Source organism: Apium graveolens, chromosome 6, assembly GCF_009905375.1.
Source record: "Apium graveolens cultivar Ventura chromosome 6, ASM990537v1, whole genome shotgun sequence".
NCBI lineage: Eukaryota > Viridiplantae > Streptophyta > Magnoliopsida > Apiales > Apiaceae > Apium > Apium graveolens.
This window is the reverse complement of record NC_133652.1, coordinates 220,987,036-221,059,124: the sequence shown is the minus strand read 5'-3', so window position 1 is coordinate 221,059,124 and position 72,089 is coordinate 220,987,036. Positions and strand designations below refer to the sequence as shown.

Here is a 72,089-nt window from a genome sequence, read left to right as displayed (position 1 = left end):
ATTTCTTATTTCAAAATCAAAGCCCTCGGCTGTAGCACGAACCGACAATGATTCAAAAATAAGAACTACTTTCTATCATGTTGGAAGGCTATGACCGACACAAGCCCGTTGTATCATTGACCAATTACTACTTGATATTATTTAATTTTAGAGGGATTATATTACGTTACAATCATAATCATATTATAAAGAGGTTCTTCCTTTTAAATTAAATATTTCAAATCAATAATCAATAATCAGATGATTCCCAGATCAGGTGGAGCATTGTCAAGAGGCGTCACTTAATAACCCTTTCTTACAGATAGAAATCTGTTGTTGACAGAATCATCCTTTCTCTCATATCGAAAATTCATATTCAATTACGTGTTTCATAAACACAAGAATCTCATGATTGTATTCATAATATTGTTATTAAGGTTATGAAACAATTTCACTATACTAGGTTGTCTAACAAACGCCTTATGTTCATTTAAGTTCACCTAAATCTATCATCGCATGATAAACTAAGCATATATCACATATATAAACATGAATAAACATCAAGGTAGGCATGTTACATCATCTAGCATATTGGTCTAAGCATTATACATCTCTATGTATCACATGAAGCATTTAAAAGCAGTTAAAATAGTTAAAAACAGCTTTAAAACACTTCATGGAAATATAAACAGTTCAAAACTTTTATATAAACTAAAATTGATCACTCCATTAGATCCTTCTCGGAAAAACGAATCCAACGGTATATTGCACGCCTAAAACGGAGTTACGAAACTCCTAGAAAATCAATTTTAATGTGGACAGTCGGGCTGTAACGCATTACAGGAACGCATTACAAGCCCTGTAACGCATTTCGGTGATGCGTTACAACCCTTTTAACCAATTAAAAGGTGTAACGCATTCCGTGAATGCGCCACAGGGTGTAACGTATTCCCGGAATGCGCGACACCCTTTTTTTTTCTTTTGCAGCATCCACCGCTTTTTCCTCGAAAAACGAGCCTGACATCTGAACGCCGTACCTGTTCTTTTATTTGCTTCTGTGCATCACAGATTATGCAGACAAGCAACAGATGTACATATATATACTTACAAATAATATATATATATATATATGATTTATTTAATTACGAATTTAATTGCAAGAACTTCAAAAATTCATAATAAAAAAATCTATACATCATAAAATTATGAAAAAAATACCCAGACCATCTACAACACTTGTAGAACCCAGATCAACATTCAAAATTATTCTGAGAAACGATTTCTCATCAGACAAAATTAATCCATGATATAACTTGTAAAAATCATAATTAATTCATACAAGCACATAAAATTCTGAAATTTTTACCACAGATCTATATGCATACAACCTATGCTCTGATACCATTGATGGATTTTAATCGCAGCGGGGGCATGGTAAAACACTTTAACACACATAAAATCCAAATAAAAGCATATAAATCGTGGTAAAAAGATAGGGATCGATTACTAACCTTTAATATGCGATCTAAGAGCAACGATCGGAGATCCTTAGCAGCTGCTCCTCAAACGTGAAGCACTCCACCGGTATCCACAAAGAAAACGATGTTAAGGAGGAGGAGGAGGTGGAGAGAATTTGGTTTTCTAAAACTTTTGGGTTTTTGGGTTCAAATAAAAACAGGGTTTATAATAGTATATTTATAGGCAAAATTTTCAGCTGAAATTTTCCCATAAATATTAGTATTATTATCCCATTTATTATTCTCATTAATAATTAAAACACCTTTTAATTATTAATTCTTTTTCTAAACACTTTAGAAATAATTCTCTCTCTTGATTTAATTTCCAAAAATTAAATCCATAATTAATAATATTAAAAACTTTTCTTAATTAATTTATAATCAATTAAATCTCATTTAATCAATTATTAAATTTGCCAATTAATTATTTATTTCATAAATAAATAATTATTAGACATTATTAATTAATTCCTCCACCATAAAATCATTCTCTCTTTATGGTGTGACCCTGTAGGTTCAATATTAAGCCGGTAGTAGAAATAAATAATAATAAAACTATTTTATCATTATTTATATAAATTCTCTAATTTATTAAATATGATTAATTAATTAATCACATTTATTCTACATCGTGAGGGGTTCTCAGCATATCGCGACTATCCGGATAATATGAATTCACTGCTTAGAATACCAAGAACCTATTCAGTGAATACTTACCGTACAATAAACTCCTTCAACCCTACAATGTCCCGATTAAATACAAGGCATGGATCTCGTGTCAAGCCTATCTAATTTAATCACTTGCTTACCATTTACTATGCGTAGTTCTAAGCAAATTAGAAATTCCTTTCTAATTTCATTCACTCTGGCCAGAGATTCCTGAACTAGCATAAGTGGACCAGCCTTGAACATTCGCTTCCTTCATTGGAAGGGGTAGATCCTTTATTGATCATACAGTATCTTCGTGTACAAATTCCTATACCCAGTAGAGCCCTAATAATTATCCCTGGAGACTAAGAACTAAACCAAAGCATAGTTCAGTGTACAAAAGATGACTATGATGACCTCAAGTGTAAGGATACTTGTACAACTATCACTATGTGAACAACTGCTGACACGTGAGTGAACTCCATCAGTTGTTCAGCTGTGCGAGTCATGTTCAGTGAACTTATTCTATAATAAGCACCTACATACTAGCTATAGTGTCATCACACAAATGTCTATGAGAACAGACATCCTTCATAATGAAGCGAGCATAGTATGTACCGATCTTTGCGGATTATTAATTACCAGTTAGTAATCCTATTATCAGGAACTATTTAAGTTTAGAGTTATAATCTTTTAGGTCTCACTATTATGATCTCATCATAATCCATAAAAAGCTTTACTCTAAACTATGGTATATCTTATTTAAACACTTAAATAGATAGAGCCCGTAATAAAAACATAACAAGTCTTTTATTAATATCAATGAAATCAAAACAGATTACATAAAAAGTTATTCCTAAATCCTAATACGTGATTGGACTTAGGACATATTCCTTTCAAAAATTACAAGATTGTCCTAAGCTACAAGTCTTAACATCAACAGCTTTTGTCCTAAGCTTAGAAGCCAGACAAAGCTGACAGTGAAGAGAAACAGGGAGCAGAAACTATTTCTTCTTCCTACTCTAAACAAAAAGAACAATGAGATGAATGATTCGCTCCTGCTGTTGGAGACGACGGAGATGTAGATCTCTTCGGACTGTCAACAGATCACGTTTAATGATCTCTGGAAATTGAATCCAGAGATTGTGAGGGATGTTGTTGATATGGTATGGAGTTGGAATTCCATTTAGAAAAACATGTACTGTCTCAGTACCATAATTGTAAAACCAGCCAAACGCAACCATTTGTGGTGATAAGAATAAGACGAGAGTGAGTTGGTGAGAAAATGAGAGATGTGATGGCTGGAATGAAGTGTTGGTTTATATAGCCAATGGAATGTCAGGAGACGCAAGAAAAATTTAATGATTATAGGTAGAAATAATTCTACATCGTCTCCCTAGACTGATGAGAATAAAACAAGCCATTGGAAGTGTAAAACAGGATTTAATGCGTACATGAAACAAGTAAAAATTACTGCGCATGGACGTGCACCACTAACCCTAATTGAATTGACTATTAATATCTCACCCAAACATATTCTGATTTTAAATAAGGCTGTTTCAGATTTTAACCACAAATAAGTCAAGTAAAGAATCAGAGTGTAATATCAGAACTTAGACTTATATCAGAACTTAACAGTCATCAGAACATGATTTCGTAACTCGAAAAGTAAATGCCTATTTATGCAATTCTTCACACAAATTCTGATTTCATTTCTTCAGAACTTAGTCATCAGAACTTCCATCATAACTTGTCCTCAGAATTTATGCAGTATGACACATAAACTGTTCATCTAAAACATCATTTAGCACCACAGTAATTTTCATCATTCATATGGAGTGTATGTGTGTGCAGTAAGCTAAATATCAGATAAAGATTAAAGTCTGATTCACTTCAATACATCTTAAAAATAAGGCATAACTAAGAACTTTGCTCAAAACCTGTCATGATTCTGAAGTCTACTTTATAATGAGTTCATGCATGAGTCCACCTCAACTGTTTTGTGCTCATTTTATGCATCTTTTGAAATTCCATTTTACAGTGGCTTCTCAGTGTAAGTGAGTCACGACTGCTTATCAGAATTTATGCAATTATCATAGTATTTCTCCAGTAATCATAGAGTGTGAAAAGTCACCAAGAAAAATATTTAATTTTTCTTTTCTGATGCATATTACTTAATACCAGCAATGCACTTGGGTCTTCCCTTCCACAGTTTTTACTCTAGATCTCAAAGGAGTACCTGATATTTATTCTTTTTCTTTTCCTTTTCTTTTGATAAGTGAGGCTTATCAGCACTTAGTACATTCACCAGATTTATTAACATCAGAACTTAACATATGAGAAGCATTATTCTAGTTGTTGACTTAGTAATAAGATAGACAAATTAAACTTAACTAAGCTCAATATCAGAATTTGCTTTGTGTCAATAGATTTCCACATAAATAATTACTTCTAACATGGGATTTGTTAGTATATTAAAGACTACTAGGTCAACATCTAGCATATTTATCCTCATTGGATTGAATAATCACAGAGACATGCATATCACTATCAGAGTTTAGAAATTCACATCAGACAACAATCAGTACTTAAGCAATTTTCAATTAGGCACAGAATACACAAAGATAGTAATATCTGTTAATACTGATCATAAAATCTGATGCATCAGAACAAAAGCTAAGCAGATTTAAATAAAGAACCTAAAACCATTCCAAGTTCATTTACCAATCTTGTAAAAGTAGCTTCACACAATGGTTTTGTGAAGATATCTGCTAGTTGTTGATCTGTTGGAACAAAGTGCAATTTCACTGTACCTTCATCCACATGTTCCCTTATGAAGTGGTACCTAATGCTGATGTGCTTTATCATTGAGTGTTGAACTGGATTACCTGTCATAGCAATAGCACTTTGATTATCACAGTAAATAGGGATTTTAAAATATGTTAACCCATAATCCAGTAACTGATTCTTCATCCAAAGAATCTATGTACAACAGCTTCCTGCAACAATGTACTCTGCTTCTGCAGTTGATGTGGAAATTGCCTTTTGTTTCTTGCTAAACCAAGAAACCAATCTGCCTCCAAGAAATTGACAGCTTTCACTTGTGCTTTTCCTGTCAATTTTGCAACCTGCAAAATCTGCATATGAGTAACCTATTAGTTTAAAGTCTGATTCTCTAGGATACCACAATCCCATATCAGCTGTTCCCTTAAGATACTTGAAAATTCTCTTCACAGCTGTTAAATGAGGTTCTCAAGGATCTGCTTGAAATCTTGCACAAAGACAGGTAACATACATGATATCAGGTCTACTAGCAGTTAGATAGAGTAGTGAGCCAATCATACCCCTGTAATCAGTAACATCTACTGATTTACCAGTATCCTTATCCAATTTTGTTGCAGTGGCCATGAGAGTGGATGTACTTGAACAATCTTGATATCTAAATTTCTTCAGCAAATTTCTGGTGTACTTGGTTTGACAAATAAAAGTGCCTTCTTCATTCTGCTTGACTTGAAGGCCCAGAAAATAGCTAAGTTCCCCCTTCATCAGTTTGGCAAACTTCTTGCAAAGTCTGTCATTTGTAGAACCAAAGATGATATCATCAACATATATCTGAACCAAAAGTAAGTCATTTCCATGGTTGAGGTAGAATAGTGTTTTGTCTATTGTTCCTCTGTTAAATCCACTTTCCAGAAGAAACTGAGCTAAAGTCTAATACCATGCTCTTGGAGCTTGCTTAAGGCCATAAAGTGCTTTATCAAGCCTTTAGACATGATTAGGATATTTGGGATCTACAAAGCCTGGAGGTTGTTCAACATATACTTCCTCTTCCAATTCTCCATTGAGAAAAGCACTTTTCACATCCATTTGAAAGACATTAAACTTTTTGTGAGCAGCATAAGCCAAAAATATCCTTATGGCTTCCAATCTAGCAACTGGTGCAAATGTTTCATCATAATCAATTCCCTCCTATTGAGAATATCCTTTTTCAACCAACCTTGTTTTATTCCTTGTAATTATGCCATCACTATCAATTTTGTTTCTTAACACCCACTTTGTACCAACAACAGATCTGTTCTTTGGTCTTGGCACTAGGGTCCAGACTTTGTTTCTTTCAAATTCATTTAACTCTTCCTGCATTACTTGCACCCAATCAGCATCTTGAAGAGCTTCTTCCACTTTCTTTGGTTCAGTCTGAGAAAGAAATGAATTTTAGAGACATTCACTTGAAGTAGCTGTTCTAGTTCTGACACCTGCATCAGGATTCTCAATAATTAAGTCAGGTGTATGTGATTTGGTCCACTTCCTTGCAGATGGAAGGTTTTCTCTAGAACTGGATGCTCCCCCATGATCCATACTATCTTCATCAACATTTTCTGATGTTCCCCCTGAAATTGTGCTCTCTGAGTTGGATCCTTCAGAATTTAAGTTTTTAGAACTATCAGAACTTGGCTTATCAGAACTTGAAGAGCCCGTTATATGTTCTAATGCTTCTTGAAATGTGGTTATATCTTCAGTATACCCCCCTGCACAGGTGCATTTTCCTTAGGCGTAGTCACCATAGTTTCAATAACATCAGAGTTTGCAGTATCAGAGTTTAGACTGTCAGGATTTTCAGTATCAGAATTTAAGTCTTCATTTTCGAATCTCAGCTGATCATGATCATTGAAATCTTCAAGTCCAGTAATCTTCTTATCATCAAAGGAGACATTGATAGATTCCATGACAACCCTTGTCCTTAAATTGTAGACTCTGAAGGCTTTTGTGAAAAGTGGATATCCAACAAAAATTTCTTCATCAACTTTTAAGTGAAATTTGGATAGCTGTTCAGGATGAGTCTTAAGAACAAAACACTTGCATCCAAATACATGAAAATATTTCAGATTTGGCTTCTTTTTCTTCACCATCTCATATGGTGTCTTTCCATGCTTGTTAATGAGTGTTGCATTCTGAGTAAAATAAGCAGTCTGCACAGCTTCAGCCCAAAAATAGGTTGGTAGCTTTGCTTCATCAAGCATAGTTCGTGCAGCTTTAATAAGAGTTCTATTCTTCCTCTCAACAACTCCATTTTGTTGTGGAGTTCCAGGAGCAGAAAATTCCTGCTTGATTCCCTGGTCTTTGCAGAACTCTTCCATTGTCAAATTCTTGAACTCAGTGTCATTATCACTTCTTATTATCTTCACAGAATTTTTGACCAATTTATCCAGTTGCTTGATATGATCAATCAAGATAGATGCAGTCTCACTTTTTGTGTGCAAGAAATACACCCATGTGTATCTGGTGAACTCATCCACTATGACCATAGCATATTTCTTCTTTGCAATAGACATGACATTCACTGGACCAAATAGATTAACATGTAGTAGGTGATAATGCTCAAGAATTGACGATTCAGTCTTTCTCTTGAATGAAGATTTTCTTTGTTTAGCCTTCTGACAAGAATCACAAAGGCCATCAGGAGCAAATACTGACTTTGGCAGTCCTCTCACAAGATCTTTCTTGACTAGTTCATTTATATTTTTGAAATTTAAATGAGAGAGTTTCTTGTGCCAGTTCCAGCTTTCTTCAATTGATGCTCTACTCATCAGACAGATTGCAGAACCATCAGTACTTGTTGAAAGCTTGGCTTCATAAATGTTACCATGCCTGTATCCTTTCAGAACAACTTTTCCTGTAGTTTTGCTTACAATTTCACAGTGTTCTTCAAAGAAACCCACATGATAACCTCTATCACAGATTTGACTAACACTCAGCAGATTGTGTTTAAGTCCTGAGACTAGAGCTACTTCTTTAATGATGACATTTCCAAGATTGATATTGCCATATCCCAATGTTTTTCCAATGTTGCCATCTCCATAAGAAACACTTGGGCCAGATTTCTCCACAAAGTCTGATAGCAGGGCTTTATTTCCAGTCATATGTCCTGAACATCCACTGTCCAGAACTAGGATGTTTTTCCTGTTGCCTTGCAATCACAGAGACCACTATGATTAGTTTTAAGGACCCAGACTTGCTTGGATCCTGTGGCCTTATTAAGTTTGTTAACATTTGCAACGGATTTAGCATCATAGTTTATGTTAACATTTTTCTTATTAGCATTTACACTATCAGACTTTGTATCAGAACTTACACTAGAAGGAATAATGCTAACTTTCTTTAAAGAAGGTTTTATTTGATAATAATCATAGTACAAACTATGATATTCCTTACAAGTATAAATGGAATGCCATAAACTACCACAATGAAAATAAGGATTTTGTGGCCTATATCTAACATACTGACTCTTAACTCCTGACTTTGAAGGTAAGGAGTTTATGTTCTTATTCTTCCTGCAAAAAGAAGCCAAATGGTTAGAACTTCCACAGTTATGACATATTTTTCTAGGAGCATTAGGAACAGGCTTATAATCATTGCTTTTATTTATACCTTCCTTTCCATTCCTATTTTTCCTAGGTGACTTTACCTTGTTTATATTCTTAACTTCTTTCAGCTTATGCTTAAGCTGCTTCATTAAGCCCACATTTACTTCAGTTGTCTTTTCCTGTTTTAGTTTGTCAGAAGTTAATTCCTCTTTAACTTCTGATTTTTCAGTTTCAGACTTTATAGCTACAAACTTAACAGGTTTTAACTTTGGCTTTTGTTTAACAACTATAGGCTTAATTTCTACAGTTCCTTTATCATTCTTATCATCTCCATAACCTAAGCCCTCTTTCCAGTTTCCACTACTTAACAAATTCTGAGTTGTTCTGCCAGAGTTAGTCCAAGTCCTGATAATCTCTCTTTCCTTTTCTAGCTCAGTTTTTAGAGATTCATTCATTTTAAGTACTTCATCCCTAACATAGAAAGCATCATCTCTATCTTTCTGAGTTTGATGGAACATGACTAACTCTTTTTCTAAATAATCATTCCTCTTTTTACAAGCAAGATTTTCAGAAGTTAATCTTTCACATGTTAAAGTTTGATCTCTATAACTAATAAACATGGTTTTAAGATATCTTCTCAACTCATTAATATCATCAGTATGAAAGGCATAAGTAGTTTGAGGTACCTTTAACTCAGCAGCTTCAGGACTGCAATCAGCATTTGCCATATCAGCATTTGCCATCAAGGCATAGTTCTCCTCACTTTCAGAATCTGAAGTGTCTGTCCAGCTTTTCTTCTTTGTGACAAGAGCCTTACCTTTGTCACTCTTCATTTTCTTGCAATTAGGAGATATGTGGCCTTTCTCACCACAGTTGTAGCATTTGATATTTGAGTGATCTCCTCTGTCAGAATTCCCTCCTTTGCCTTCAGATTTTCTAAAATTCTTCTTATCAGAACTTGCAGCTTTCCTGGAAAACCTCTTTCCCTTCCTGAACTTCCTGTATGCAATCCTTGTGATTCCTTTCACCATAAGAGCACACAGCTTTATCATCTCTTCATCAGCATCCATCTCATGCAAGCTTTCAGTTTCTGAGTCATCATTACTATCAGAACTTGATGACTCAGTATCAGACTTTGTGATGAGCACTTTTCCCTTGCCTCTCCTTGAGGTGGCTGCCTTGGGGGATTCTTCTTCAGCCTTAAGAGCAACTGTCCTTGACTTTCCTCCTTTCCTCTTGCTTCTTTGTTCCATCTCAAGTTCATGAGTCTTGAGCATCCCATAAATTTCATCAAGAGTTGTTTCTTCAAGATTATAGTTGTCTCTTATAATTGTTGCCTTCAAATCCCAACTTTCATGAAGAGCTAATAGGAATTTAAGGTTTGAATCTTCAATATCATACTCCTTATCAACTAGTGACAAATCATTCAAGAGTTTGACAAATCTGTCATATAAATCAGTCAATAACTCATTTGGCTTTGAGTCAAAGTGTTCATAATCTTGAGTGAGTATTGTCTTCCTGTTCTTCTTAATCGAAAAAGTTCCCTGGCACCTTGTCTCCAAGGCATCCCATATCTCCTTTGCAGTTTTGTAGTTAATTACCCTGTTTGACATTACATTATCAATGGCACTATGTAGCAAGTGTCGTACCTTAGCATCCTTAGCAATTGAAGCAATATCTTCAGCAGTGTAATCACTCTTCTCCTTTGGTACAGACTTTGTTGCTTCACCTGCAACTACAACATCGAGTTTTGTTGGTTTGTGAGGTCCTTCATGGATTCTGTCAAGATATTCTGGATCAGTAGCTTCTAGAAATATAGTCATCCTCACCTTCCATATGGGATATTCAGATGGCTTCAGTATGGGAACTCTAATAGCCTCATATCGACTATGGATTTGAGTCTTTGGTGGTTCTTCAGTTTTGGTGGGCTTGGTTGGATTTCTGCTTCAGACATGATTGTTTTTGGATCTTAAACTGTTTGTGTGTTAACAGATAGGCTCTGATACCACTTGTTAGGTCACACACACTGTAGAAGGAGGTTGAATACAGTGTATAGCACAATCAAACCGTATTCAAATAACACAAGTAACAGAAAATAGACTTTATTCAATGCAATAAACTCTGTTACAATATGGAACTGTCCTCTCTCAGTGATGAACAAATATCACGAGAGCTGCTAGGGTTATAATGAATAATATTCTCGATAATGATAACACTTATAGTGTAAACCCTATGTCTGTGTTTATATACTACACAGTTACAAGATAATCGCTAATTGATATGTAATATAATTCCGCTTCCTAAAATATATCAATCGGATATCTTTTCTTCCAAGTATTCCATTCTTCATAGAATTTCTTCTTCATACATATCTCTTCTTACTTTTGTCTCGATCTTCTTTCCTTTCAATCAGTCGCCTTCCTTATCTGAAAGTTTCCTTTAAATTCTGATATTATCTCCTAATAAATATCTCCTGAACCTTAAGTAATGATCACTTAAGTTCTGACTTCAGTATAAGTGCTGATTTCAGTTAAGTACTGATTTGTCCTGTTTCAGTAAGATCTGAAAACTAAACATAAATCATATTAGACATGACATTATCAAATATATCTAACAGAAAAAATACGAATATTGGAAGGTATACACGCCACACATCGTGGCGTACCAAGTTCCATAGATTTCGAATAATTTAAGATTTGATGATGGTATACACATAGCTATGAAAAATAATATAGACCACCCCAATGTGGCATATTGTTTAGTAATAGGACCGAAGTAACATTTAAACAAATTTAGGTGGTATACATGTCACACATCGTGGCGTACCAGAAACTTATGGTGTTTAGATGTTAGTACATTTAATTTTAATAATTGTTAGAGGAATCAATAGGTCTTAATATTTAATGCACCCTTTTTATGTGTAATGTGATGTTTTTTTATGCATGATTCTCAGGATAAAATGTGCTTTAATCCACTATTCACCATACTTAAGGATAACAAACTTACCGGACCTAACTATATTGAATGGAAACGAAATTTGGACATTGTGTTGACTGCTGAGGAGTACAAGTTTTGCACTTATGAACCCAAGCCTGATCAGCCTGCTGCTGATGCTCCTGAAGATGAGAAAGAGTATTATAAGCGGTGGATTAAGGCTAATGAGATGTCTCGATGTTACATTCTGGCAGCAATGTCGGGTGTTTTGCAGTATCAGCATCAGTCTATGGCCACTGCTTCAGATATGCACTTTAATCTCAAGGAACTTTTTGGAGATCAGAATAGGGTTGCTAGGCAAGTAGCCATGAAGGCTTTAATGAACACTCAGATGGCTTAAGGAACACCTGTAAGGGATCATGTTCTCAAGATGATGTCATATCTGAATGAGATAGAGATCTTTGGTGTTGAACTTGACAGGGAAACCCAGATTGACATTATCCTTATGAGCCTGTCCAAGAGTTTTGAGCAGTTTTGCATGAATTACAACATGAACAAGAGGCAGTATAGTCTCGCGGAACTACTGACAGAACTTCAGGCAGCTAAAGGATTATTTCGGAAGAGTGTTCAAGTGAATGTGGCTGAGAAAGGTTCTTCCTCTAAGCTGAAAGGTATTAAGAAGAAGAAAAAGGCTCAGACACAGAAAGCTGTGAAGGCAGTGGGAGTTCAAGGTGGTGTGAAAAAGCCTAAGGGAAAGTGCTTCAGGTGCAAACAGTCAGGTCACTGGAAACAGGATTGTCCTCTTCCTAAGAAGACAAACAATACCGGTATGTCTCTTTCTCTAGTTAGAGAAACATTTATAGAGGCTATATCTACGAGTACTTGGTGTGTAGATATAAGAGCCACTGATTATGTTTGTAATTCTATGCAGGGGTTCCAGCTATCCAGAATGCTTAGAGATGGTGAGATATATGTGTTCATGGGAGATGCTACGAAAGTAGCAGTAGTTGCAATAGGAGTTATTCATTTATCTTTTGGTTCTGATAGGATTTTGGTTTTGAAAAATTGTCTTTATGTACCTTCTTTTAGAAGGAATTTAATTTCGGTTTCTAAACTTTCTTTGGATGGTTATAATGTTTGTTTGGATAGTAATGTTTATATTATGATGAATAAACTAATTATATGTTCTGGTACATTGCAAGGCAATTTGTACATAATTAATCCTAGTCAACCTGCACTGCAACTGCAATATAGGGAATTGAACAACACATCTTCTAACTCTACTAAAAGAAAGGAACCTTCTAGTTTGAACCAAATATATCTTTGGCACTTGAGATTAGGTCATATTAACTTGAGGAGGATTAAAAGACTGGTAGTAGACGGGCCTTTAAGCTCATTGGCAGTGGAACCATTTCCAGTTTGTGAATCCTGCTTGGAAGGAAAAATGACTAATACGCCTTTCAAGGCAAAGGGGAATAGAGCCAAACAAGTGTTAGAATTGGTTCACTCTGATTTATGTGGACCCATGAATATCCAAGCAAGAGGTGGTTATGAGTATTTTATCACCTTCATTGATGATTATTCTAGATCTGGGTACATTTATTTGTTGCGCCGTAAGTCCGAGTGCTTTGATAAATTCAAAGAGTACAAAGCTAAAACGGAGAAGCGACTTAATAAAAATATCAAGTCACTACGATCAGATCGTGGTGGCGAATACTTGCTTGGAGAATTTAGGGAATACCTATCAGAAAATTGGATAGAATCCCACTTAACTGCACCAGGCACACCCCAGCAGAATGGTGTAGCAGAGAGAAGGAACCGGACTCTTTCAGAAAGTGTTAGATCGATGATGAGTTATTCGGATTTACCCAAGTCATTTTGGGGATATGCCTTAGAGACAACAGCTTATCTTCTGAACTTAGTACCTTCTATGTCGGTTCCTAAAACCCCCTAAGAATTGTGGACCAGGGATAAACCGAGTCTAAGACACATTCGAATATGGGGTTGTCCAGCACATGTGCTAAACAAGAAAGCGACTAAGTTAGAATCTCGTACAGAAGTAAAGTTGTTTGTAGGCTACCCCATGGGAATGAAAGGTTATTTATTTTATAGTCCAGAGAATCAGGATGTCATTGTTAGCACCAATTCAAGATTTTTAGAGGAGGACTATATAATGAATCACAAACCCATGAGTAGTGTCGTTTTAGAGGAACTAGTGGGAGGGACAGATAATACCCATGAAGCTGTAGTACAAGTAGAACAATCACAAAAAAATGTACAACCTGGCACTAATACCGCACCAGTGCCTCGTCGTAGTGGGATGGTTGTTCAACAGCCTGATAGATTCATATTTTTGGGAGAGTCTTCAGACTTGGTCTCTGGTGAACATGATGATGATCCCCGTACATACGGAGAGGCAGTAAAAGACAAATATACAGATCTTTGCCAAAAGGCGATGGAATCTGAGATGGAATCAATGTATTCTAATCAGGTCTGGGAGCTCGTGGAACCACCCAAAGGTATAAAACCTATTGGATGTAAGGATCTACAAGAAAAAGAGGGGATTAGATAAAAAGGTGAAAGTGTTAGGTCCCGAATTATCGTAGAAGGGGGGGGGGGTTGAATACGATAATCACTAAATTAAAAATTCTTTCTAATCTTTAGCGGATAAAATATTTAGTGCTCGGTTAGTGGTTTCGTGTTCTTGAGAGGAATAGTGTTTGGAACGATAAAAACAAGGAACATAAGATATTCGGGGAAATATATATTCATATATAAATCCTCGAGGCTGTTGCTACACTCCGGTAAATTAATTAACCGGCTACAATCTAAGAACAATAAAGTTCCTAGCTTCTACAAAGATTTACAAATCAAATCCTATACAATAATCTAGCTTTTGTTTGTACTAGGATTTAATTACCGGGTAACGATTATAATGCCCCTATTAATATAAAAGAGTTAAATCGGGCATTATAACGTTACTCTGGTTGAGAAGTTAAACGGATATTCAGGTGCGGGAGCTTCTCTGTAAATCTCCGCTTCTCGTTTTATCAGCTCTCTTTTTGTTGGAGAAGATGATAAACAGAACTCATTCAGATATGCTGAAAAGTGTAGTCTTTATACAATAAAATGTGTGGCTGAGAATTCTTTGGCGACCAGGTATAATTCTTGTTCTGTGGCGACAAGGGAGCTCTGTGGTGACTAGAGTGTATAGAGGGTAAATTTTGCCTCAGAAAAATTCACCCCACTTCTCTATAGTGACAAGAGGGGAGCAGAGGGAGTTTTTGCCTTAGAAAAAAATTCACTCTACTTCTCTATGATGACAAGAGGGGAGCAGAGGGAGTTTTTGCCTTATAAAAAATTCACTCTATTTCTCTATGGTGACAAGAGGGGAGTAGATGGAGTTTTTTCCTTAGAAAAAATTCACTCTACTTCTCTATGGCGACAAGAGGGGAGCAGAGGGAGTTTTTGCCTTAGAAAAAATTCAACCCATTTCCCTATGGCGAACAGAGGGATGAAAACTGCACCTGTGAAATTATTCTTGCTCTCATTTATTCCATGAGTATCACACTAAGTCAAGATCAGTTCCTGTACTGAAATATTGAACTGTACATCCAGGATATTGCTTCTGAAGATCAATATACTGACCAGAATGACTCCTACTACAAGGTAGTGATTACCTTTACTTAGGATCTGTAGAGCATTGCATTCCCTGAGCTGTCCCATCTTTAAGTCTTCTCTCTTGAGTCTTCATCTGAATCATAAAACCTGTGTTCCCTAATATGAATCCTTACTTAACAATCCTTCTAATGATATAACTCAGATTCCTTTCATGAAATGCTGACGCCTAGTGCAACTGGTCTGGTTCACAGACGACTAGCTCCGATTCAGGTCTTCGTATTATAGCCTTGATTACATTGTTAAGCTTGCCTCAACTTTATTGCTTCGAACACTGACTTTCAATAAACAATTGTACATTCACTGGAATCCTTTCTGGTACACTAGACAACGTCTTCATTAACCTCTGTCTATACCCTTTTTCAATTCTTCAGATTCCTATGCTTCATACACTGTCTATCTTCAATCAATGCCAATACACTGAAATCTTCTGGTAGCACTTTATATATTGAATCTTCATCAGTTCTGAAACCCTGAAAGTCTTTAACCTTTATTCCTCACTAAGGCATGAACATATTAATGAACTTTTTTCAGTGACTTGTAAACAGACTTCCAGCCTTCTTCTAATCTTCGGATTCTTTGTATTTTCCTTGTCTTCATTCTTCCTGATTTCTTGTGTAGATGTAGTATTATTATCCTGTCATATTCTAGTGTTGTTATCGTGTTGAGTTATCACATAACTGTTCATACAGCTACGCAGTCTCACCAACAATATCCCCCTATTTGATTGTTAAACCTAACAAACAAATTAAATAGAGAGGATAACTCAACTAACAACTAGAAAAAGTAATGTACCAGGACTTGTAAATAATGCTACTGGTTTTCTGGATCAAATACTGCATTTCCAGATTTCTTGAGTAACTGAAATGAAAGATGCTTATTCCTCTAACATTGAACTGATCTTCAAGTAGTTTTATCTTCATTTCCTTGGTTCTTCAAATCTCTGCCAGATAACACTTCTCAGTCTTGAAGTAATCATCAACAGCTTCTTTGTACAACCATATTTCCTGTTGAGAAGCGCATATCTCTCTTGCTTCTCCCCCTATGAGAATCAACTGCTTAAAGGAGATCACCTTCGTCTACCACCTCTCCCGTATAATAGGATCCGCAGATAAGAACTGATGGTACTCCCCTTTTGGAAAACAGCTTCTCCCTTTATGAAGAATAATGATGAACCAAACCACTTCTTCTGATTACCAGGAAATCACCTTGTGTTTACCACCTCTCCTGTACAATAGGATCCGCAGTTATAAACAATAATGGTGTGGTGTAGTGTACATGTGCTTTACCTTTTTCCTCTTTCCTGCTATTTCTCCCCATTAGTTGAGGAATCCTCCAAACTATTATATAAGCTTTTATCTCCCCCTTAGAGAAGGAATGTATGCTGTTGTCTGAAGGAGTTCTCATATGTTACTTGGTTGGAAAAGAAATAACAAGTCATAGTCTGATCAACCATGTCCCTTTAAATGCTGCAAGAATGACTTCACTGTAGATCATCATGTTCACCAATCTTCCCAACTCCTTATACCTCCCAAATGTGAGATCACCAAGTGTTACCAATTGTGAGCTCCCAAAGGTCCCGAAGTATTCTAATTCAATCTGTAAATGTTAGGTTCCTAAGAGTTAAGTTCCAATCATAAACAGAATCGAGACCCGAAGTATCAAGAACTATGTTTAGGGATAGGGAATGGGATATGGTTTTTGTCTTTCTTCCTCACTGTGAGTGTGTGATTCTATTTCGTGTACCTCACAAGTGTTTCACTCTTCTCTCCACTCGTGTTTACACTCGTTCTCATAAGTGTATCACTCCTCTCATAGCTCCAAAATCCAGCTGTACCTGCAAGGAAAATCACCTTAGCCATCCTTACGGAGGTCACAGGTGGTGCAATGGGAGTTCGCAAATCTCCATCCTTGTTAGACTCGTCAGATGAACCTGAGTCATGATCTACAAGTTGCTAGTATCCCTTTTAGGGTTCCAAATTTGAACTCTGGGAAGGTAAACAATGATCCAAAGAATTTAGCATAAAGATCAAAGTTCCCTTCTCATGTCTGTGAAGACATTTCCTTGTGACTCATCAGGTAATATCTGAATCATTGTCAACAAGTTGCTGATCTGCACCTATGTCAGATCCACTATCCGCAGATGCATCCAGGTTTATTAGTCCTGGGGAGGTAGACACTAACCACTGACATATGGCTATTGGATTAGTATCCTCTCCTAACACCTGTAAAGATAATTGGTCCATTAAAGAACCTTGAATAATCGAATCTGACCTTAAGATGGTCGAAACTCTTGTTTCCGTCAACTCATCCTTTGTGTGTGTAACCTATCCTTGTGCATCAAGAATTGTTTATGTTTGAGGTGGTGACACTACATCGGATACCCTGGCACACAGGCGAATTTCAATAGACGCACCCTGTTGAGAGGATGAATCTAGTAACTGTTTTGTGCCTTTTCAGCCATTACATCATTTTGAGAAAATGTATGGGAGCTAGCAGTTGTCTCAGTTTTGATATATTTCAACTTTACAGGAGACAGAGCTTCTGGGTTGACTTCAAAACCTTCCTTATGTGGTGCACTAAGGCACTTTCTCCCTCACACTTATTCATACTTCATTTTAGTGGTAAGAGAGTGTTGGTTAGTTCTGTTTCTGTGTTTGTCTTTACAGTCTGGGATAGAAGTTGTGGGTTTTCAACTTCATGACTATCAAATGAAAGAATGCCATTGGAGGCTGAACCTGCATCACAGAACATATGGAAATATAGAGATAAAATTCACTTAAGATCTATAATGAATGAAAATTATGCATTTAATCTTTTGAGAAAAATGATGTACAATAGTGATTTTAAAAGATTTTAATGAAATAAGAAATCACCAATGTAGAAAGAAGTTTGATTTTTCTCTTAAAACTGTTCGAGTGCACAAGTCTGTTTTTATGCCTAAAAAGATAAATGATTTGATAAGACATAGACTGATGACCTAGCAGTATTAAGAAGAGAAAGAAATATTTTATCTTTCAATATGAATGAGTTTTTGAAAAAGCATTGATCACTTAGGATAAAGTCTAAGCAATTCTCATTCATGTCAAAAGCTCCATAATCTATCTTTATAAAATTATAATCAACAACATTGTGTATTGATAAATAATCTTAATAAGACTGACTATGCTGCTAATTTCTAATTGTAGTGAATCTGTTAGATATAACAACTCATATAAATTCACTAGAACTTAAAATCTCAAAATTATCTGCAACAAAATATTAAAAATATATCATTGACTGATACTTGTTAAGTATTTTAGATACCAATAATTATGTTGCATCCTATTTTAAATATTAAAATAAGATATCAATGAATTAAATACCAATTATCTATCAAAAAGACATCAACATTCAATTTTATATATCATACAATTGTTAACTCCTAACAACTGTAATATCTCAAACAATATTGGTTCGATAAATAAAGCAACATTAACCAACATTGACTTGTTTGCAATCTTAGAAAAATATTCTAAGTTCCATATACTTTGATCCATTGAGTATTGCATCTATTATCAAAGTGTTTAGAAAGTTGCAAATAAGTATAGAAATTATTCTTAACTTGACAATATATGGTTACTTCTAATAAAGCAAAATCCTCATTGACCATAGTTGTACTTTAAGATATATTTTTATACTTTTTTTTATTAATATAAGTGACTGAAGATAAGCATTGATTACTTAGAGGAGTTCTAAGTAATGTCACAAACACTAATACTCCACAATTAGTTCATAGTTAAACTCTTAACTAAATATCATTAACTGATATAAGTCAAGAAATAGCATTCAACTAATCATGCTTCAATCATAATTCTGATTTCAGTGAATTTTTGAGATATAAACATTGCTAAATTCACTAAAACCAAAATCTCACAATTAACTTATAACAAATAAGTTACAATCAATATACTAGATATCAATTATTGACAGATTTAGTTATAATCAATCATGCTGCTTATTTATTTTAAGTTAGTTTGAATTATGGAGCAAATAAAATCATTGAATTATTTCAATTTCCATAATCCAAACTACCCAAAATAAATACTAAATAAATAAATACTAAATATCTATGAATTGGATACTAGCACTTAAATATTTATAATTATCCTTCAATAATCACCAAAAGGATATATGACTTATATACACGACAATCACTTTCTGGATAATTAGTAATTTTAGAAATACTTTCTAAGCATATAAAATATTGAGAGTTTTATACACATCACTTAGAAAATACTTCAACTTTCAATATCAGTGATTTTAGAAATAAGCATTGAGTACTTAGAACAAAAATTCTAAATAATATCATTAATACTAAAAGTATCACAATTATTCGTACAAGATACAAATAACTATGTTGCATCCTATTTTAATATAATTTAAGTTATGAGACTGATATAGAATGTAATTGTCTACAGTCATAATTTAAATCAATTAAAATAATATTCAAACTTAATTCTATAATACTTAACTACCACAAATGTATATGACATTGTAATCATGATAATCAAGATAGTAGCACTAAGTACGAGGTACTGGATTACTGATAAATTCACAAGTCCTTTAAATATTGAAGATTTAATACTTGTGAACTTATATGCAATGAATGATATCCCACACTTACAAACCAGTCTTGAAAAATTAACTTTATCAAGTGATTTAATAAATGTTTATGTCAGTAACTCTTTAACTAAAAGACATGCTCTCGAATTAAATGATACCTGGTGTGAAGGTGCCTTGTCATAGAGTGTTCACAGAGTTGTTGGATTTGAGGTTGTTTCTCATCATAACAAGAAATCAATCTTCTTCCACGAAGTTGACAGCTTCCTGAGATGCTTCTCCTGTCACTTAAGTTGACAGCTTTAGAGATGCTTCTCCTGTCTTTCTTACAACCTACATAATCTGTATCTATATAGGCAAACATGTTAAGCATAATATCTTTCGGTTAATTTACTCCAAGAGTTGGTAGTCCCTTAAGATATCTAATAATCTTGTTAATAGCTATAAGATTGGATTCTCTAGGATCCACTTGGAACCTTGCACATTGGCATCTTGAGAACATTACATGTTGTCTATTAGCATTTGAGTAAAAGAGTGTGCTTGTCATACCTCTACAGCATGTCATTATACCTGAGTTGCACTGATCAAGCTTTAGCGGTTTCTATTGGTAAGTAGTCTTGGCATGTTCAGAATCTTCTAAATTTTGCATCTTCAAAAGATCCTTAACTTACTTGTATTTCCATCATTCTTTTGGTTTACTTGTGCTCCTAAAGGAATTATTCTTTTGGCTTGCTTGAGCTCCTAAAAGAATTATTCTAATGGCTTGCTTAAAGTAATCCTAAAAAGAATTGCAACCTTTCTAACACGCTCCTCCATACCTATTCTGCAATTTCTTAGCAAATAATCTTGCACAAGTCTTTGTTAGTAGACCAACATATAACATTATCATTATATCACTGCACATATAAAATAATATATTTGTGCCTAGTGATAAAAGAGTTATTATTATAACAACTCTACTAGTTTATATTAAACTTGTAACTTCAGTTAGAGTGTCATACCATGTCCTTGACGATTGCTTAAGTAGTATACTAGTTCATATCAACCTGAATTGAGATTACGAAGAAGACATATATATAGTCCAATAGATCTACAACTGTGAAGTCTATGAACTATTGTGCATTGACTACTTCCTTTGACTCACCAACCAGGAGTGCACTTGTAACATCTACTAGAGTCCAATTCCAAGTGTAATGTGCATCATGTTCATGATATGTTGTAATATCCTCAAGTCTCGTAACTGGTGCTATCAGTTAGATACTGCTTCCTGATAATAACCTAGCATCCAATTTGGTCTTGTCCCTCGTAACAATGCCATTGTCATCCAGTTTGACTTCTGGTTATCCTTGTACCAATTACACTATTGTCATTTGGTTTGGATACCAGCTTCCCTACAATCTGCTTGCTGACTGATTGAGTTCATCTTGTTTTGCAATCATCCAATCAATTCGGATCTATCAGAGCTTTTGTAACTTTCTTAGTTTCTTCTTCAGATAGAAAACCAGAGAAATAATCATTCACACTCAGTAGCCCTGCTAATCATAACTCCACCATCTGGATCACTTAAGAACTAGACTCTGGGAATAATATAAATATCAAACCCTTTATCTCAGCAGATATGTTCTTGTAGTGTCCTCTTGATTTTCAATGTGGTGTTGTATCTGACTAGTTGATCCTTCTATTGCTCCCCCTAAGCTGTTGCTGGGATTTCCTGAAAATCCTTACCCTTGCTGACTGGCTTCATTGAAATAATGAGTTGTGTTATATACCATTCCACTGCTTGGATATGAATCATCAATACCATTAATTTCTCCTTTAACAGCTTGGAGCATGGAGTCGTTGAACTGTGCATTTAGACTTTCAATCATCTTCTGTTGATCAACCATAAATGCCCTGTAGGTTGTATATTCCACTGAGTAGCCATGAAAAATATCCTGATAAGTCTTAGCTGAAAATGCCAAGATCTTCAAACAACTAAAAACATTTCATTGTTTGCTTCTGTTGGCCATTAACTCATTAGTGGTCTTCATGTAGACATCCAGATCAAGGCTTGATCTTACTTGTTGCAAACTGTTTTGACTGCTCCAGCCCTTTGGTATTTAGAAAGTCTTGATTAGCTGATATTTACCTTATAGCTTTAATCAAGTTCTGGTTCTTCCTTTGTACCACTCCATTCTGACACGGAGCTCCTAGTGTTGAATATGTCTCTACAGTTGCTTCTAGTTTGATCTCCTGATATGATCAATCACCATCTGTAATGTCTTATCTTGAGAATGCACGAACAACAACTTTGTTTCATAAGAGTAGTCAACCACCATTACTAAGGTATATCTTTACTTTGATGTGATGTTGTCTTTGACTCCTTTTTCTGACATGCCTCACATTTATCATCTTCTGAATTCCAGATAAGGCAGTCCTCTCACTAAACCATTTTTACAAAATAGTTCCTTGTGTTGATGTTCAAGGGTGAGAGCTTCCTATGCCATAGCTAAACTTCTGTCAGATGAAGCTTTATAGTAGAAACCATTGACTTCGCCTTATCAGAGTTTCCAGTCTAGCCACGAGCATATCCTTTCCTTACTCTAAGAAGAGCAAGCTTCTCAATCTTCCTGCTTCAGATGAGACACTAATCCTTCATTGAATTGACATTTTGTCCTTTGATGCAGAACATCTATCAGTGACACCAATGATTAGTTGTTATCAGTGATACCAATTGTTCAATTCATGATGACATCCCTTTATCTGTATAGCTTGTCCCGTACTGAAAACCTTTGCTGTCATCTCCAAAGATTATTGACGGAATAGCTTTTATCAATCACATTTGATTGTGAGGCTCTTTCTTTGATCATATGCCTTGAGTATAAATTACCAAGAATACATATGAATCAATTAACCTGTTATATCCTGCACTCACAAATGGATTAATAGTTTTTGGTACCCAACTTATTAGTTTGGGTCCAGTTGAATTAGAGATATTTTATTATAAATAGATATAACAACAGCTGCTACCTTATCATGCTAATTCTTATCCTTGACTGACCATCTTCTCTATTTAAATACCCTTGACAGATTTGTCTCTTGGCTAGGGGAAAATGGTTCCAACCTTACATAAGGAGGACTAGCAGTCTTTGCCCTATTGTAATCCTAATCATGTTTTTTCTACAATTAATGCAAGTACTAAGAGATGCATTCATGGCATAAAGAATAAGCAAGCATTGTGTTGGGAATACATGACATTCATTCAGAAACATTACGCATAAGAATTAAGAAAGACATGCATGATATGGAACAAACAGAATTGACAAATAAATCAATAATTCTATCTAGTCCAATCCTGTTGATGTATCTCATCTAGCTATCTCAATCCAATTCTAAACTAACACATCTTAACAAACAATTCAGAATAAATGAGCAAATCATATTATAATAGGATACATAGAATAAGCAAAAATAAAGGTCTTATATGTTGGAAAACATCTATCTCACTAATGCAATTAATCATGTTCAACAAGTATTCAAACACATATTAAAGATGATCTAAAGTAACATGCACAAGTTAAACATCAATCCTAGTTACCAGAGAATAATCTAGTGAACTAGTTCAGCAGTATCTATGTGTGATGCTATCATGCTTGTGTCAGTGTTAAACATTTAAACACTATGATCTTATCATGCATTGAATATTAAGAACAAGATATTGCAGTGGTTCAAGAATTTTGAAACCTGAGATATGTGAGTTGGACCATCTTCAGAGATTGCTATGAAAGCAAGATATTCATGATTCTCGTTATCTGATCCATCACAACTCTTTCCCTTGCACTATAAGTTTTGACTGGCTACTTCCCTAAGAAAACATTCCACCTTTGTCACAGCTCTTTAACTGAATCCCTACTCATCCTTGTTTTTCAAGCTTCTTGTTCTGTTGCAGCAAAACCCCTGATAGTTACTTGACACATATGTCTTGTCATAACTGTAGCTATCAAATCTTGTATCTGTCCCAACCTCCGTCTGTAACTACCTCTTGAACTGAATCTGTAAGAGTCTCTGCTTCAGAATAGATAGGCTTGATCCTTGGATATAGCTTATATACTTCTTGTGAATCTGATTTGACTAAACTTCCCTGACAAGTGAAACAATTCTCTGACGTCCAGTCCCTCAAGTAATTCTACCCGAGCTTCCTTTGATTCATCTATCAGTAACTCTTAAATTCTGTCCCGAGGTTCCAATTTTACTGAATGTAATTGAGATATCTGCATGTCTCCACTATTCTCTCTGACCTCCATAATTCTTTCCGGTTTGATCTCATTGATTCCCGGATAAATGTAGCATTGGTACAAACCACTGTGTGACTGTATAATCTGGAATCATAGAGTTGTCTTAAAATCTCCGAGAAAAATTATAGCCGTAGAAATTTCATTCATTCCCTGCATTTGAAAACCCAGTGATATCCTATGGAGTAAGCCTTTGAGGAGGTTCCACAATTTTCATCTGTAGGTCTTGAGATCAGTTGGAGTGAGAAAACCATTATCTTCAATTTCCGTATTCGGGAATTTTCCGTTTGAATAGCACATGGTCTTCGTTTTCTTCAAAAGATTAAAATCCACTTTAAAATCCCGGAGGAATCCTGAGTCTACCAATACTTGAGTACCCTTAATTTAATATTTAAGAGAAATTTAAATTTCCAATATTTTTAATTTTCTTAGAAAATAAATTAATCAAAAATAAATATTTACGTAATATCTAATTTTCAAGAATTTCAAATTTTCTTAAAAATTAAATAAAATATAAATTATTATTTAAGAAGAATTTAAATTTAAGAATTTAAAATTTTATGGAAAATTAAATAAATCAGAAATAATTTAAATTAAGAGGTTACAAAATTTTGTTAAGTCGTGTGTGGCGACTAGCAGGCTGTGGCGATTAGAGTCACCTTGCGCCGCCTTTACCTAAGAAAATAATTCTATAGCGACCAGAGAAATTGACCTGCTTTTGTGTCTATGGCGACCAGGTGTTTGTAACAGCAGGCTGCCTTAGTATTATTACTCTAATACTCTATGGCGACTAGCTGATTAACTCTGTCTGTGCTTGCCAAACAAACAAAATAGGATGCTGTTTTCTATAATTGCCAAGGCCAGCGCGTGTGTTTTCCTGCGCGTGGCTTCCAGTTCCCAACTACCCTGCTTGGTTTAATTTTATTTGGCGCGTGTGCAACCTGTTTGTTAACAAATGTACAAGCAAGTTTGTGGCAGCAAAAGAAACCATAAAACAGGTAGATAATATGGCAGCTTAAAATCCTGAATAGAATTGGCAGCTAACAATTGTTCTGTGTTTACCAATCTGGCAGCCCAATATTCCAAATTTGTACCCGAAAAATAATTTAAATTAATAATTTTATTTACTAAAATTTAAATAATAAATTTATTTAAGTCAAATTTGTAAAATAAATTTATTTAAATTAAGTTCATAAAATAAACTTATTCAAGTTTAAATAATGAACTCATTTAAATTAAATTTATAAAATAAATTTACTAAATCAAATTTATAAAATAAATTTATGTAAAATCAAATTAATAAAATAAATTTATTTAAGGATCCTGATTTGTGTATCAATCAGTCTGCTTTGATACCAATTGTTAGGTCCCGAATTATCATAGAAGGGGGGTTGAATACGATAATCACTAAATTAAAAATTCTTTCGAATCTTTAGCGGATAAAATATTTAGTGCTCGGTTAGTGGTTTCGTGTTCTTGAGAGGAATAATGTTTGGAATGATAAAAACAAGGAACACAAGATATTCGGGGAAATATATATATTCATATTTAAATTCTCGAGGGTGTTGCTACACTCCGGTAAATAAATAACCGGCTACAATCTAAGAACAATAAAGTTCCTAGCTTCTACAAAGATTTACAAATCAAATCCTATACAATAATCTAGCTTTTGTTTGTACTATAATTTAATTACCGGGTAACGATTATAATGCCCCTATGAATATACAAGAGTTAAATCGGGCATTATAACATTACTCTGGTGAGAAGTTAAACGGATATTCAAGGTGCCGGAGCTTCTCTATAAATCTCCGCTTCTTTTTCTATCAGCTCTCTTTTTGTTGAAGAAGATGATAAACAGAACTCATTCAGATCTGCCGCAAAGTGTAGTCTTTATACAATAAAATGTGTGGCTGAGAATTCTTTGGCGACCAGGTATAATTCTTGTTTTGTGGCGACAAAGGAGCTCTGTGGTGACTAGAGTGTATAGAGGGTGAATTTTTTGCCTTTAAAAAATTCACCCCACTTCTCTATGGTGACAAGAGGGGAGCAGAGGGAGTTTTTGCCTTAGAAAAAAATCACTCTACTTCTCTATGGTGACAAGAGGGGAGCAGAGAGAGTCTTTGCCTTATAAAAAATTCACTCTACTTCTCTATGGCGACAAGAGGGGAGCAGAGGGAGTTTTTGCCTTAGAAAAAATTAACTCGACTTCTCTATGGCGACAAGAGGGGAGTTGAGGGAATGTTTTCCTTAGAAAAAATTCAACCCATTTCTCTATGGCGACCAGAGGGATGAAAACTGCACTTGTGAAATTATTCTTGCTCTCATTTATTCCATGAGTATCACACTAAGTCAAGATCAGTTCCTGTACTGAAATATTGCACTGTACATCCAGGATATTGCTTCTGAAGATCAATATACTGATCAGGATGACTCCTACTACAAGGTAGTGATTAACTTGACTTAGGATCTGTAGAGCATTGCATTCTCTGAGCTATCCCATCTTTAAGTCTTCTCTCTTGAGTCTTCATCTGAATCATAAAACCTGTGTTCCCTGATACGAGTCCTCACTTAACAATCCTTCTAATGATAATACTCAGATTCCTTTCATGAAACGCTGACGCCTAGTGCAACTGGTCTGGTTCACAGATGACTAGCTCCGATTCAGGTCTTCGTATTATAGCCTTGATTACATTGTTAAGCTTGCTTCGAACACTGACTATCAATAAACAATTGTACTTTCACTGGAATCCGTTCTGGTACTCTAGACAACGTCTTCATTAACCTCTGTCTATACCCTGTCTTCAATTCTTCAGATTCCTATGCTTCATACACTATCTATCTTCAATCAATGCCAATACACTGAAATCTTCTGGTAGCACTTTATACATTGAATCTTCATCAATTCTGAAACCCTGAAAGTCTTTAACCTTTATTTTACACTGAGACATGAACATATTAATGAACTTCTTTCAATGACCTGTAAACAGACTTTCAGCCTTCTTCTAATCTTCTGATTCTTTGTATTTGCCTTGTCTTCATTCTTCCTGATTTTTTGTGTAGATGTAGTATTATTAACATGTCCTGTTCTAGTGTTGTTATCGTGTTGAGTTATCACGTAACTGTTCATACAGCTACGCAGTCTCACCAACAGAAAGTCTGGAAAGCAAGACTTGTTGCGAAAGGGTATACTCAGAAAGAAGGTATCGATTATGAGGAAACCTTTTCTCTGGTAGTCATGCTTATGTCAATCCATATTCTTTTATCTATTGCAGCTCATCTCGATTATGAGATTTGGCAAATGGATGTCAAGACAGCTTTCCTTAATGGAAGTCTTGAAGAAACCATCTATATGCAGCAACCAGAGGGATTCATTAAAGAAGGCCAAGAGCATCTTGTATATAAGCTTAAGAGGTCTATTTATGGACTTAAACAAGCTTGTAGGTATTGGAACATTCATTTTGATCAGGCAGTCCAGTCGTATGGATTTGATCAAAGTCCAAGCGAAGCATGCGTGTATAAGAGATGTGAGGGAAATGCAGTGGTTTTTCTAGTACTATATGTTGATGACATTTTACTCATTGGAAACATTGTTAAGATGTTGTCTTCAATAAAGGCATGGTTGTTCAAACAATTTGAAATAAAGGACTTAGGTGAAGCAGCATACATCCTTGGGATCAAAGTTATAAGGGATCGCAAGAAAAGGAAGTTGGCTTTATCTCAGGAGCCCTAAATAGATGACGTATTAGCTCATTTTAACATGCGGGACTCCAAGAAGGGTAATTTACCTTTCAGACATAGAATTTTTCTATCAAAGAGTCAGTGCCCTTCGACACCTAAGGAGATAGAGAACATGAAGGCAGTTCCTTATGCTTCGGCGTGTGGAAGCCTAATATATGCTATGTTATGTACGAGGCCTGATATCTGCTTTGCTGTGGGCATGGTTAGCCGATACCAGTCAAACCCAGGACAGGAACATTGAAGTGCAGTAAAAATAATACTCAAGTACCTGCGAAGGACTAAGGAGTATATGTTAGTTTACAAGTCTTCTGATTTATTGCCTCTGGGATATACTGATTCAGATTTCCAGATAGATAAGGATAAGAGAAAATTAACGTCGGGATGTGTTTTTACTTTGGGAGGTGGAGCCGTAATATGGAGGAGTGTGAAGCAGAAATGCATTGCAGACTCAACCATGGAAGCCGAATATGTGGCAGCCTCTGAGGCAGCCAAAGAGGCTATATGGTTCTGAAACTTCCTGCTGGATTTGGATGTGGTTCCAAATTTGCCACAGAAAATCACCATTTATTGTGATAATACTGGTGTTGTGGAAAATATCAAGGAACCATGGGCCCATAAGGTAGCAAAACACATAGAGCGTAAGTATCACCTCATACGGCAGTTCGTTAAGCGAGGAGATATCATTGTGGCTAATATAACATCAAAGGATAACCGGGCAGATCCTTTCACGAAGAGCTTACCTGCTAAGGCTTTTCAGGAGCACGTGGAAGCGATATGAGTCAGATACTTGGTCACATAGTTATATAGTTGGTAGTGGATTGCATGTAATAAACACGGATATACTCAAAGAATATCTTGAGTATAAGTGGGAGATTGTTAGGGTTTATACTAAAATATTCGTTTGAAGTATATACTTTAATAATAAATTATTTGACAATCTTGAATACATGTTTTCACATAGTCTGTATATTATATATTGTAGACAATCTAGTATCAAATGGAATAGCAGAAGATTAGATTGTCAAACTCCTTATATAATATAATAAAGGTTCACAGTCTAAGTGGTATTAGACAAACCACTGGAACAGCTGAAGTATTATTTAGAAATAGTTTATCTTGACTATTGAATAATACTTGTATACTTTGTGTATATTGAACGGGATCAAAATAGTAGAATAATTATTTCTTTTATTCTGACAATAAAGAAGAACTAAGATTCTATGATATTATTATTGCTTAGGTTCTTAATCCAGATGTAGTAATTGACACTTGTATTTAATGCACATGCCTTGATTCATACATTAAGTAATTTATTTTAAATTACAAAATTTATGTATTGGGCAATGACATTATATACAGAGTGGGATATCAACTATAAAAGGAAACCGTGTCCGAAAAATATATTCGGGTGATGATGTCCTCTAGAAAGCTCATAAAGATAATTATGCTTTAGTCCTGCAGGAAGATTTGTTCTTGCATAATTATAAGGTTGAGTGGATGATCAAGGATAAAAGATATTGATTAAATTAATTGTCAGGAATTAATTTAATTAATGGACATGCGATATATTAAATATGGGGAATTTATAAGCAATTAATATGGGAGCCGAATTAAATAATTAATTTATGAAATTAGGAAAGGTAGTGCAAATATTAATTCTTTAGTGGATTGAATTAATATTTAATGACATTGGGCTTGGCCCGGAATGTCATTAGAAGGCCTGAACTAATGGTCCATTATCCCTACTGTAGCATATAAATATTCTCATTCTCCTAAAGCTAAGGTTAACACCCAAAAACGAAATCACATCCTAGGGTTTGAGAGAGGCAGCCGTTTTTCTCAAGGAGCCAGCTAGGGTTTTGGAATTTCGGAGCTTTGGGAGAGGTACACCTTGGGAGATCGAAGCCCACACTTCATCCAAGGAGAATCAGGGAATACAGTAGAATGCGTGGATTTGAATCGCTTGCGCCATAGCGATAAAGGTTAATGTTCTATTCGTACTCTTTTAATTAATATCATAAAACGCAGGGCCAAGATTCGTTAGATCCAACAAGTGATATCAGAGCTATGGTTGTAACGATCCAGAACAATCTCAGTTGGGCTTCCAGAATGGGCCTAGGAAGAGGCAGATGGGCTACCCAGAATGAGCTGAAGGAAAAGGCAGGTGGACCTTCCAGTATGGGCTTAGGGGATCTAGAAAGCCAGAAGAATTCCAGTATGGGTCAAGGGGGAGTCATATCACACTATCAGGAGGCAGATTCGACAGGTGTCGGACCCGATGTATGAAGGGGGAGATTGTTTGGAGATTGTTAGGAGTTGTCCTACATCATTTGTGGGAGGATAGTTTGCTAAAATATTAGCAGCCAGACAACTCCAATTAGTATGAGGCCTTTTAGGAGTTACCCAAAAACAAACCTGTGAGGGCTCGGCCCAGAGCGGACAATATCATACTAATGTGGAGTTAGGCCTGCTCAACAACCCAACAATGATATGATCTCCTAAAAGACAAGGGAGGGGTATGATCCAAGTACTTCGTGTATTGGATAGACTACTGGTACCGTATGAGACGCTACAACCTATAACTAAGGACCTGCGAAGTTTGTGTATACCCTAAATGAGGACACATAGCCCATATGCGGCAAGGGTGATAACCGGGATACGAAGGTGTCGTCCTTCGACTAGTAGAAAAGGTTACTTTTATCGCAGTACGACTGATCATCGTATGCAGTGGCTCCAACGAATGTCCTAATTCTTCCAATTGGAATTGTGATGCAATACTATAATCCAAGCCTAGGTGCTGGGTTTACTTTTAAGGTATTCGCAGTTTAATAAAATCCCATAAAGAATTGTTTTCATAAGAAGGTGTGTATCACCAAGGAAAACTAATTTCGAATAAAACATAATTATCATATGTGATGTTTTATGTAAGTTATCATACAGTCATTTGCATACTGTACATTATTATGTTAGGCATTATAGCTCACACTTATTTTCTTAAATTGATATAACACAACAGTGAATCAAGATGCCTGCCATGAGAACCACAATCAGGAAACGGGTAGGAAATGGCCAGCTGTTCCGTAGATTGTTTGGTGTTGTACCACAGGTAATAAGCTGGATTAGTTTTCAGTTGTTTTTAGTTCGACTTATTTATAAGTATGACTTATGTAAGGTAATAAACAAGAAACATATATTTGTCTGAAGGACTAGCCTTACTTAAAGGTTACTCCCCGGTAAGACTTAATCATTTTTGGGTTGTAATAATTATCACTTGATGGTTGAATTACTCTAGTTATGAATGGTTCGTTTCCAAGACAATAACCTGTAAGTGTGTGTGTGTGTGTGTGATAAGTGTGGGGTCGTGAAGTGTGAGTATTTATATATTGTAGTGTGAGTTATGTGGTTGTAGTAGTTTAGATGGCATGGTCTCCGAGATTCCTGACCCCGGATTTTAAGGTGCCACAATCCATATGTAATAGCTCGAGAGGTCTTGAGGTAGATATCATGAATTTTTCTTTGTGAGAGGCCCGAATTTGTTTACCAATTTCGCAATCTTCACAAGTATATCTTTACGATAATTTAACTTTGGTATACCTTATACATGGTCTTTAGTTGATATATTCTTTATCAACTTCATGTTGGCATGTCCTAATCTTCTATGCCATGGCCATGGATCATCATTTATAGTGATTAGGCATATATCCACTTGCTTGCTCATGTCACATGTATAAACATTTTTATTTCGAGGGCAAATGAGAACCAACTTTCCGGATTTATCTGGAATTGAACAATGAGTAGTGTAGAAAATCACCTTGTATTCTTTGTCGCATAGTTGACTAATGGAGAGAAGATTATACTTCAATTCGGTGACTAATTGCACGTCGAAAATTTTAACTTTATCACTACCGAAATCTCCGATGCCGAAAATGTTTCCTTTGCTATTATCTCGAAATGTTACTTATTTCTGGTCATATGTCTTGAACACTCACTATCAAGGTACCATATGTTTTGTTTCGCGGCAAGACAAACCTACAAAACCGATTAATTAAATTTATAGGTACCCCTTTGTCTTGAGGGTCCTGGGGTTAGTACATCATACATAACATTTGATTTTTCATGAAAGAATCTAGGCATGGTAAACTTATCATTAGGCACATAAATATTTCTAGATGCATAATACCTAGTTTGAGGTTGATAATACCTAGAGCTATCACGAACTCTGGGTGGATCATGATAAATAATATATCTATTATTAGCATGGTAATTAGCATACATATTCTTATTAAGAGGTTGTTGTATTCTAAATGCATTACCATTGCCATGATATTTTATGTTTCTATTTTGAAACATGGGAGGTTGATGAGACCTTTGTTGTCTTTGATCTTTATATTTCATATTCTTGTAAGGCATTCGTTCATCATTTTTCTTGTATGATTCCTTGCGAATCTATACATGCTTCCCCTTAATTTCACCATTCTTGAATTTGTAATATTTAACAGTATGTCCAATCTTGTTGCAATATGAACATTTATATGATGGTGATTCGGGTGAAGTCTTTATTGGTACAAATCTCTGAGTAATCCTTTTAGGAGGAGAGTTATTATCCTATCCCAAACCTTCATGATTATATGAGGTTTTTGTATGCACCATTTGATCCAACATCTTATTGCCTTTTGTAAATCTTTGAATAACAATTTCAATATTTTCATTATCTTTCTTTAAAGCATCAATCTTGTTGTTAAGGAATCTTTCTTGATCCTTAACTTGAGCTATGAGCTTATGATTTTCTTCTTTTATCCTTTGAGCTTCAATAGTACGCTCATTGGTTTCTATTAGCTCTTTTTCTTTATCAAGATTGTCTTTAGAAGATGTTTGAACATTTGATTCATTTTGAAAATTTCAATAGATTGACGTGAAGTTTAAATATATCATCATTCAATTGAATCTTTTCATGTAACATCTCTTCTTCTTAAAGAATTAGTGATATATTCTCCATTTCAAGATTGAGTATATTTTCTTTAAGTTTATTTACCTCAATCTTGATAAGATGGTTTTGATCTTTTAGAGATGTAATCTCATTTTCATCTTGGACTCTAAAGTCCATCATCCGAGTATACTCTTTATTTTGAGTATGATGCATTTCTTCTAGTTTCATTTTCTCGGACCACAATAGGTGAAACCTTCGTTCAACATCTCTATATTTATTTTTATAGTCTACTACAAGTTTAATTAAATCATGCTTATTCATATCTATAAGGTGTTAGGTAATGAATCACACACAGGGGGTGGGGGTGAATGTGTTTTTCTGATTTTAGGATTTTCTTGAAAGATAATGGTAGAACAAAGTAAATTAAATCTTGTATAGAAATTTTTTCATACAGAAATTAAACTTGCACAAAATAAAGAACACAGATCTTCAAAACTCACCTAATTTTTGTATTTAAAATTAAGATGCTTTGCTACAAAATTTCTAAGCTCTTCGAAGTTAAAGAGCTCAGCTTCTTCTCGAGAGTGTTACAAGAATTTTGATCTAAATTGTTACTTCTAACTAGAGGACCAGTGTTTACTTTATAGCTCAGTTAACTGCTGGTTTACACAGTGGATAATAAACATGCTATTAGCTTTTCTAAATTGTCACTTGTCATTTCTATTCATAGAAAAGCAAATCTTTCATTTCTGGCTTAGCATATCTTTAGTATTCCGTGTTTACTTTAATCTTCCTCTGTCAGTTAATCTTTGCCATTGATCTTCCACACACTTCAAGCTACTTTTTGTAGACTTGTCAATCCAGCTGTTGGATTGTTTATTGATTGTTTATCTTGGATATTAAACTGATTAGCAATTCTGTACTTTGAGACTCTACTTCGAGATCTCCAGTTTGATTCATTTGAATACTTGATATCTCGATAAGTACAAAGGCTTATCAAGATCTCTAGTTCTCCATAATGAGTTTGGCTTGTAGAGGTCTTCAGCTCATCAAGATCTCTAGTCTTCATAACTTCACTTGACTTGTAGATATCTCTGAGTTCTCGAATGGATATAGACTTGTCGATAACTCTAAGATCACTAGTGAAAGAATGACTTGTCGATATCTTTTTAAGTTCTCGAGTAGCTTTCATGACTTCTCTACTCCCGATAGATATTGCTTATCCGTTGAGTAGATATTTCTCATCCATCGAGTAGATGTATAGCTTATCCGTCGAGTAGATATTGCTCATCCGTCGAGTGGATGTTATTCATCCATCGAGTAGATATATAGCTCATCCGTCGAGTTGATATTGCTTATCCATCGGTACTTTCTAGAGTTTGAATGACTTCTCGATAAGTCATTCTGGAGTTCTCGAATGACTTCTCTATAACATTAAATATGTGGCTTGTAGAGATCTTGACTTAGAACATTTTTCTCCAAACAGATTTATTCAACTCCAAGATTCTTCAAAATTCTTTTGAGGCATGATCGTCTTGATCTTCTTCTAGATAGAATCCTTAGTCTTGATACTATTTTAAGAAAGAGACTCTAGTCTGTTCCTTTGCATTTTTACAGATTTTAAGTGTTATAAGTACAGAATACAAATTTATATAACAATACAACTTACTTAGGGTTGACAAGTTGTCTTAGTCTTGTAAAAGTACATGAATGTCTTTTACAACAATCTTCCCCAATTTGTGAGAAGATTGCTTCACACAAGTTCATGCCTATTAACAAGACTAACCCCAAGTTTAAAACTGATGGAAGATAAGATTAAAACATAAAGCTTGATAAAATTACAACTTGTACAACATAAGATTCACCAAGTTCCAAGATTACAGGAATCAGGTAAAGACAGTTTTTACATCTGCTTCTTCTCTAAGTTTATCCTTTAAGTGATCAAGAATTTCAAGTTCTTCTATGATGAGTGTTCCACTTAGAGCTTCCACAAGTTTTTGCCTTGCTGCCTTAGGGTACCCTTGGTCCAGATACTCTAAACTGAATCTTGAGAATCCACCAACTTTAATGTTTAGAAATCTACCATCTTTAGAAATTCTGCTCATTCCTTTTGCTTTCAACTCTTCTGATCTTTTTATAAACATATCTATTTCTTCATCATGTTTCCTTCTTCTTTCTTTAGCTTCAGCCTTATCTCTTTTTTTTATTTCCTCCCTTTTAATCAACCATTCAGCCAAAGATGATCTCGAAGTTCTTGTAACAGTGTCCTTGCCTTTTAACAATCTTAGCACTCTCTTAATTTCTGCAGAAGTCAAAGAATCCATTAAGTCTTTGTTTAGAAAAGTGAATGTACCATCCTTGAAATAGACTCTAACTTCTCTCAGTGATACAGCCCAGACTTTGACAATTTCCTCAGCTGAATTTTGGAAATGGTCTTCATCTGTGATGCACCAATTTAGAGGTAGAAAGTCAAATTCTTTGAAGCAATTACAGATGGCCCTTTTAGTGACTTTCAATTCCTTTATAGGCTTGACTTTCTTAGGCTTTCTTTCTATAGATTTGAGATTGAATTTTAGTGAAGGTTTGGCTAAATGTAGGGTTGTTATTTTCTTGAAATTTGTGAGGCTTGAGGTGATTAGAATTTTTAGGAAGGAGTTGGCAGTTTGTCTGTAATAAATTTTGGCTTAGGTGTTTGGGAATATTTGATGTTAGAGATAGTTGATGTTGTGAGTTGAGCTGAGGTTTGAGGTGGTTGTGTTTGGATATTTAGGGTTGTTTGAGTTTTTGAATCATTATGAGGTTTTATGCTCTTCCTTTCCCCTTTTCTCCTCGTGTCTTCATTGTCTTGTCATCCTCCTTCTTCTCTCCACCCCTGCTTCCAGATGGCTTAGTAGACTGACTTGAATTTAAGCCAGAAGGATTTTGATCATCTTTCTTCTTCTCATCATCATCCAAATCATCTTTGTTGATTTTTATTTTGGGCAATTTTGCTTCTGCATTATCCAGATATCTTCTCAACAGTTTTATCATCTCCTCATCTTCAACAGTCTTGTTCCTTTTTACTTTCAGCTCAGTTTCAAGAGTCATGATGAGCCTTTTCTTTGCAATGACACACTGTTTAGGAACTTGAAAATGTTTTAAATGTTTGGTAGTAGAACAAATGTATACCACTCTCTTGCTAGGCTTTAGATAAACTTCTGGGAAAGCAGCTACTTGTGCATTGTAACACCCCCAAATCCGGGGTCGGGGATCCGGGTTGTCACGAGTTCCATTTCCCTTAATAACACCCAATCTTAATAAATAATCAACTACTCTGTACTGTGACCCCACAATAAACACACACACCACAAGTTATAGTCTCAGAGATGAATATCCAAAAATAATCACAAGTCGTTTTATTCCACAATTATATGCCAATACACCTTAAACAGGTTTCTGAATAAATTTACATTTCTTTGCCATTATTACAATTCATAATATACATAAGTCTGGTACATTATTAGTTGAAAACTTAGCCTATTGGTAATTTCTACCTCAGCTACAGCGGCCTCAACGCTTCCAGAAAGCTGCGGAATGTTTCCTATCCGCTTGCGAATTGGGAGCTTGGTCTTGTTCATCTTATCTATCTGATGTTGTGTGATGAAAGAAGAAAGCAAGGGTGAGCAGCAAGCCCACCAAAATAATATGTATAATGATTAACAATATATGAGCCTACTCATAATACTCATGAAAGTCTTGGTCAAAAGAAATGAACCAAGTTGATATCTTAATGCGATGAAGTCACAAAATATTCAGTATATATATATACATATATACTTTTCAAAATATTGGAAGTCCTCTTCCATGCATAATATACACAAAGTCCCAGTGTATAACTGTATAAAAAATATCGTTGCAAGGTGATCTCATATATCTAACCTTGTCTTAACGTTTTTCTGAAAATCTTTGTCATTCATAAGACAATTATTAATTAGATATAAGTTTAAAAGATGAAGTTACAAGATACCCCAATATACTTATATCTTTCCCAAATACTACTTGAACTACCACCGTTCAAGTTATAATCAGTTTCAAAAGTTCATCACATAGATGAGACTACAAGACAAGATTTGAATAGATTCAATCTTTGAATATCATTATAAATAATGAAGTTACGAGATACTTCATTAAGTCCCGACATATATATACACCTATATATATATATATACATTTCCTGAAAACCTCTGTCATGTAAAGTATGAACAGAATTGCAATATCCAATAAATTTGGAAAGGAAAGAATTTTGGCATAAACCTGATATCTTGCTGATCAGGCAAAGATACCAATAAGTAACCTTTTATACTAGTAGATGGATGAATTCCCCACTGGTCATCACCCTGGTCGCAATAGGACCTTATGCTGGACTGCCACTCAGCCACTTATGCATTTGATGGACTCCCACTGAGCCACTTACACTATCATGGATGCCCACTGAGCCCATGTTGCTTATGCCGACTAGATAGATGGACTTACTTCCCGAACGTTGGGTAAGTAATCAATTCATTTACCAAAACTGCAACCTTGTTGCGAATATAAAATACACCATAGAGCCGGATCCCCTAGATTTTTGAGCGAGTATTCAAGTCCCCTTAAAATGGAAGATCTTAAATATAAAAATGAGTTTTGGGATCCGCTCTAACTTTTAAAAATCATTTTGAAGACTCGAAAACATTTTTAAGAATGTTTGGAGTAATACTGATTTATTAAAATAAATCAGTCCCGATATGAAAGAAATATCTGAATATTATTATTTAAATAATATTCCCATAAGAATAATTGAGGTAGAAGTTGGAAAACTTATACTTGAATGAATAGCAAATAATCAAAGATATACTTATACGAAAGTAATATCTTTATTTGAATAATCAAAAATAAGTTTGATTATCGACACCTTATTCTTTAATACAATAAAGAATATTATTAAGTAATAAGCGGAGTCATAATACTTCGAATGAATACTATAAATAATATTCATAAAATAAAGGAGTCATACATCCTCAAATGAATATCCAAGTAATATTCAATAATAATATAAACTGAGTCATAAGCCCTCGAATGAATATTCAAATAATATTCAAATAATAAAATAAACTGAGTCATAAGCCCTCGTATGAATACTCAAATTAATATTCAATTAAGTAAAATAAAGGTATCGAATAAACCTTATTCGATCTATAGTTTTAAAAACTATATCCACATATATATATATATATATAATATACTCGGGAACATCGACTCCCGGTTTAGAAATATGTTCACCTTTTATCCCCTATACTAAGGGTATACGCAACTACTTGCATATTTCTAGCATAGCTATTATGCAACTATAAGCATTGAAATCAACAAATAGATAACCAGATTACGAAACAGACATGCATATATACCATATCAGCATGCTCCAATATATCGTAAAATTTGCTAATAACAATCATACACTATCACAAGATAATGCATATACATATATTTACATCACAACAATAGTATATCAGGTAGAAAACTTGCCTGAACGACTGGGGGTTACGAATGGCTTGGGACGAGTCTGGTAACCTATAAACAACAAGTAAGTTGGAATTAAACCAAAGTCTCTTGTAAATCTATACTTTAACTAACTTAGACTCTAACGCTTGTTTTGCGCTTACTGATTTTCTTAAGTCACTCGAGTACCCTCGGCTCCACCATTTTTAATAAATTAACCATTACGAGTTTTAAGGCGATTCCTTCGCGAGTGTCTTACCAACTGCCTAACACTCTTACCATAATTGTTTCATACATTAATTAACCCTTTTTGGTCTTTAACCTATGTTTCAAAGTAAGGCGAGGGGAAATGTTTCGTTCGCGAAACGCCGTTACTTGAAACGGTCATTTCTCCTAAACCGTGCATCGGAATCGAACGAACTACATATCAAAACGAAGCTCATAACATGAGCTATCTAGACATGGCAATGGTCATAATATAGCAGGGGGTTCTCGGGTCCTAATGTTATGCACAAAAACAGTCTAAAGAAAACCGGACGTTACGACGACTATGTTTACGTGATTTCCCAAATTTAAACCATTCAAAACCAACCACAATTCAACCCCAAATCAATCATACAACCAACATCCCTCCAAACCACATCATAACAGCCCCAACAAATCCACATTAACCATTTATACTTATTCCCCACATGAACTAAAAGCTTTACTTAGGTTCTTTAACTAATTATCAAGATTTACAACTCCAACAATGCCACAAAACCAACTAATCTCTACAACTCAACCAAACTTTAAACAATTAAGCATCATGCTTCACATATACTATATCAATCATATTCAATCCTAATTACTCAAAACTAAAGCTAGGGTTTGTAGTTTATACCTTCCTTGGAGAGTGGAGAATCAAGAGATTGGCTTGGAATCACCCTTAAAGTCCTTATTTAAGCTTAATCTAAACAAAACTTCAAGAACACAAATTTTAGTTCTTGAAAAACACTATTCACCATCTTCTTTCATGATTTATAGAAAAAGATTGGCTTGGAATTAGAAGCTTAAACTTATAGGAAGTATGTAACTATCCATGGGGAAGCTTAGATAATTACCTTGCTAAATAGTAAGTGGTGGAGCTTGGATCTTCAATTTTTAAGAAAAGAAGCTGAGAGCATGAAGAAGAAAGAGAGATTTTTTTGTGTTTTGATGAAAATGATTTGCTTGGCTTGGTTGATTTGGTTTTGTTTTTTGTTTTAGTTAATTACCTAATTAACCTTGGACTTTGTGTGGTTCTCATTCAACCACACCTCCTTCCTTCCCATGTCATGCTTGTGTCATCCTCATGATGTCATCCTCCCCTCCTTGTCCTCTTCTCATTGGTTGGGTGACATCATCCTCTCTAATCCCTTTGATTAACTTCCGAATTGTTTGCCTAATGACCGCTGATCTGTTATACGGTTCGCTTAACTTCCGTTTTCGTTTATCGTTTGAGGGATCATACCCGGGATCTTATTACTTAGGTTCCCTTAACCTTTCTCAATACATTATATTCCTTTTTATGATCCTCTATTATAATACTTTAATTTAAATCCTTTTATCCTGTTACCTTATACTCAATTCTTTCTGTATCTATTGGATTTCCGGGAAAAATCAAAGTGTTCGGATTTGGATTCTGACGATCTTTACATACACTTATATCCCATATAAAGTACTAATAAAATCTCAGAATATCCATATCAGAACCCCTACATAGTGTGGCATGAAAATTTTTCTCATTCAGCAAAAACACTATTCATAAGGGTTTCAAAATTTCCCAAAAATTGGGGTTATTACAGTCTCCCCTCCTTAAAAGGATTCCGTCCCGGAATCAGATAGAAAATGAATAGGGATACTTTCTTAGCATTACACTTTCTAACTCTCAAGTAAATTTTCCCACATTGTGGTTCTTCCATCAAACTCTGAATAGTTTGATAACCCTTCTCCTAAGCACTTGTTCCTTTTTCAATCTATAACCCTTCCTGGTTGCTCCATATAGGTTACGTCTGGTTGCATGTATATGCGCTCATATGCCCCTATTTATCTGTCATCCGAATTACACTTCCTTAACATTGATACGTGAAACACGTTATGACTTGCTACATGTTCTGGGGTAAGGCTAGCTCATATGCTAACTTCCCAATACTTCTTAATATATCCAAGGGTCCGACAAATTGTGGACTTAACTTTCCTTTGTTTCCGAATCTCATCAATCCTTTCCAAGGGTTTCCAAGGGGATACCTTTAACAACACTAGGTCCCCTACTTCCTATTCTTTGTCCTTTCGTGTCAAATCAACATACTTCTTATGTCCATCTTGGGCTACTACCAGCCGTCCTCTGATTAGATCTATTATATCCTTGGTCCTTTGGACTACTGCGGGTCCGAGCATCTTGCGCTCTATAACTTCATCCTAATCATAAGGGAGATTGACATTGTCTTCCCTCAAGGATCTCATAAGGCGACATCTCGATAATAACATATGATCTATTGTCGTAAGAAAACTCAATCCGTGTTAAGTGATCATTCCAATTTCTTTCAAGTCTATTGCACAGACTCTCATTATAGCTTTTAACATTAGAGCTTTTGCTTCTCAATACCAATTCTTTTCCAGTTCGTAATCGCTACTGCCCTCCGTTCCTAATATTATACTGGTTACACTTTTGCTCATTAGCGTTCTATAACCTTTTAATAACCACGTCAACCTTAGTATCACGAATGTGTTTCCATTCCGAATACCACCAAAATTTTACTACTCCTTTTTCAGCTGTTTCTATTATCGAAAGCTTCATCCTTCATATAGAAGTAAAGGAATTTGTTGAGAGATCACTATGATCATGAACACTTGTTATATCGCATAGTTAGTACAGAAGGTGGCCAGCCTTTAGTACTTGACAAGCAATTAAACAATAGATGGTATCCCACTAGGCTTCTATCACACAGATAGATAGTCATTCGGCAATACCTCCCCTTTCTGGAAGGGTTGTTCTTCTCAGCTTACATGAAATGAAAAGAAGAGAAAAGAATGAATTGAAGAGAATTGTATATATGAAAAAAATATACTGCCAAAAAATATCTGGCTTGGAACCTACCTCTGAACTATAGAGGTTTGTCATAGGAGAACAAAACCTATGAGTATTTATATCAACATCAAGTATTATAGCATCGCATTTCACATGCCTAAATATTTGCTATTCCGTCCATCATTCTATGGACCCATGCTCTTCCTCGAGCTTATACACAATCACCTTTGAAACTCCCTCAATTTCGAAAATCGAACCTGGGATCTCATTCTAGACATCATCATTACTAGAGTTCTATGCTTGCACCGCAACCTTCCTCGTATAATAATACGACTCTCTTTTCATAAGAGGGAAATAAATATTCAATAGGTAGATACTCTACTTAATTCGTCTATCAATGATAACTTATACACTACCACGACCCGATTAGTGGTACTCAATCTCAACATCCATTCCAATACAACTCTCACGGTTGTAATTAGCTCATTACTCTCAAAATCATTGTCGCATTACTATGGTCCACTACTGACCTACTGTCGTCATTCACGTTCCATGAAATCTTAATATCTAACCATACGGAGTCCATACATGTCGTATCAAATCCTTCTAAGGAGGTAACATAATCACCATTTCTGATTCATGAAGAACACTCCTGATCCTGACATGACATGAAGCAGATAAAATTGCAGAAGAGTTTCAATCAAAGCAACGATAGCAGGTTAATACCATCCTAAATCATATGCCTTAAATAGAAGACTTAACTCAAAGGTTCGTCTAGTCCTTTTTGAAACATGGTCCTGGCTTATCTCAAGATAGTATTTTCTGATATAGATAGCCCGCTCATGGCGATTACATGAATTAAACCTTTACCAACTACTATTACGGTTGGGTATTGCACAGTCATCAGAAGGAATGTCAATCTTCCAAACCATAATACAACCTTCACAGCTTTAACCATCATCACTGCATTCCTCTGGCACGAGCGCCTATAATTATTCTCTTACCTTTAAAGTGTCGGCCACCTCTTTGGCCTTTCTTAATAGTAAAATTTCCTTACAATCAATGTCATTTTAACCACCTCCAAATAAATTCTCTACCTTATTTCAATCACAGCTTATGTGAAGATGTTTTCCTTAAAATCTGATGAGTAAAAAAAAAATCACCATTTTTTTCATAAGTTATTACCTCAGTCTTTAGAGGTTAATCACTGTCGCGACTGACTCTCGATCGTACTTAGAACATCTTTTGTCTTAGGTCCTAATTGCCCTGAACAATTTCGACCTTTACTGGTTCGATCCATACTTTCTCGTGGTTTAACACGTGCCCCACTTGGCATTATTATAATTACGCCATATTTTCTTTATCAAAATTTCTATTCTCGAGAACTTTGAATATTACCTTTCTCCTTGTAAAAACCTCTAAGGTTATCCTTGAATCGTTCCTCCTGTATTCCCTAGATACAGGGCATATCAAAATACCATTTACTAATACTAGAACCATTGTCTATATACTTCTAAAAAATTTCTCCACTGATTCTTAAAGGTTGTTATTACCTTAATCCTTTCCAATTCATATTGTCAAAACTCATACTATCCCTATTAAGGGTGAAATGCCAACCTTTATGCATTCCCCTAGGATTCGTTTTAAGTTACTGATGTTTTATCCTTAATTCCACCTTTAAAAAGGTACTTGCATCCTTCCATGGATAAATCAAGTCTTATATCCTTGATAGATTATCTTAATCAATCATTCCCACCTCGATAGTTTATACTAATTTCACGATAGCATCCTTATTCAAACTGAGGTCAACCCATATGGCCTTCAAAAGATAACAATGGTTACCCACTTTTCTTGCCTAATTTGGTAATGATAACAAGGATGTTCTGGAAGATATTGGTCATGTTCAACGTGAACTTCTTCTTAATAATTCCTTAGTTACTTTTGTTGTTTATCCCAACAGTCATCTCAATGTTGGGATATCTCCCATACCTGGCGTCTCCCTTTATGGGTATCATGCCACCGGTCTTACACTTCACCTTCTTGAAGGTCACTTCCTTCATCCAATTTTCTTAATTTCTTACTTTCTTGTGTCCTCAGTCTATCCGCGTCTCATTATTTATCCTTCGAATTATCTCAAGGTTTCCTCGAATCTTCCCAACTTACAGGGGATAAAATATATGTATCTCTTATGCCCTCAACCATCAATTTTAACTCATGGTGAATCACCCTCATCCTGACGATTACATACTCTTCTATTTCTATTTCTACGAGTCTTTAGGGTTTCCTCATACCCAACTCCCTTATCATTCCTCAAACTCTATTGCCGTTATATTCCTTTCCACTTCAATTTCTTTTTATTTTCCTTTCTCTTATCATTATTTCATGAACCAACATAACATAAGCATTGATTTCAAACATCCCGTCATTCTGGATTCGTGTCCCCAGAACGAATCTTGACAACATTTACCACTTAGATTCATAATTCATTATACTCGTCTGCTTTTGTTCTGGCTCTAAATCTTGTACACTACCTCCATAACCTTTGGGATTTACTTTCTCGAAAACAATTGACTGAACTTAAATCAGTTTATTATAATCTCTTGCTCCGTGCCTTCTTTGGCCTTTCACCTGCGGGTGGTCTCTTTCTTAGGAGGGTAAGTGACAAAACAGTCTTTTGTGGTTCGTCAATCATTCAGAATCTCAAATGATTCCTCTATTTCCTTTAGCCAGGCTCTTGCCTCGACTAGGTCAACCTGTTCTTTGGAACTCTGAGAGCTTAGAGACTTAAAGGTCCTGAAAGAATTTCCTATCGCATTGTTTCCTCAAGGTGGTGGTTGGGGATAATAGTCTAAGTTCTGTCTAGACAGGTCCATAAATTGCCGTATAGGAGTACCGTCTCGGGTCTCCTTTCCTTACTCGACTTTCTGTTTCCTTAGTATGAAATGTTTCAACCTTCTCCCATAATCGGGGTTATCTTATACATTAAAAACCTTGTTTTCCACTCTATTATGTTATGGGTTCTTTCTTTCTTGATGGCAACCTCCCTGACTATCACATTCTAGGTTTGCCCTAAATCCTATTCCTCAAACTATGGCTCTCATCTAAGTTCTTATCCTTTTTACTAAGGGCATCAGCCACCACATTGGCTTTCCCCGAATGATACAGAATCTCCCAATCATAATTCTTGATTAGCTCTAACCGCCTCCTCGGGCGTATGTTGAGCTCTTTCTACGTAAAAATGTACTAGAGCTCCTATGGTTTGTGAATCTCACACTTCTCTCCATACAAGCAGTGCCTCAAATCTTTAGGGCAAAACTATTGCCACGAGCCCAAGCTCATGGGTGGAGATATCGAATTTTAAATTCCCTTAATTGTCTTGACGCAGACGCGATTATCTTGCTGTGCTATATAAGAAGCACCCTAATTCCTTATGCGAAGCGTCACTTACAAATCACAAAATCTCCTTTTTCCATCCGGCAATGCCAACATAGGGGCCGTCACCAACCTTTGCTTCAGTTCTTAAAAGCTGTTCTCGCATTTCTCTGTCTATTTGAACTTCTCAGTCTTATGAGTAAGCCGCATTAAAGGGGCTACTATCTTTACAAACTTGAACGAACCTCCGGTAGTGACCGACCAATCCTACCTCTGGTAGTCGACCTAACCATGGTCATCAATTCATCAGTGGTCCTTTATTCATTCTTGTCAGGATCCTCCTCAGCAACTATCCCTTCTAGGACAACATCCTCAACCGCTACATCCTCAATATCAACATCATCCGGTCCTACATTAGGACACTCTATCGGATCCACAATCCGATCTCCAATTAGTAATAAACATCATCGCGTTGTTGCTCCTCAACCTCAGGGTTCGGAGTCCCGCTACCATATACAATAACGAACTACGCTTCTATCGCTACATTTATAAGGGTTCCCATAAGGGTTTTAACTGTCGGTGCTACGTTAGGTAGCCCGACTATGAACTTGGCAAGAGTTCTTATTATCTTAGTGAACTTATTATTTTAACGTCACATCATCTCTGAGGTTTATAACGCTTAGCTCTGATACCACTTCTGTAACACCCCCAAATCCGGGGTCGGGGATCCGGGTTGTCACGAGTTCCATTTCCCTTAATAACACCCAATCTTAATAAATAACCAACTACTCTGTACTGTGACCCCACAATAAACACACACACCACAAGTTATAGTCTCAGAGATGAATATCCAAAAATAATCACAAGTCGTTTTATTCCACAATTATATGTCAATACACCTTAAACAGGTTTCTGAATAAATTTACATTTCTTTGCCATTATTACAATTCATAATATACATAAGTCTGGTACATTATTAGTTGAAAACTTAGCCTATTGGTAATTTCTACCTCAGCTACAGCGGCCTCAACGCTTCCACAAAGCTGCAGAATGTTTCCTATCCGCTTGCGAATTGGGAGCTTGGTCCTGTTCATCTTATCTATCTGATGTTGTGTGATGAAAGAAGAAAGCAAGGGTGAGCAGCAAGCCCACCAAAATAATATGTATAATGATTAACAATATACGAGCCTACTCATAATACTCATGAAAGTCTTGGTCAAAAGAAATGAACCAAGTTGATATCTTAATGCGATGAAGTCGCAAAATATTCAGTATATATATATACATATATACTTTTCAAAATATTGGAAGTCCTCTTCCATGCATAATATACACAAAGTCCCAGTGTATAACTGTATAAAAAATATCGTTGCAAGGTGATCTCATATATCTAACCTTGTCTCAACGTTTTTCTGAAAATCTTTGTCATTCATAAGACAATTATTAATTAGATATAAGTTTAAAAGATGAAGTTACAAGATACCCCAATATACTTATATCTTTCCCAAATACTACTTGAACTACCACCGTTCAAGTTATAATCAGTTTCAAAAGTTCATCACATAGATGAGACTACAAGACAAGATTTGAATAGATTCAATCTTTGAATATCATTATAAATAATGAAGTTACGAGATACTTCATTAAGTCCCGACATATATATACACCTATATATATATATACATTTCCTGAAAACCTCTGTCATGTAAAGTATGAACAGAATTGCAATATCCAATAAATTTGGAAAGGAAAGAATTTTGGCATAAACCTGATATCTTGCTGATCAAGCAAAGATACCAATAAGTAACCTTTTCTACTAGTAGATGGAAGAATTCCCCACTGGTCATCACCCTGGTCGCAATAGGACCTTATGCTGGACTGCCACTCAGCCACTTATGCATTTGATGGACTCCCACTGAGCCACTTACACTATCATGGACGCCCACTGAGCCCATGTTGCTTATGCCGACTCGATAGATGGACTTACTTCCCGAACGTTGGGTAAGTAATCAATTCATTTACCAAAACTACAACCTTGTTGCGAATATAAAATACACCATAGAGCCGGATCCCCTAGATTTTTGAGCGAGTATTCAAGTCCCCTTAAAATGGAAGATCTTAAATATAAAAATGAGTTTTGGGATCCGCTCTAACTTTTAAAAATCATTTTAAAGACTCGAAAACATTTTTAAGAATGTTTGGAGTAATACTGATTTATTAAAATAAATTAGTCCCGATATGAAAGAAATATCTGAATATTATTATTTAAATAATATTCTCATAAGAATAATTGAGGTAGAAGTTGGAAAACTTATACTTGAATGAATAGCAAATAATCAAAGATATACTTATACGAAAGTAATATCTTTATTTGAATAATCAAAAATAAGTTTGATTATCGACACCTTATTCTTTAATACAATAAAGAATATTATTAACTAATAAGCGGAGTCATAATGCCTCGAATGAATACTATAAATAATATTCATAAAATAAAGGAGTCATACATCCTCAAATGAATATCCAAGTAATATTCAATAATAATATAAACTGAGTCATAAGCCCTCGAATGAATATTCAAATAATATTCAAATAATAAAATAAACTGAGTCATAAGCCCTCGTATGAATACTCAAATTAATATTCAATTAAGTAAAATAAAGGTATCGAATAAACCTTATTCGATCAATAGTTTTAAAAACTATATCCACATATATATATATAAATATATATATATATAATATACTCGGGAACATCGACTCCCGGTTTAGAAATATGTTCACCTTTTATCCCCTATACTAAGGGTATACGCAACTACTTGCTTATTTCTAGCATAGGTATTATGCAACTATAAGCATTGAAATCAACAGATAGATAACCAGATTACGAAACAGAGATGCATATATACCATATCAGCATGCTCCAATATATCGCAAAATTTGCTAATAACAATCATGCACTATCACAAGATAATGCATATACATATATTTACATCACAACAACAGTATATCAGGTAGAAAACTTGCCTGAGCGACTGGGGGTTACGAATGGCTTGGGACGAGTCTGGTAACCTATAAACAACAAGTAAGTTGGAATTAAACCAAAGTCACTTGTAAATCTATACTTTAACTAACTTAGACTCTAACGCTTGTTTTGCGCTTACTGATTTTCTTAAGTCACTCGAGTACCATCGGCTCCACCATTTTTAATAAATTAACCATTACGAGTTTTAAGGCGATTCCTTCGCGAGTGTCTTACCAACTGCCTAACACTCTTACCATAATTGTTTCATACATTAATTAACCCTTTTTGGTCTTTAACCTATGTTTCAAAGTAAGGCGAGGGGAAATGTTTCGTTCGCGAAATGCCGTTACTTGAAACGGTCGTTTCTCCTAAACCGTGCATCGGAATCAAACGAACTACATATCAAAACGAAGCTCGTAACACGAGCTATCTAGACATGGCAATGGTCATAATCTAGCAGGGGGTTCTCGGGTCCTAATGTTATGCACAAAAACAGTCTAAAGAAAACCGGACGTTACGACGGCTATGTTTACGTGATTTCCCAAATTTAAACCATTCAAAACCAACCACAATTCAACCCCAAATCAATCATACAACCAACATCCCTCCAAACCACATCATAACAGCCCCAACAAATCCACATTAACCATTAATACTTATTCCCCACATGAACTAAAAGCTTTACTTAGGTTCTTTAACTAATTATCAAGATTTACAACTCCAACAATACCACAAAACCAACTAATCTCTACAACTCAACCAAACTTTAAACAATCAAGCATCATGCTTCACATATACTATATCAATCATATTCAATCCTAATTATTCAAAACTAAAGCTAGGGTTTGTAGTTTATACCTTCCTTGGAGAGTGGAGAATCAAGAGAATGGCTTGGAATCACCCTTAAAGTCCTTATCCAAGCTTAATCTAAACAAAACTTCAAGAACACAAATTTTAGTTCTTGAAAAACACTATTCACCATCTTCTTTCATGATTTATAGAAAAAGATTGGCTTGGAATTAGAAGCTTAAACTTATAGTAAGTATGTAACTATCCATGGGGAAGCTTAGATAATTACCTTGCTAAATAGTAAGTGGTGGAGCTTGGATCTTCAATTTTTAAGAAAAGAAGCCGAGAGCATGAAGAAGAAAGAGAGATTTTTTTGTGTTTTGATGAAAATGATTTGCTTGGCTTGGTTGATTTGGTTTTATTTTTTGTTTTAGTTAATTACCTAATTAACCTTGGACTTTGTGTGGTTCTCATTCAACCATACCTCCTTCCTTCCCATGTCATGCTTGTGTCATCCTCATGATGTCATCCTCCCTCCTTGTCCTCTTCTCATTGGTTGGGTGACATCATCGTCTCTAATCCCTTTGATTAACTTCCTAATTGTTTGCCTAATGACCGCTGATCTGTTATACGGTTCGCTTAACTTCCGTTTTCGTTTATCGTTTGAGGGATCATACCCGGGATCTTATTACTTAGGTTCCCTTAACCTTTCTCAATACATTATATTCCTTTTTATGATCCTCTATTATAATACTTTAATTTAAATCCTTTTATCCTGTTACCTTATACTCAATTCTTTCTGTATCTATTGGATTTCCGGGAAAAATCAAAGTGTTCGGATTTGGATTCTGACGATCTTTACATACACTTATATCCCATATAAATTACTAATAAAATCTCAGAATATTCATATCAGAACCCCTACATAGTGTGGCATGAAAATTTTTCTCATTCAGCAAAAACACTATTCATAAGGGTTTCAAATTTCCCAAAAATTGGGGTTATTACATGCATTCTTCAATTCTGTTAGCAAGATAGTATCTTCATGAATTGCAATTTTGACTTTGCTTATCAAAACATCTAATTCAGATGCCCTCCTAGAGATAAGATAGTTACGGGACACCTGCATACATCTGTCTAACCTTGAGTCATTGATGTTGACCATTATCCTTCTTTCCTTGAAATTGTCTTTAGTTATCAAGATCACTCTTATTCAGTTTATTGTCCTGTCCAATGCTTTCTTGTAGGTGAAGAAATTGTTATTGAGAGAAACTCTGAGTGCCTTAAGCAGTTCATCAAATTCTCTGCTTTGACTGGGACCCTCAGCTGCTTAAAAAGTCTCTCCATTCCCATATCAATTTTTCGATTTAAACTCTCTTCAACACTTTGGACTTGTTGTTGAGATGACCTTAATTGTGCCAACCTAGCCTCTATCTCCCCCTTGGTCTTGTTGACAGACATAAGATGGGGAGTAGGGATTTCAGGTCTTACTTGTTCAGGCAAAGAAGGTAGTGGTATGTTGAGTTTACCCATGATGGCTCCTAAAGCTATGGAATTTTGCATTTGAAGATGTTTATGGGAGTCCACCAGAATTTGGATGTTTGTTTGCTGGCTCTTGACAAAAGATGCCAAAGCCTGAACTTGTGCAGTGAGAGAGGAGTTGGAGTCTTGCAATGTTGTGACTTGATCCTGTAGAGACTGAATTTGCAGATTTGTTGAGGTGAATCTAGGCTGATAAGAGCTGCTAGATGTGCCAAAGTGTTCTCCTATAGCCTCTTTGATCCCTTCCATCAACAATGCTGAAGGTTTATATCTGCTCTGGTGAAGTTGATCCAGCTGGACCTAGGTCTCATTTGAGTGAGTAATTTGTTTCTGGATCACTGTATGGAGATTTGTGAAGGATAGTTTGAGTTTTTTGACTTCCTTCTCAACGGAGGCAAGATTTATCCTAGCCATTTGCTCAGAAAAATGCTTGAATTTCGAAGAGATCTGCTCTTAAGATGGTATGATCATGTCCATTTTCTCATTCACCAGTTTTCTGATTCTGTCTTCATAACCAGTGAGCTTGATTTCAAGAGCCTTACCAAACAGATGAAATGCTTTGAGCTGAGCTTTCTATACATCTGTTATGGCATCATAGACAGCTTCTGGACTCAAGTCTTTTGCATTGCTATCCAGAATAGTAACATACTCTTCTCTAAATCTGGCCAAAACTTGATTCATCTCCAAGTCAAAGTCCTCAGACAGCCATGCATCCACATTCCCATCTGGCTCCGCATTATTGACAATTTTCTCATTTTTCTCCTCAACTTCTTCATTATAAACAAGCATAATGGCTTGATAATCTTGGTTGCTCATGTTTGAAGTTAAAAGATGCTGTGTGATGTTAGCCAGTCAAGAGATCTGCTCTACTAGTAGATCATCTACAGGAGTTGGTTGAGAGGCAGATACTTGTAGCCACTGAGAGAGTATATGAGGTTGTTGAGGTTGAGAGCTTGATGGTTCATCAGAAACTCCTGTGACTGAGATCACTGTATGACTCATAGATTTCTCTGTGGTTATGACAGTGTGTTGTCCTCCACTTGTAGTGGGAACCCCCAATATTTGTGATGGTGTCATCAAGGTCTACCCCAGCATGTAGCCTCTCACTGGGTGGTGATCAAAGCTTCTTGAGCTAAGTCACTTGATTTTTGGTGCACTTGAGAAATGGAGTCAAGTGGAATTGGGATAAAAGAAATATTGGATATAAGAAATTGTTGCTCAGTTGTGAGTGTTAGCAGCTCCCCCTGAATAGATGAGGGAGCTTCAAGAGATGTGCTCTCACAGTGAGTGCCTTCCTTGTTTCTCCTACCATACACTTAAATTGCTTCTGGTGCAGGCTGTGCAGACTCACTCCTGGTTGTTTTTACAACTGCATTCTGTTGGGAGGATGTAGAGGAAGTTAGAGTGGTCAGCTCAGTTTATTTACTTCTTTTGGATCTTTTGACCAGAGGTGGTACTCTTTCAGCTTTCTCCTCACCACTCTCATTTAACGCAGCTAGGTTTATCCCCTTTCTCTTCTTTTTACTGACCTCACCTTTTTGAGAAGATGAGATAGGTGGTTTCCTAGCTTCTAAAGGTTGAGAAAGAATGGTTGCAGCTTGGGAAGATCCCTGTTGGTGATCCTGTGTTTATACTTCCACAGGTTCAGGAATCATAGTTGTACTAGATTGTGCATTTGATCTCATGTCAGGCATAGGATAAGGATAGGTCCTAAATCTTTCCAACATAAATGGATTGATTTTCAGACTTATATTGACCTTATTCTTTGTAGTAAGTGAGCCAAATATTATCTTGGACACTTGCTTACAATTGCCTATCTTAGTACTATCTATACCATTCAACAGATGTATGTCAGCTACTTTATTATTTAAAGTGGACATAATAAATCTAGGAAAGAATATTTCCTTACCTCTAGCTATTAGGGGCATAATCAGCCTGGTTGCAAGTGCTTTTAGGATCAGTAGACCAACATTCAGATGTCTGTTGTGGGCAATTGAATACACCAGCTTTTGCACAACACTTGAGATATTGTCATATCCAGTTTTTCTGCAAGTAAAGGCCCTTACTACAGAGTCAAAGATGAATGACCACTCCTTCCTTAGATTGGTTCTGTTTAAGCTTGACAAGTTAATTCTCCCACCATAATTGATGAAGTCCATAAACTCAGTCAGCTCATCAGGGTTTGGTACCTCCACCAGATTCTCAGTTGGCAGCCCCAAAGCTCTATTCACATCTTGATCATTGAATTCTATTTGTTGGTCTCCAATTGTGCAAGTCACCACTAGAGATAGATAGTTGTTGTTAACATTATTCCTCACTACAGCTGTAGTCCAGAAATCATGTAGCACATCTAGATACAGTACTGGATTTACAGTCAAGGCATCTGCAAGATAGGATTCAGACATCAGTTTTACAAACCCCTTGAAACTATCAGGAGCTTGGTTTGCATCAGTGAAAGCAAGATAATTAGTTCCTTTCTCTGGGATAGATGCCCTAACAACATTTTGAGCCATAGTTGATTGATGAGAATGAATGGGTAGGAAAGATCTCTGAGAAAGAATGAAAAACGAGAGAGAAAATGGTTATGGATTGAAAGCTAGGTCACTTTAGATCTCGAAAGCTATAAGTAAGTATGTATCGAGAAGTATGAGTATTTATAGTAAAAGAAGATGACTTGTCGAGAACTCAAAAATAGACATTTGGAGTTTGTCTATCGAGAAGTCATTTAGAGAAGTGAAATACATATCGAGAAGTCATTTTAAATTACTCTTATAGAGAACTCAAACTTGACTTATCGAAATGTCAAATAAATACCCAGTTTGTCCCCAAAAGTGGACTGAAATAATTCTAACTTTTACTTGAATAAATTCAAAATAAAATTAGAATGCATTTTCCAAAAGTATTTTACTAAAATAATTTATCAATTTAAATTATCCCAGTTCTGAGTTATCGATAAGTTAAAGGATTGTACTTGTAGAGAACTCTGTGAATGAACATTATTAGAGAACTTTACAAGGGCTTATCGATAAGTCATTTTATTCCTATCGAGAAGTCACTCGAGAAGTCAGTAAGTTAACTTATCGAGGACTCACTCGAGAAGTCCTAAAGTGACTTGTCAAGAAGTCAATTGATACTTATCGAGAACTCAGTTTTCTAAATACTTTTGGTTATTGTAATTCTGCCTTGAGTTAATTTTACATATTAAGGATGTAAATTAACAACTAAGCAGTTTACTCAGAATTTGAAAAATTCCAAGTTAATTAAATTTGAAAGACAAATATACAGAGATTTCTGAAATATTTATAATTCATATTTCAGTTAATTTCCAATTTAATCAAATTAATTTTGATTTACTGGAGATTAATCTGTTGCACAACATTAGCTGAGTTCTTGTCTTAGGATGAAGAATTGAGCAATCCAATTTCACTTACAAGTTTAGTGAAAGTTTCTTCATCCAAAGGTTTAGTAAAGATGTCAGCTAGCTGTTTTTCCGTTGGTGCAACAAGTTTTAATGCTAAATCAGGATACAGGTCTTAGAAAGACAGAATTTGTATCTATGAAACCAACTCCAAAACTGATTCCCTTGGAATGTCATAATCCCAAGTTGAGCTTCCTTCCAGTATCTGAAGATCCTCTTTCTCCCCCTGAGGTTGTGCAATCAAACTCAGTTGTATGAGATGAGCTTCCATTTGCCATGATTCTCTTGTTGGGAGTTTCTTCATTTCCTTAGTCTGACAAACTTTACCATCTTCAACTTGAGCAAGCTTGTTTCTTTCTCCTGATACCTTGGTGTAGAAGCGGCAAATACCATTCTTATTTATTGGGTCAAAATCTTCAACAAACAAGCTTCCTTTCCTTGCTCCCTTAGGAACAACTTCACCAGTTTTCTTGTTGATAACAGTGCATTCTCCTTGTAGAATAAGACTTGAGACAATTATCTATAATATGCTAATTCCGAAAAGACTCACTTCAAGATTAGCTACCAGTGCTACATTAATCAAAGACAACATTTTCAATACATTCTTGCCATATCCCATTTTGAATCCTTTGTTGTTGTCTCCAAAGGTCACAAATGGGCCAGCTTTCTCCTCAAATTATGATAGCAGGGCTTTACCACCAGTCATATGCCTGGAACATCCACTGTCTATGATCCAGATGACTTTCTTCACTTGCCCTGCATACAATGAGTCTTAAGTGTGTTTGGAAACTCAAGTAGTGTTGGGTAGTTTCTTCTTGGTAACTTTTTTAGGAGAAGTAGAATGAGTAATTTTAGAAGAAATAGAATTTAGTGATTGTTGTGAATGTTTTCTTTCTGATGTAGATTCATTTCTTGATTCTTTAAGGTCTACTCTCAGTTTATGGCAACTCTTCATTACCTTCATGTTGTAAGGAATGCAGTTAGACTTGTCACAAAATGAATAGGGATCATTAGAATTAGCTTTATTATATTTGCAAGCTCCTTCAGCTGGCTTGCTAACAACCTTTTTACAAAGGTGAGTTAGATGATTTGAAGAGCCACATTTTTCACACTTCTTTCTAGGAGCATTTGCAACATAACCAAAATTATTGCTTTTATTTATCCCTATTTTTCCATTTCTATTTCTCTTTTTCTTTCTTGCATCTACAACTTTGGTTTCTTGAACAGGAGTCTTGGGACTGTGTTTGTTCATGAGCTTCTTTTTAGTTTTTGAAGACTGAACTGATTCTTCAGTTTTCTTTTCTTTATCTACACCATCAATTTCTTGCTTGATTATCAATTCTTCTTCACTACAGTTGACTACACATGCTTTGAATGTAGGTGCATTAACCTCTTTCAAAAAGGTTGGAGCATTCTCAGTCTTCTTGGCTTTCTCTTTGTCACCTGTAGTCATCTTTTTGTCACTCATGTCTTCATAGTCGAGTCCAATAGCAATGTTTGCACATGGCTTATTCTTCTCATGACACTGTTCAACCAGTTTAGATGCATTTCTGAAAGATTTCATCTTTACTTCATTCTTTTCCAGTTTCTCCCTTAACACTGCTTCAATTTCATTTGCACACTTGAGTTTGTTCTTGAGATAGGCATTTTCTTGTTTTAAAGCTTCAAGCTCAACCAGCAACAATTCAGTTTCTTGCTTCTCACTCTCGAGCTTTTTATTTATCTTTATTAATCTGATAACTTCTTCATTAGAAGCAACCATGCTCGTGTGAATTTGAAACATTTCTGTGCTCATCTTTTCAACAGTTTCCTTGTATTGATTTAAATTTAAATCAATAGTGGTAAGAATTGGTGTTTGTCCTTTTGATGAAGATGATTCACCTTGCTCCAAGGCCATTAGAGTATAGTTTCCAACTTTCTCATCTTCGTCATTATCTGAATCATCCCAACTATTTCCCTCTGCAATGTAAGCTTTCCTCTATTGCTTTTTCAGAAGAGCTTCATACTTTGCTTCCAGTTGAAGATAAGCTTTATCTTTCTTTGCCTTTTTGGGTTTCCTGTATTCTGTAGGAAAGTGGCCTAGTTCATCACAATTGAAGCACCTTATATTAGATCCGTCAACAGATCCAGTTTTGTAACCACTCTTGCTGTCATAATTGTACTTCCCTTTCTCTTTCCAGCTGTTGTCTTTATTGAAGGATTGTTCTTTATTCCTGAAGTACCTTGGCTTTTTTACTCTAATGTTAGAGAATTTTCTAGCTAGATAGGCCATAGACTGATCTAGCTCATCCAGTTCTTCAAGAGTGTAAAACACATCCTTTTCTATCTTTAAGATGACTTGCTCCTGTGAATCATTTGTTCTCTGCTCACTTGATAAGACATCTGAAGTTTGGTATTTTAGTTCATTATTGAATGAGTGGCTTTCATTAACAATTAAAGCACTTGAGTCATCCACCACATGTCCTTGACCAGACCTCAGCGATTGCCTTTGAATCATCTCTAGTTCATATGTTTTAAGAATCCCATTCAGAACTTCCAGAGTTATTCTGCTCAAGTCTCTTCCTTCCCTGATTGCTGAGATTTTTTGTTCCAAATGGTCAGAGATAGTAAGCAAGAACTTTAGATTCACTTCTTCAGCTTCATAGTATTTTTTATGAAGCTGCAAGTCATTTATCAGCTTGTTGAATCTTTCAAACACATCAATAATGCTTTCTTTAGGCTTAGCCATGAAACCCTCATACTGTGAAATCAGTATCCTTCTTTGATTTGATCTAACCTTCTCAGTTCTTTCACACAGTATCTCAATCTTTTCCCATATCTTCTTGGCAGTGTCACAGTTGATAATATTGTTATACATCACATTGTCAAGTGACTCAATCAATATCATTCGCGAGCTGCTATCCAGGGAAACTTTCTCCTTTTCAGAATCTGTATACTCAGCAGGATCTTTTGGAGCATAATGAGCTGGTATGACAATGTCTCCATCTATAGATTTCTCAACCCTTACCATAGGAATGAAGGGTCCATTCTTGAGGATCTGAATGTAGAATGGATTTTCCATCCTGATAAACAGCATCATTTTCTTTTTCCAAAGAGTGTAGTTAGCTTTGTCAAAGGTAGGAATTTTGATGCTACTGATTTTTGTGTATTCATTCTTCCAAGATCTTGAATCTATTTTCTTTCAGATTTTGCTCTGATACCACTTGTTAGGTAATGTAACACACACAGGGGGGGGGGTGAATGTATTTTTCTAATTTTAGGCTTTTCTTGAAAGATAATGGTTAAACAAAGTAAATTAAATCTTGTATAGAAAAGTGTTCATGCAGAAATTAAACTTGCACAAAATAAAGAACACAGATCTTCAAAACTCACTTAATTTTTGTATTAAAAATTAAGATGATTTGCTATAAAATTTCTAAGCTCTTCGAAGTTAAAGAGCTCAGCTTCTTCTCGAGAGTGTTACAAGAATTTTGATCTAAATTGTTACTTCTAACTAGAGGACCAGTGTTAACTTTATAGCTCAGTTAACTGCTGGTTTACACAGTGGATAATAAATATGCTATTAGCTTTTATAAACTGTCACTTGTCATTTTTATTTATAGAAAAGCAGATCTTCCATTTCTGGCTTAGCATATCTTTAGTATCCTGTGTTTACTTTAATCTTCCTCTGTCAGTTAATCTTTGCCATTGATCTTGAACATACTTCAAGATGCTTTTTGTAGACTTGTCAATCCAGCTGTTGGATTGTTTGTTGATTGTTTATCTTGGATATTAAACTAATCTGCAATTCTGTACTTTGAGACTGTACTTCGAGATCTCCAGTTTAATTCATTTGAACACTTGATATCTCGATAAGTACAAAGGCTTATCAAGATCTCTAGTTCTCCATAATGAGTTTGGTTTGTAGAGGTCTTCAGCTCATCGAGATCTCTAGTCTTCATAACTTTACTTGACTTGTAGATATCTCTGAGTTCTCGAATGGATATAGACTTGTAGATAACTCTGAGATCTCTAGTGAAAGAATGACTTGTCGATATCTTTTTGAGTTCTCGAGTAGCTTTCCTGATTTCTCTACTCCCGGTGGATATTGCTTATCCGTTGAGTATATATTGCTCATCCATCGAGTAGATGTATAGCTTATCCGTCGAGTAGATATTGCTCATTCATCGAGTAGATGTTATTCGTCCATCCACTAGATATATAGCTCATCCTTCGACTAGATATTGCTTATCCGTCAGTACTCTCTGGAGTTTGAATGATTTCTCGATAAGCCATTCTGGAGTTCTCGAATGACTTCTCTAGAATTAAATCTTTGACTTGTAGAGATCTTGACTTAGAATATTTTTCTCCAAACAGATTTATTCAACTCCAAGATTCTTCAAAATTCTTCTGAGGCATGATCGTCTTGATCTTCTTCCAGATAGAATCCTTAGGCTTGATACTGTTTTAGGAAAAAGACTCCAGTCTGCTCCTTTGCTTTTTTACAGATTTTAAGTGTTACAAGTACAGAATACAAATTTAGATAACAATACAACTTACTTAGGGTTGACAAGTTATCTTAGTCTTGTTAAAGTACAGGCATGTCTTTTACAACATAAGGGATACGTTGGATTCATCTAATAATGACTTAATTGAGATGTAGTTAGAGATTACCTCTTAATTTGTAGTGGAGACTTCCATTGAGGAAGTGTCATCTCCGAGAGCCATCAAGCATAGATTAACCACTTCGTCACTAGCTTCCGGAGCTTCTTCATCTTCACTCAAATTCCAACCATTTTCAGCCACGAGACTTCGGCCCTTTGAAAGTTTACGACATTCTCTTTTGTAGTATTTGGGTTATTTACACTCGAAACACACATATTGTGTTTCCTCCGGAGATGCATCTTTTGGAGTGTACACAGGATGATTAGTAGAGATATTGGCATTACTATAGGTATTCATATTTTTATTGCCTTTGTCTTTATTGTAGCTCGTTGACTGGAAATTACTCTTGTAGTTGGAAGAATAATTTTGAGAGTAATTTGGCCTTTCGTTAGAGTTAAAACTCTTTATTTATTATTTGATTTAAGAAAAACCTTTTCCATATCTTTGAGCTTTGCTTTGAAGCACGCGACGAAGTTGTCTCTTAAGTAAAGCAATTTTACTATCATCGAGATCTTGGAGTTCTTCATTCAAATCCTCGTCATTGTCATTTTCACTTTTGGAGTTACCTTTTCTGGAATATTATCTTCCTCATAAGCACGAAGATTTCCGAATAGGTTATCAATATTATACTCATTTAGATTGTGCATCTCTTTTATAGTAGTAACTTTGAATTTCCAACATGGAGGTAGAGATTTGAGCACTCTTCTATTCTTTTCATTTTGAGTATAATTCTTTTCAAGTTTAGATAATTCATCGATAATGCGAGTAAAACTTGTTTCCATATCGATGTTATTTTCTCCTTCTTGGAGTTTAAAGTTCTCATATTCTTGGATCAATGTTTCCATCCGAGAATCTTTTATATCAGTTGTTCCTTCATAGGTTACCACTAAGTTACTCCACATTTCTTGTGCCGACTTGCAATTATTTACTCTTTTATATTCTTTTTCCGCAAGTGCACTTGTGAGAACCATTTCCACCTTGGAGGATATATTCATTATGGCTTCTTCCTCTAGATTATATTCACTAACCTTCTTTTCAACGATGACATAATCGACAGTTTTAGTAGGAACGCGAACATCATCTTCGATAGCCATCCAAACTTTGATTTCTTGAGATCTAGCATAGATGCGAAACCTCATTTTCCATGTTGCAAAGTTGGTGCCATCAAATAGAGGTGGTCGTGAGCTTGCCAGACCTTCACCACAACCAACGGGATTAATATACGCCATTTAGGATCACTTTTTGTTGTGCCTGTAAATCTGCAAATCACTTAACAAACACGTTAAAAAGCACCGCTCTGATACCAATTATAAGGTCTTGTAAAAGGGCTATATTAATCTAGAAGGGGGTTGAATAGATTAATTACCAATTTAAAAATTATTATGGCATTTTAAAATAATTTATCCCTTTTTAAAACTTTATGGAGTAGTTATGCAGTTTATAAGTGCAGAAAATAAAGTGCAAGGAAAGAAAATACCACACGGTGATTTTATCCTGGTTCGCGATGGCGTAACCTCTAATAGATTCACTCACCCCTACGTCCAGTCCCCGAGCTCCTCTCCCAGACTCAGAATTTTTCCTTATAATAAACTTGCTCCTTTACTAGGCGGAGAAGCCTTTACACCCTTACAAATATTCGTCTTGGTGCGTAACACACGGGTCATCACCTCAAAATAAATGTAGTACCTACACAACTTATCTTAGACAATAACTCCCCGCTATTTCTTCAAAGTTGATGTAGAACCCTTGTGTAAACTTGACTTCCTTAGCTTTTATCGGTCTTGGATCTTAGTGATCCGGTCTTGGGTCTTTTCTCTTCTTCACGGTACAAATACTACTAACTACCCGTTAGTACGTATAGGACTTGGGTCTTAGAACGAGAATCACCTCACGCCACTTCACCTCACTACAAAACTAATAAGACAATCCATAAAACAAAAAGTATAGAGAAAATATGGGTTGAACTAGTATGTTACGGTACTAGCCCAAAAGATAATGTAATATTCAAATAAGAATATTAAATATCAACTATGTATACTTAACTTGAGATATAGAATAATATGTCAAGTATACTTCCGATTACTTCATCTTTATAGAATATGTTTATTGGAGTAATACAAGAAGTATTTTATATATATAAGCAATATGGCTTATGACTTCTTCAGTATTCTTCTTCGTTTGATTATGTATTTATAGATCGAAGAATATTTAGTTAAAATCTCGGAATTTTAACTTATCCTTTTTAAAATCATAGGCTTAAGGATTTTAATATACTTATGTTTTGACAATTATAGAGCCAAAGTATACTTTGAACTTCGTGCATAATTTATAGGTTCTATATAAGCCAAGATCGAGATAAAGGAAGTGCAAGTAATTGCCTTTGGATTTGTGCTTTTGAAATTTAGATGGATGATTACGAAGTTTACTATTTATCAACTTATAATCCCACGAAACACTAAAGATGTTAGTGGGGATTATACAATACCTTTCGTAATGATACTATATACAAGAACTATGCGTTGGCCAAGATTAAGATACATAAAGTGCAAGTAATTGGCCAACTCGTGTGATTTAATCCGTCTTCGATATTTGACAAAATTACAAAGTTTACTATTGATCGAATTATAATCCCACGAAATATTAAAGATGTTAGTAGGGATTATATAATACATTTCGTAATTATAACTATATTCACGAAATATGTTGGCCGAGATCGAGATAAATAAAGTGCAAGTAATTGGCCAACTCGCGAGGTTTGTCAAATATGAAATCTCACTCGTGAGGAGTTATAGAGATTTATGAAATCTCACTCGTGAGGAGTTATAGAGATTTAAGTACTTGTAATTCATTGATCTTCTTATTTATATGTTTCTTTTTGAAGATCAAGTACTTATTCGAATTCTGAGTTCGAATACTTGTTCTCTTTTCTTTGAGAACCTTCTTTATAAGAGATCTAGTATTAGAGCTTGATATGAAGTAGAGAAATTAAGTACAAAGCTCAAATAAAATAAACTCAAAGAAGAAGCTAAAAATTAGCACTTCTGGAAAACGGTCGTAAAAGTTAGCTGGAAAAATTCGCCGCAAGTTCGTCCGGATTTTGACACTTTGGTCGAACTTGGGCAGCCCTTCGGGAGGCCGGAGAGTGGTAGTGGATGAGCTCACTTGGTGGGAACAAGCTTAGTTGGGTGAAGCTAAGCTTGTATATCAAAAACCTTGTATATATGTATATATATCTAAGAGAGAAGGTTTTTGAGAAGAAGTATGTGTTTAGAATTTGAAAGAGATGAAGAGAGATACTTCTTGGAAAAATCCCAGAAACTTTGTGGCTCTTTAGCTTGGTTAAAATGGGTTGGGGTGGGGGTTTATATATAGGAGAAGTTAGGTGGATTGAATGGTAGAGATTTGAGAAAAATGGATGGTAGATGATGTAAGTCACATAGATTAATGACATGGAAAGCAAAGTGTGTTAGTTGTGTTTCTTTGCAACTTGCCATATAAGACAAAAAAGTTTATGGAGCTCAAATCTCATCTGATTTATTTGATTAAATATATATTTTTCTTTTCTTTTAATCATTGTTTAATCATTTTAATTAAGCATTAAGCACCATTAAATATTACCACCCTAAAAACTCTTAAATAAATACCATAAAAATATGATAATTACCTAAATATTATAAAATGATATCCTAAAAGTTTTGGTCAACTTTGGTCAATGGTAACTAGGTCAAATGTGGTCAACTGTGGGACCAACTGCCTCAAAATTTGTGTCCGGACAAAAATTCTCTAAAAGTTACAAAATTTTTACCATACTTATAAAATATTATTTAATTGATCCATACCAAAATTAAATTCATTCTGGTATGTGGAAGTATTTTATCTAAAATAAAACTCTTCTGTCAGCCTTTTCTTCCGAGTGAAAATACCATTGGTCTGGAAATTAAATATATGGATCTTTTGACCAAAGTTTTGATTTGAATAAATACTTAAAATATATTCCCTACTATATAAAAATATTCGAATGATAGGAATTTTTTTTTAGTATTTTTTGAATAATTTTTTCCGAGAAATACTGATTTTATGAAACGAGAGAAAAATTACTTCAAGTATACATGGAATGGGTTATAAAAATGGATATTAATATTTCAATCATGAATATTAATAAACTTTGAATAAAAACTATTTTTATGGATATAAAAACATAATTTGGAGGGAAGAGTAAAATATTTTTGATATAACACGAGTCTTTTAAGGAATATTTATGATATATCCCTTTTTCGAGCTTGTTGCCTTATTGATGTTGCAATTGAGATCTAAGAAATATCATCTTTGATGTTTCTTATTTGAACATATTTCCTTAGAGATATATTCCATAAAGATATAATTTTGATGTTTCAGAATAATGGAATATCTCTTTTATATAAATAGTCTTGAAAATACTATTGCTAGTTTGACCATTTAACTTTGATTTGGATCAATTAAAATCATGTCCTAAAGGAGAGGATCTACGTATATTTAAATTTTATGTTTAATCATACAAATACCAAAATAAATAATATATTGAAGATATTCTTTCAGGGTTCAATACCCATTAACAACATTTCTTTAAGTATATTAAATTTATGGGCAAATATGTCATTTCATTGATAATAAAAAGTTTCACCAATATTATGTCCATGTGCTCCTATTATAAATAGAAGATGCTTCTTATTATAGATATAAAAAAATGTTGAACAATGACGCCGCATAATTCCAGAAGTGAAAATTGTTACGTGAGAAATTAATGAATCATAATTATTTATTAAATTAAAATTTTCAATTCATATCGCATTACATCTGGAAAAATAGAAATATACAGATTTTAACATAGTTCTATACCCTTATTTTATAATAATGTCATTCTTAAAATTTTTTAAGAAATTATGAAAGTAATCATTAATATTCTAAAACAAAATTCTTAGAGATGGGGAGTTTAGATTTTAAATTCATACCTTATTCAGAAAGTAGTTACAATGTCTTTGTCATATAAAAGTTTTCCTTATAATAGATTTTTAAATTAATAAATTATATTGGACAATCACTACTAAAAATAGTAGATACGATATCGGTGCTTAGACATCGGTATGTAATGCACGCGATGTTAAAAGCCTATTTAACATCGGTTTTAAAAAAACGATGTTAAAAGCCTGTTTAACATCAGTTTTACATAGTAGCCGTTGTCTATGTTCAATTTTAAAATAATAACAAATTTATGTTTTTCACTTTAACATCGGTTATTTACGCTAACTGTTGTCTATAATCATTAATAAAAAATGACTAAATAAATGTTTCAGTTCCCCCGCTAAGTACCCAAATTTTCCCCCGTAACAAAAAAGTAAAAAAATTATTTCCCCCTTCCCCCTTTACTCACACACCCATACATCTCTATCTGTCTCCATCTCCATCTTTATCTCTCTCCCTCTCTCCCCCAAACCTCGACTCACACATCAGGGCTCTCTCTCTTTGCTGTCTCTCTCTCAGACCACGATTGCAATTCTCTCTCAAACCTCCGCTCTATCTCAAAAACTCTGATTCTCTCTCTCAAATATTAAACTTCATCTCCTTCAGCTCTCTCTCTCTCTCCCTCTCTCCCTCTCTGTCTTTCTGTCTCTCTCTGTCTCCTTTCTTATGGCTCCTTTCTTGTAAAACCCAATTTAAACCTAATACAAAATCACTGAATCAAGATTTGCTCTCTCTTTCTCCACTCTACTATTGTATTTTCTATTACCATCTATTTCTCCTCTCTCTTCCGTCTCCCTATCTAGATCTTGGTGGAAGATTCTGGCCATGGTAAAAGCGACTGACGATGGTTTGAAAAAGGGAAGGAGTTTTCCGTTACAAATCGGTATGTAAATTGGTGGTCTTATTTAATTTAGTAGCTTAAAATCGAGCCGAGAAAGCAAATGTTTGGTTTGATTATGTATGTAAATTTTAAATTTATTTCAAAATTTTATGTTTTGATTTTAATGAAGCTTTTATTATAGGTCTGAAGCTTTGGAGCTTGAAACCAACCTTCAATCGGTAACATCTCTCTCTCTCTCTCTCTCTCTCTCTCTCTCTCTCTTTTAGCTTTATTTACATCCATTGTGTATTTATATAGATATGTCGGTGTATATTTATATTTGTATGTTCAGTTTTGTTTATTCTATTATGTTCTGCAATTAAGTTTAGGTGTTATTAACACATTTAGCTCTAGATTTTTTGTATTAGGTCTCTATGCTTTTGTCATTGAGAGCTATGTCATTTGGACTGTTGTAGCTGTAGTTCTTTTGAAGCATATATGGAAGTGGTGTGGCATTGTTCTGAAGAGCTCTGTATTATTGTCGATATGGGTAAGAATCTGGTCTTTGATTACAACCTATCTAGTTTATTTTATCAACTCTGACATTGATTTCTCTCCCCAGATTTTTGTCATCCCAGTTTTGATTGGATTGCTCTTTGAACTTTTGGTAATTGTGCCAATGCTGGTACCAGTAGATGAAAGTCCTGCATTCCTTTTGTATCAGGATTGGGCTCTAGGACTAATTTTTCTCAAGATCTGTACCAGACTGGTGAGTTATATATCGCCTCTTATGTCTTTCTTAGAGGGTCTGTATGTAAATCTTAAATGTACAAGAGTAGGAACTCTGGGTGCACCGTTTTTTATGTGATTTCTGTCACATTCATTACATAGTCCAAAGAAAAGGCTGGTCTGTTGGCCACATTTGAATAATAATGTTGAGAGCCACAAATTCATGCCTCACCTAATTCTGTGTTGAACTGACAAGATGGCATAAGTAGAATTTTTCTCAAATGGACCAACTAACAGGTCTCATTATGCTGTTGACGTCTTTAATAAGAAAAGTAGATAACTAGCAAGATCCAGTAATATTCTTTTGTGATATCTATATGTTATGTGTTATTTTAAATAATTAAATAGACACTTAATAATCCTTTACTATTTTTAGTAATTCAGATGATACACCGTCTCATTTTTCTTTGTTAAGTGATAAGTGATGATATATATTCTAATGGTACCTGTAATGTGTTAATAATCAAACCTTATTTTCTGTGTATAACATGGTACCTGTATATTTTCTAGTCACTCTTTCTTCTTCTTGTTTCACCTTGTGATTATAAAGATGAATATTTTCACGTCGATATACTAATTTTTTGACCTATATTTCTCAGGAAGAACTGAAATCTGTTGGACGTATTGAAACTGCTTCGCGGTCCTGCAAAGTGTATGTATTTGGTCTTACATATGTATTACCCTCCTTCCACCTGTTCATTATTAAAGATATTATTTTTTTGTACCATCACCTTCAGCATTTGAAACTACTAACATTATCCAGTATCTATGTTGTAAAATATATTGTCTGCTAAATTTAGTTTTTATCCATAATTGGACAGGGTTGCTGATTATATGATCGCAAGTTCTGATCCTTTAATCACTACGTAAGAACATTATGTTTGATTATATGAATTTGCAAAGGTAAATGTATCTAATCTTTGCCACTAATTTCTTATTCATGTGTGCAAAAGCTGTAATAACCCTTTCTAATATATCACCAATTATTCGTAAGAGCTAGTCTTTTGCATATTATCTTTTACAACTTGCTTGAGATTTAGTATATGTATTTACTTTAGGCTTGACTTGCTGGTGAATATGTAGTATGAAACTATAAATCTTTCTAATTTACTCCACTTGGTATACATGAAAGGCTTTCACCACCAGTCTTTCATATGTTAAGGGGTCTATGTGATTTACTACTTTTTGTTTACATGAATCAGGGATGAAATGCTAGGGTTGTGTTTTTAAATCTCTTTATAAAATTACTGCAGCATTTATCCAACTGCTCTTCCCTCTATTTGAACTAACATACAGACCTCAATTTACAACATATTTTGCTTAGCAAAGAAAATGGTAGTCCTGTGGATTGTATGGACAACAAATGCAATTATGAAAAGATTGAATCATTGTGAACCAAATGAACGAATCTGTCTCACTATTGAATTTATTCTTTCAACGACATAAATTAATGTCATTTCTGGTTCAAGAACTCTAATATGTATCTAGTTAATTATCCAGAGCTTGTACTTGTATCATTTTGCAATCAATGTCTCGCTGTGCATCCTGGCTGCTTTTGTCACTTGAGATGTTGGTTCTGTAAGTATTGCTTAACTGTGACAATGATACCTCGATTAGTTATGGGTACTAGTTACAGTGTTACGCTCAATTTGAGAAGATGTATATAGCCCTATCTAATATATAAGTACATTCTCTGTTTTCTTATGCTCTCACTGTGTAAATACCAGTTGATTTGTCTGGACTATAGAGATAGCATTGCTCATAGCATGTTCATGTATTATACAGATGTATGCAGTTTTGCTGCCGATTGCTGTATTCAACCTCTTCTGTATCCGGAGAAGAAGTGTCTATGACCTGCACCATAGTATTTTAGGTGGGTACATATTGATTATATAATCTCAGCAGTTAAAGATAAACTGCTCTTTCATCACCTAGTCAATATCCTACTGAAAATATTATACACTGATGATGAGCTAATGATAAATACTCATTATGTAGGCCTCTTATCCGCTAGACTGATAACTGGTTTTATTAAGGATTCTATTAAGAACACAGTTGGTCTCCCTCGACCTGATTAGTTTATAGGAAATGCTTTATGAATGTGGTTTATTGATGACTGGACATTATTGTTGGTGTTTGACACTCACTGTGATTGCCTGTTTAGATTGTTCAATATATCTAAGATAAATATAATTTGGAAGCTCTAGCTGCTGCTTGTTTGATGGTTGCTTTTTTATATACAATTCTGCAAACACACCCCTTATATTTATCGGTAGACATTAAATCCCCTTTGTGTTTTCTTCAGTTATATTGGAACCTAATTTCAAACTTTTCACTCTGTTAATTTTTCTGTATCAGGTTTTGCTATACGACTAGAGGAGGATTCTGCTATATAGAGGATAACATATTTGAATTTGGTACAGGTATTAGTGATATTGTATTCTCAAATAATCAAATAATAAAATTTGTTCACACGGTAATAAGATTATTTTATATCTCTATTTCTTTTTTTTATGAAATCATATTATCATCTAACATAAACTTTTTATTAATTCTAGTTTATATATCAAATATTCTGCAGTAATGATTGATATTGTTTATTTTTATTTTCTGTCCAAATCATCGGAACCATTGAACCAGACGTACACATTATCGGCCTGCACGGTTGATTTGCTGCTCTTTGGTTTGATCATGCAGAAGTCAAACTCTTCTTTAGTTTGTCGGAATTGGGTTGATTGGCTAAATTGGATGGAGTTGTCGGAATTTAAGAATAGGGTACTTAAAAATTAGTATAGTATAAGTTGGCTAATGGAATACTTGTATTTTATTTGAAATGTATGTATAGTATGATATGAGTAATATTTTGGTATTAGACTTGTAATTTGGATGAATACCTTTATGTTTCGGTTTGGATGTTTTTTGTTGGGATGTTGCATTGTTTTGGTTCCCTATGGCTGTAAATAGTACCAAGATGGCATGCAATTTACAGAACATTAACATCACAATGGTACATGTAAACCGATGTAAAAAAATGTACAAAAGACATCATGTAAAATAATATTAAATGAAAAAGAACTAAAAAAACGATGTGAAATAGTCATTTGACATCGGTTCTAAAAAGAAACACAATATATTTTAAGTCAAATAACATCGATTAGAGAAATTGGCTGATGTTAAACAAAAAGATTTAACATCGGTTTCATGAAGAAAACCCATGTCCTATCCATCATTTTAAATCGGGGGCTAACTTTACCGATGTCTGATCAAACATTTCACATCGGGCAACTAATCTAACCGATGTCTGATCTAGCATTTCACATCGGTTTGTTCGCAAGAATTTTAATAAATGGCGTTTAGAGCTTGTAGATTTCATGTTTTAATGGATAAATACCTCAAAATATACCCATATTCAGCTAGAAATACTGTAATATAAGCTGAAATTTGTTACAAAGACATCACATTTAATCTTAAAACCGATGTATAGCACTGTAATAGACATCGTCTATTAACCGATGTCAAAGGCTGATGACATTTAACATCACACGCGAAGACATCGGTTCAGATTTTTTTTAACATCGGTTCTGAACCGATGTCTGATCCCATATTTCTAGTAGTGAATAGTTCAGTTTTGAATAGTAGTTTGAAGAAGTACAAGCCATTATGTATACTAAACTATAATTACGGGAAGGTAGTATAATTTATAATTAGCTCTATAACCCGTGCCACGCACGTGCATATTTTAGAATATTACATAAATATTTTTATTAATTTTGATTTTTATTTGAGGTATTTAAATTCAAGTCAGTGGTAGATGTTACGACATAACAAACTTATTTTTATGTTATATTCATAAAAAATTCCTAGTGTGGTTATATTATCTATTTCATTGTCGACTTTCCGAAAAAGATATAATACTATATAACCTGTTCTTTGTGTTGTATGAGTTCCTTGTGCTCCGATGATATGAACTAGGTTCAAGATACGATGGGATTATATTATTGTCAAATTGCCGCTTAATATTTGATACTACATGGTATATTCTTTGTATTATATTGGTAGGAATTTCTTGTAAAATAAGATGTGACAATTATATTATGTATTTTGTAAGCAAATATTTGATATTTCATTATTGTCATGAATACTCATATTATAAATTAAATAATTTAAAAAAATATACTCAAAATAATTTTGTAAATGTATTTTAAATTAGGGGTGATGATTTCTTTTTGTCAGTCACTTAAATCATAATTAATGTGATATGAAATTGTGTCATGTTATTTAAAAACATGATATAATACAATTATGTTATTTTTATAATTATTTCAAAATCTCTAATTTTTAATTGTATTTTATAACTTTATAAATGATACATAAAACTTAAAATAACATATGTATAAATATATATGTGTCGATGTATGTTTTTATATATGTATAATTATTTTAAAGTTTAACTATTAATGGACATTAAATATGTAATAAATAGGATAAGAGTTTCATAAATAGGATAAAAATTAGTGTAATTTTAGTGCTTCAAGGGTATAATAATCATTTTAACTTAATTAAATTGTCTCACTCTACCTCACTTGCTCTATTATATATATATTAGATTTGATAATCTTTTTTTTATTATCCCTTTTGATCACGCCAGTTAATTTTTTAATCAAATAATTTTGTGTTTTTTTATAAGCCAAAATAATATTGATAATAACAGCACTTACATAGTAGAACCTGGTAGAAAAAAGAAGAACCTAACCTAGAAAGCATACTAATAGGGAAATACTAATAATAAGGGATCGACTTATATCTGCAACAAGCCATAAGTCATTGTTGGCTATTAGCTCATATTTATATTTCTTTATCATCAATAGTAATTGTTTCGTCATTGAAACAGACTAGATCTGAGGTACTACCGGTCTCGAATTGTCCTCCAAAGATAAATGTTTGCATAACAAGCTGAGTATCCATAATATTATAGCCTTCATTCCACATCCCATTCCAGCTTGTGTAATCAGGAGCATCCCCACTAGCTATATCCTTTGTCATAACATCCTTACCTTTACCCCCTAATCAATAATTTCTTCAACAGAGAAACTGGAAAAAATCTATGGCTCCCTAATAAAGACTCCCTGGTTAAAATCAAGTTGTGCTCCTGAGTACCCAAAAGGAAGAGTCTCAGATATGACTTGTGTATTGCTAGTCATCATATTACTAGGATGGTGCATGTTAAAGTCAAGAAACAGATTATCATTCTTATGTTGTTGGTTGCCCAGGTTATTGAACTCGAAGAGATTATTTGCAGACATATGATTGGAAACCTCATTCCGAAATACACATTGTTAAACATGGTTGCATTGTTGTTTATAGCCAATTATAGCAATATATAGAAAACCGACTCCTGGATGTGCATCATGCCATTATAAGGTTGATTTATAGCAGGACCAACTGGTTCCAGTGGGTTAACTCTTGGAAATAAATATAGATATATGTGTTTGTTTTGGAACTGGGAAGAAATATTGCAGCAATGTATTTTTCCATTCATCATAACCAGCGTACTTATACAAGACTCAATGTACAGACAAGATGCTAAAAACAGAAACTACAACTATTATCCTACAATTACTTAGTGACTATCCTTTTATTCCTCCTGAAAACTCTCAATTAACAATTAATCATTGCAACCAAATACTTGGTTACAGATCATGACAGCACAACCAAATCAATAAAATAAAATACTGAAATAACAGAATAAGTCTAGATTACTTTCCCAACATTCTCCCCTTTAATCTGAACTTATTTATGCAAATCTTTCACACCCAGTAGTTTCCTCATGCTCTCGAACTTGACTGTGTTGAGAGCTTTAGTCATTATATCAGCTCGTTGACTGTTCGTGACCACATGCTTGATTACAATCTCTCCCCGTTCAACACACTCCCGAACAAAGTGATAGTGAATGTCTATATGCTTGCTTCGTCCGTGAAAAACCGGGTTTTTTGCTAGGTCAATAGCTGACTTGTTGTCGATATACAGTACTACAGGACCCACATAATTCCCAGTTAACTGTCCCAAGAGCTTTCTCAACCAAACAGCTTGTCACGCAGCTGCAGTTGCTGCCATAAATTCTGCTTCACAAGTTGAAAGTGCCACACACCTTTGTTTTTGCGAAACCCAGGTTATGAGACTCTCATTTATGTAGAAAACCATTCCTCCCGTGCTCTTGTGATCTTCAATACTTCCACCCATGTCACTGTCTGAGTACCCAGTAAGCAAGTTATTACCACTCTCCCTTGTATATACCAAGCCATATTCAAGTGTACCCTTCACATAGCCGCATTTAGGTGGACTATAGTTGGACGTTCCATGAATCTACTAACCATCCCAACCGAGTAAGCTATATTGGGTCAAGTGTGTACTAGATAGCGCAGACCTCCGATCATACTTTTAAACTGAGTGGCATCCACAGTTTTACCACCTTCATCTTTCGTGAGACACTCTTTTGGATCCATGGGGAACTTTGTTGGGTTGCAATCCACCATCCCAGCCTTCTCCAGAATTTTTTTTGCGTACGCCGTTTGTTTAAGTTCAACAAAACCAGATCCTTGTGCTACTTCAATTCCAAGGTAGTAAGACAAACGACCCATATCACTCATTTCAAATCTTTCGCCCATCTGTTTCTTAAAATCCTCAATGACCGAAACTGATGTCCCTGTCACTAAAAGATCGTCCACATATATGCCAATAATTAGTCTCTCATCACCAATCCCTTTTGTGTACACCGCATGTTCATACAGACACCTGTTAAACCCAAGTGATTCCAGGTTCTTACTCAGCTTGGCGTACCAGGCACGAGGGGCCTGTCTTAGGCCGTATAATGCTTTAATGAGTCTATATACGAGGTGTTCTTTATCCTTTATTACAAAACCATATGGCTGACAAACATATACCTCTTCCTGAATATCACCATTCAGGAATGCTGTTTTTACATCCAGGTGATGCACCTCCCAGCCATGTTTTGTAGCCAGAGCTAGTAAAAGTCGCACCGTTTCAAGTCGAGTGATGGGTGCAAAAATATCCTCAAAATCCACTCCCCATTTTTGCACATACCCTTTAGCTATAATTCTCGCTTTATACTTTAAAATTCTGCCATTCTTGTCCCTTTTGAGCTTGTAGATCCATTTTAAGCCAATAGCTTTATGGCCGGGAGGTAGCTCGGACAGTTTCCAGGTATTATTCTTTTCAACTGCGTCCATCTCTTGTTTCATAGCCAATCGCCAATTCTTATCCGTCGCTGCTTGCTTGTAGTTCGATGGTTCATCCACGCCCATGAGTAACAATTCTTCGTCTTCAAGTTCGATTTCCTCACTGGCATCGTATATTTCTTGTAGAGTTCTGAATTTTCTTGGCTGCTCGGTGTTGCTTTCAGACTCAGAACTTGACATACTTTCCCCTGTTTGATCATTCAAACTCTCACTGGTTG

At 35.0% G+C, this 72,089-nt stretch overlaps 1 protein-coding gene across 1 annotated transcript; it reads left to right on the top strand.

Annotated features, from left to right (window-relative positions):
* Positions 1-63,266: 63,266 nt before the first annotated feature.
* LOC141668455 (putative E3 ubiquitin ligase SUD1) lies at positions 63,267-67,495 on the top strand. Its single transcript, XM_074475349.1, has 10 exons — positions 63,267-63,889; positions 64,029-64,065; positions 64,241-64,376; positions 64,449-64,595; positions 65,215-65,267; positions 65,437-65,518; positions 66,116-66,193; positions 66,401-66,488; positions 66,974-67,038; positions 67,256-67,495. The coding sequence occupies exons 1-6, from the start codon at positions 63,832-63,834 to the stop codon at positions 65,483-65,485; spliced, it is 480 nt and encodes a 159-aa protein (XP_074331450.1). The 5' UTR covers positions 63,267-63,831; the 3' UTR covers positions 65,486-65,518; positions 66,116-66,193; positions 66,401-66,488; positions 66,974-67,038; positions 67,256-67,495.
* Positions 67,496-72,089: the final 4,594 nt, after the last annotated feature.

Excerpts from the sequence above, each read along its gene's own strand:
- LOC141668455 (XM_074475349.1), top strand. The coding sequence starts at position 63,832 with ATGGTAAAAGCGACTGACGATGGTTTGAAAAAGGGAAGGAGTTTTCCG. Across the intron at positions 63,890-64,028 it reads GAGTTTTCCGTTACAAATCG|GTCTGAAGCTTTGGAGCTTG; the intron begins GTATGTAAATTG and ends CTTTTATTATAG. Across the intron at positions 64,377-64,448 it reads CTGTATTATTGTCGATATGG|ATTTTTGTCATCCCAGTTTT; the intron begins GTAAGAATCTGG and ends TTCTCTCCCCAG.